The 62885-nt window shown below is 43.4% G+C and overlaps 1 protein-coding gene across 1 annotated transcript; it reads right to left on the bottom strand.

The window, feature by feature from the left end:
* Positions 1-5604: 5604 nt before the first annotated feature.
* AMIGO1 (adhesion molecule with Ig like domain 1) lies at positions 5605-14032 on the bottom strand. The gene is made up of 3 exons (XM_044287073.1): positions 13926-14032; positions 13508-13653; positions 5605-8718 (listed from the first exon to the last, which is right to left on the bottom strand). Exon 3 carries the CDS (start codon positions 8418-8420, stop codon positions 6900-6902), a length of 1521 nt encoding a protein of 506 aa, XP_044143008.1. The 5' UTR covers positions 8421-8718; positions 13508-13653; positions 13926-14032; the 3' UTR covers positions 5605-6899.
* Between the last annotated feature and the right edge of the window lie 48853 nt (positions 14033-62885).

The following is a 62885-nucleotide window of genomic DNA, read 5'->3' as shown; positions in this document are numbered from 1 at the left end:
TTGCCCAGTAGAACCCACCTAAGAATTTACTAAAGTGTGGTGTGTGGTGTGTCTGCCGAATGTGTGGAAAACTTGCTATTTTAATTTTGCATCATCCCCCTGCTCATTCATTTTTCAAAAACACCTGTGGATGAAAAATGCTCAGTCTAACTCTTAATTAATACATTGAGGAGTGTAGTTTCTGATACACTTCTGGTTTCATTTATTATTTCACCCCAGAACCTCTACAGTTATCAGCACAAGCTGCGTAAATCACCATGATGGGCCTCAAATGCCCATCCAAGCCAAGGGTTTCTGAATTCCATGAAATGCTTGTTGGACCAAAGTGCTTACTGCACCCATTCAAAAAATTCCTTGGGAGTATAGTTTCCGAAATGGGCTCATTTTTAGAGGGTTTCCCCCTGTAGGAGTACCTCACAGTCTCTACAAATGCAACAGGGCACCTTAAAATGATTCCAGTGAAATCTGCCCTCCAAAACCCATATTGTGCTACTTCCCTTCTGAGCTCTGCTTGTGTCAATACAGCAGTTTGTGACACATATGGGGTGTTGCTGTGTTTATGACAAAATAGGTAATAGATTCTCTCCAGGTTCCATTATGGTCTCTACATCGTGCTTTCTCTCAACACAGACATGTTACCGCTGCAGCCAATCACTGACCTCAGTGGTGTATGAATCAGGATTGCTGAGGCCCGTGATTAGCTGCAGCCAAGCTGAAGACTGGTAGTGGCTATGGAATGTCAAGGTGAGAATAGGTTGTTTTGTTATTTTATCACATTGCCTGACTTTGGCCATACGTTGTATGATCTAGAACAGAAAAAATGTGTTTTTTTGGGGGGAGGGATTCTTTCTAAAAATATGAAGCATTGACTTTGTCAGAATAGGTTATGTTGCATATCTCTTCATGCATTCACAAAAAAAACAGGCTGCAGAGAATGTAATCATATGCTGAAATGTTTATTTCCAGAATTCAGACCATCCTAACAATTCAGCCATGTGTTGGACTTAAATAAATAAAGTAAGATCTATATTTATTTATATATGTATATATATATTTGTATCTATATTTCTTACAGGGAGCAGATCTCTTCTGCTTACAGGGGAAGACATACAACAAGACGTAGACGTCGTAAGGAGAAACAGAGAAGGCAGATAATGTATATGGCATATCTCCAGTTTTCAACATTAACACACAGATATCACTAATAAAGTGCCTGAATTCTCTAGCTGTGTTTAAATTTTACAATTGACAAAAACACTGTATAAATTAATATTGTGTATTTTTTATTTAGCTATTTCTGTCAGGGCCTAAGGGCTGATTCCCATACCCCATCTGGAAAACACGGTCCACATGTCGGCCAGACCAACTATGGCTCACCTGACCGGAACTAATTGCATGTGACTTATAATACAATCAGTTCCTATGGGATCGCGGATACCGTACTCACATGATCCAGTCAGTTTGGATCAAGGGAGCCGCGGTTGGTCCGGGAAATGCAGCAGACACATAAGCCATGTTTCCCGGTCAGAGCACGGTCCTGTGAACCAGCCCTAATTCACACATCAGTGGAGCCTACACAGAGATAAGGTGTAATGTTAAGATTTTCACTACTTCTGTGTGTTTGACCCGCACATCATTTTGGCTTAGAATTACTGATTAAAATCACTGTTGTGTTTTCTACACCCGTATAACCCGTTAAATATGGAAGAAACTGTTTCATGTGTGACTTAGGGGTAATTCACACACAGTTTCTTCCATATTTAATGGGTTGTACAGGTGTAGAAAACACAGCTGCTTCCTTCACAAAACAGCACCACATCTACCCATAAACTGTGTCTACACCTCAACTCTACTGAGGAGCTAAGCTTCAATACCAAACTCAACCTGTGGACCGTTATGGTGCTGCTTTTTGGAAAAAAGCAAAAATATCTTTCTAATCCTGGACAACCCCTTTAAATGTTCACATAATTATATTCATGTCGAAATTAAATGAATAACCTGGAAACAATAGTCCATTTTCAGAATAAGGTCTTAGAAATAGCTCTGCTTCCATGTTGGGCAGTGGTCTGACTGTCAGTGATAATTTTGCTATCAGTCCTCCATGCGACTGACATGACTTTTTCGTATGAAGGTTTGTATTGTATTAATCATAAATTGTTGCAAAATCATTTTGAAAATCATCCAACACTACCTGCAAAAAAAAAAAAAAAAAAAAAAGCACACGATTCCCTGCATGGCTGGCATAGGAGGCAATCCGGTCTTGAATGCATCATGCAGCTATAAGCTTAGACAGAGACCAAGGAAATGATATGACACATCAGACAACCAACCTACATATATATATATAACACCATAGCTATGTTCTCGAACATCTAACTTACAAAAAACACAGAAGGCCCAGATTCTATAGGACATAAAAGAATCAACCTTTCTAACTAAAAAAATAAGCCATTTTGAGATGAGACGTGTGTTTGGCCTCCTACACAATATTAGAATTGAGGAAGACACCAGCGTATGTCCATCAGTATTGACCACATCTATGGATTGGTTTAGCAATAACAGAAGCTTGACTTCATACTTATATTGTGCTGTTTCTCTGGCCATAACTGAACCAGGTTTGTACTTGTGTACCAGTTATATGGGAGATGAGATCCTTTTATTTGCATTGGTTTGTTTCTACCAGTCTACCTTTCCTGAGTATTTAAATATCATCATGTAGATCCCAAAGTGTGACTATAGTATTGTATATGTAGTAATCATTCTGTGGATTGCCCTTTTGCTAAATGTGATTGATTTACTTTTAAAGAGGTTGTTCACTCCTGGGGGGGCTTTCAGCCAGACCCTTCCCCTCCAGCATGGGCAGACCAGTGGAGGAAATCATACTCACCTGATCCCCTGTTGAGATCCGTCTCTTTCCCTCCCCTGGTTTGACATGGGTCATATGGGCACGTGACATGACACATTGAAATGACACATTGGGGTGCATGTCATCACTGCAGCCAGTCATTGGCTGTACCGGCCACGTGACCCATGTCAAACCGGATGTTGATGCAGGAGAGCTAAGGAGCAAGAACCCTGTGGCGGTGATCAGGTGAGTAACAATTCCCTCTGCAGGTCTGGTCACGCTGGGCGGACTGCCCAAAAGGCCTCCATGGATCAACAACCCCTTTAAAACGTGCAAAACGTAAAGGTTTGTTTTCTAAGGCCCCTTTCACACGAGCAAGTTTTTCCCGCGCAGGTGCATTGCTTGACGTGAATGCATAGCACCCATTCATTTCAATGGTTCTATGTATCATCAGTTCTGCCTTGCGTGAAAAACGCAGCATGTTCTATATTCTGCCTTTTTCACGCAGCCCTTGCCCCATAGAAGTGAATGGGGCTTCAGTGAAAAACACATTGCATCCGCAAGCAAGAGCGGATGCGATGCGTTTTTCATTGATGGTTGCTAGGAGATGTTGTTTGTAAACCTTCCGGGTTTTTTTCCCCCGCGTGTGAAAAACGCATCAAAACGCATTGTACCCACGCAGAAAAAAACTGAACGCAATTGCAGAAAACACTGACTGAACTTGCTTTGAAAATGGTGCACTGAACGCACCCGGACCTAATCTGTCACGCTCGTATCAAAGAGGCGTAAGTGTTTTGATTAGTATTACAATTGTTGAGAACTTGAATAGTACCTTCCAAGTATGATCAAGGCTACACGAGACTTTGTAGCGATATAGCTGCAGTCCAAATAAATTAATTAAGGGTACTTTCACACCAGCGTTATTCTTTTCGGGTATTGAAATCCGGTAAATGGTCTCAATACCGGAAAAAAAAAAATGCATCCATTTTGTTCTAATGCATTCTGAAAGGAAAGCAAACCGTTCAGTATGCATCAGGATGTCTTCCGTTCCGTCCATTGTACGGTATTTTTCCAGACAAAATCCCGGAACAATACCGAACTTGCCGGGTCCAGCATTCATTTCCATAGAGATGTATTAATGCTGGCTCTGGTACCAAGTGTTCCGGAAATTGCCGCCGGATCCGGTTTTACAGTCTGCGCATGTGCCGGGATATAGGAGCAGCGGGTTTCTCTTTTGATCTTTGAAAGAATTTACAAACCGGGTCCGTTATTCTGGATAATACCGGATGAGACGGTTTGTATACGGTTTGCTGGCTGCCAGATTCTAACAACGCTAGTGTGAAAGTACCCTAAATTGCATACATCTTGCGAATTGTAGTTGTCACTCAAACAATCAGCGGTACTACAAAAAGTCATACAGGATGGTAGTGATGTGGCCCCAATGTGGGTGAAAACTGTGGAGACCTGCAGCCATTGTGGTTCTTCAAACTGGTTGTTAAAGGGCTTCATTATTTTGCTGGAAAACAGCTGTTTTACCAGAATAATAACTTGGCATCGTGGCTGCTTCTCTACCACCCACGTAGCCTCACCCTCATTGCAGCCCTGACTTAAAGGTGACATGTCCACGTGTTTTATAAATGTGTGGAATCTACCTGGAAGGGTTAAAGGTGTTTTCCAGCATCTTTTTTTTATTACACTAAACTGCCTGGGGCCTCTTAATATAGTATACAACCCTACGGTTACCTTCCCACCTTGCTCTGATCCGCTACTCCCTCTTCCCTGAGGTGCAGCCTGTGACGTATTGTTGTGGCTGCAATGGTGATGTCCCATACTCTGCTGAGGCCAGTGATTGACCGCAAGCGGTGTATGGGACTGGCTGCAGCCGAGGTATCAGTGGAGCTGGATCAGAGCAGTCACAGGCAGGTAAGATTCTTTAATATTTGATAGGCCCATGACAATTTAGTGATAAAAATACCTTGAATTCATTCAGACAGAAAGTAAGATCTGCTAGAAGTGTCTTGCAGTTTGTCTCCATCTTTCATTTGTGAGTTGATATTTCTGAGGAAGTCAGGGAAGATGGTTACTAACTGAACAAATGTTTGCCTGATGGCCATCTTGTGTGTATGGCAAGTTTAAGGCAAGTTGCTACATGAAACTATGGGTATGATGGCCAAGCTCCATTTGTTACTAGTGTGCACGAAGCAGCAGATAAACAGACAATGAATATTTTCTTCAATTTGACAATTCAGAACCTATCCACCCCTTATAATGGCAACTAATGGTTAAAGGTACCCATACACCTTAGGAAAATGTCAGCCTAAACTGCCAGTTTCAGCAGACAGAATCTCCTGTGAACTGGCAAATGTCAGTGGAAAGAAAGATTGAGCATGTTGGATTTCCTGTGTGTAGAAAGGTCTGGAAGCACCTCACTCCCCTTCTCCTCATTGAGAACACATTCCCACTCGGCAAGATTACATGGGTATAGTAGAGTCCGGGGCTATGGCTCAGGGCTGAACAGATATCTAAAGTGTATGGACAACTTAAGATCTTAAGCATCAAATAAAGTACATTATTTTGTGTAAGCAATTTTTTTGGCACATTCAGATTTTGAAGCTTAAAGCCTCATGCAGATGTCTGTGGAACAGGGTCTGTAAGATACCGGACTGGCATTGCAGGAGTGCACCGCCTCATTGGTTGCTATGATGCCGTGCGCTCCTGCAATGCCAGTCCGATATCTCACGGATTGTGTTCCACGGACATCTGCATGAGGCTTAAGGTGGCGGAATAAGGTAATGAAGGAAACAATACTGAATATCAGTATCTGGCATGCTAGACTGCAGTCACCTGGTATAAATAACAATGCGGGCACCTGTGAGCACCTGTAGAAAAAAGGGCACCACATATAGAGAAGCGATGGAACCTGGCAACAGTTTTCAGCCAGATTTGCACCAGTAACATCAAATTACCAGAACTACAAATTCAAAAGGACTACAGACTGTCACTTAGGCCTCGTTCACATTTCCGTGTCCGTTTGACATTTGTAGAAAATCTCTCTGTTTTATCTGTGAAGAATTTGTGTATCTGTATTTTGCCCTCTATATTTCAGCAGAGCATCTCCTACCAAATGGTCCATAAAAAACCACTGACAGAAGACAGATGCCATTTGTGTTGTGCCAGTGTTTTTTGACAGACCTCTAGACTTCTTTGGTCTGCATCACCAACCAAAGTAGTGTATGCTCCTGTGCTGTTTTTCACTGACCCACAGTGTGAACAAATACATTAGCAGCAATGGGAACATGTGCTGTCCACCAGTCACTGAAGTGTGAACGAGGCCTTAATGGGGTTATGAAGCATGATGAGCATCTTCTAGAGATTTGGATGCATGTGTGCTAAACTACTATACTAACAAGTGAACGGTTTAGGAGTTTTAGTAACTGTATATTACTTCCAAGCTACTGTGGAGGCTTGTGCTTTTCATTACTGACATCAGCCAGAGTCTATGGTAACTGATCTGTGCTCTCAGTTAACACTGATTAGCTCAGTACAGACTCCAGTCTATTGTATCCCTCTCCGGGGCAATGTGCCATACCCTCCCTTTGGAGTGTCTTTCCATGTGTCAGCAGCACCTAACAGCTATGGTGTGCAGTTCGATTGTATTTGACAAAGCAGTTATGGCGTATAATGTAAAGAATAACTTTTCTGCATTGAATTTTTTGACTAGTTGGTAACTCCTATTAGTTAGAACTGTAGATTTGTATACTTTTTCCCATTTGTTTAGATTGCTGACGGCTAGACTAGATCTAATACATGTAGTTCACTCAAGCCTCTTGTGATCTCCATCTGTATTCTACTTGTGTTTGATACTTATCTACATTATCCTTACCGTACTAACATTCCCAATTCAACTTTGAAATCTCGCCCCTCTCGCCTCTTTCCTGGTCTCTGAACACTAACCTGACATGCACATGCACTTTCAGGAGATTTCTAAAAAGAATTCTAGAGTTGGAGGTTACCTAGAGAGCTTTGCAACCATTCATGAGATAATACTTAGCGCTCACACTACAATAGGGGTATCAGAAAAGACAGAACTTATGGACCCAGGATCTGACAACTTCCTTTGTGGAGATGAAGGTTGTAGAAAGTTGTTCTTTATCCCAGGTGCATCCTGTGAGCCATTTGGTTTAAGCTTTCCGTTTTGACCCCGAAGGTCTCCAGGGGGCTCCAGAAAGGCCACATGACGACTGAGAGCTGCTTTCTCACTTGTAGTCTCGTGGTTAGGTGTTGCACTGAGGACTGAGGAACGGATACTGTCCCTGTCCTCTCCTTGACCTCGATCACCTGTCCTACACCAGCAGCGGCATGGTGTCAGATATAGATAGATCAGGACTAGGATGACACTAGCCACACAGCCCACAAGAGTAGTATATGCCGTATTAAGTGTATCTTGGTGCACTTGTCTTGTTACATTAAACACACTGAGAGTCACATACAGTGTCTCATTCAATGCCACGCCTTGAGCATAACAAGTATATGTGCCCCGGTCCTCCAAACGGATATGTCTTATTTGCAGACTGCCATTATTCAGCACAGATATGCTGCTATTTGTCTCTTTCTCGCCATACTGTTTGTGTATCTCATTTCCAGGCGTCATCCAAATCTGGTTTACATCTCTTTGTTTAGAATCACAGTTTAAAACGACTGTATCCTGCAGGTATGCCTCCATTCCACTCTCTCGCACAATGCTGCAGTTCATGAATTCACTTTCATTCAGGGAAAAAACATTTATAGAAACAGTCCTTTGCTGGGCTGGTGGGTAACACTGTATCTGTTCTCTGAAGTCCACCGTGGAAGCCAGCTGCCGGACATGCCAGTACCAGTACAGTCCGTACACTTCACAGTTGCAGGTCAGTTGATTTCCATGTAAGTAAAGCCTGTTGGTCAGCCAGGCGGGCAGCACCCGCAGTTGTGGCACTGGGAGGCTCTTTATTTTATTGAAAGAGAGATCAAGTAATGACAGCTCTGGCAATTTTTCCCCATCCCTCACCAGTTCAATGGGGAAGCGGGTCACCAAATTGTAGCTCAGGTAGAGCTTCTGCAAATTAATCATATCATCAAAAGCACTGCGATCAATATCGACAATGGCATTCTTAAAGAGAACAAGAACCTCTAGGTTTTCCAAAGCACTAAATGCATTCTCATCAAGTGCTCGCAGTTTATTGCAGGAGAGGTCTAGGTAACGCAGGTTTGGGGTCAGATGGAAAGCCTCCGATGATGCAAAAGTGATAAGATTGTGTGATAACAATAAAGTGTGTAGCCTCTGAAGTGGAGCTGGAGTCCATTCAGCCCGCAGACGTGACAGGTGGTTGTGAGTGAGGTCCAGCATTGCTATATACTTGGGTAGACCACTTGGGATCACTGCCAGCTCCTTCTTGGAGCAAGTGATGACATCGCTTGCACAAATACAAGTATCTTGGCAGTTTAGTGGAGATGCTTCTAACACTGTCATCATTTCCCCAAGAAAGCAGAGACTGAAGGCCCAAAACAGTTGTGGCCAGAAGACACAGGATAACCACATAGTGAGAGATTGGTCACAGGTAGCAAACACTTAATCCTGTTGCATTGTACCAGACCGTGGATGGCAGATATTCACTGGCACAGGACCGTGAAGACACTTTACACATATTTAAATGTCTTTTAACTTCAAGAGTGTAATGAAGGTAAGTCTTTGGAAAATACTGAATTAGCCCATACTCTTTGTGTTGAAAAAGCAGGCTTTAAAATATTTTTGTGTCCAGCTCCATGTTGGCACATTGGGAACCAAAGACAGATTCATAAAAGAGACTAAAGGGTCATAACTCCACGAAAAGAAATCCCTGTGAGAAAAAACAAAATATACTGTAAACGTTGAAACAGCACAAATTGCAATAATTACAATACAGACCATATTTCTATGCTGTCACTCTTCTGTATTGCGTATCACTTTTTCCGTGTTAAGAGGGACAGCCTGCCAGAGTTCATCGTACCCAGCATAGCCAGATAGGGTCGGAGTACCGCCAGGCCCCATTGACTATAACAGACCTGGCAGGGATTTGGCCTATTTCTGACATAAGTGCCAAGAATCGGCAAGACAAAAAACGGTTCTTGCAGCGGTTCTTTCTGGTGCACATGGTAGTAAATGAGCCAGGCTGCAGAGCTCACGCTTTCTAACATACTTTGGGAGGAATTTATCATTGTGGGTGTATTTGAAGTTAGTTTTTAGATTGGAGTTGCTATTCGCACATGAGCCAAATCTATAGGTGGCGCTGGAAGGCATAATTTTGCATATTGATTAATTCCACCCTTTCTCTTTCAATATTGAGCCATTTTCAATTATTAGTAGTCTGCCAGAGAAAATAAACACCATTTTTTACATTCAGATAGCTAGCACTGTGGCCCAGTAGCCCTGGTGCCTTCTAATGCGGGGGTCCTAGGTTTGAATCCAACCAAACACAACATCTGCATGGAGTTTGCATGGCTTTCCTCTGGGCACTCCTGTTTCCTCCCCTATCTGGCCGAGCTTGGGTGCAAAGGTGAAGCCCTAATTGTACCATAGGTCATATTTCCATATTAAGACTTGGAACTCATCCTCAGATCAACAAATGAAAAACACTGTTTTAATATACTGTGAGCCGTTTTATCTTTTAAAGATAGCTTTTCAAACTCTATGTTAATAAGAATGATTTATTCACTGACTGCAAGCAGAGATTTTGGACTGATGACTTGAAATACATAACATATCACATCGTTTTGTAATTTGATAATGCACTGATTAAAAGGGGTTTCCAACATTTTAAACCTGATGACCTATCCCCAGGATAGGTCATCAGTATCTGATTGGTGGGGGTCTGACACCCTAGGACTCCCACTGATCAGATGTTTGAGAAGGCACTGGTGTTCCTGTGAGCACCGCGGCCTTCTCTGTGCTTACCAAGCACAGTGCCGTACATTGTACAGCAGCGGTGCTTGGTATCACGCTTGGCCTCTTTTACTTCCATGGGGCTGAGCTGCGCCTCGGCCACGTGGCTGATGAATGTGTTATCACACAACCTAGATGAAGCTGAGAAGGTCGTGGTGTTCACAGGAGCTCTGGTGCCTTCTCAAACAGCTGATCAGCGGGGTTCCGGGTGTCAGACCCCACTGATCAGTATTAAATCTCGGAAACCTCTTTAACCTTCATTTATATAAAACTGGAAACCCCTGTATTACCGATCTTGTGCTCTCTCTTCTTATTGACCCTGGAGACAGTCACCAGTTCCTTCAAGTCTTATAAGATTATATAACATTGTCAAATAACTTTAATGGGTTTTAAACTAGCGGCATAAATACATCCTATTACATAACTAAATTGTGTCCCTAGAGAGGATGTTGAGATTATGATTAATGGACTTGATGAATACATTCAGGATTATTTCTTCAGATGCAATAGCTTTAGTTCCACACAAACTAGTACTAGTGATTATATATATATTCTAGATTAGGAAAACCCAAAGTGACTAACAGATGATGGGGATGATCTGACGATGCAGGGGCCAGGAATTACATTTCTTGTAGTTGCATTCGAAACAGTGAACTTTAAATCAGGAGAAGGAGGCTTTGTTTTTTGAACAGGGGCAGAAGCTAATATCTTTTATGAACATAAAAGGTCCACAATCCTGTGGAAACTGCAAATGTGCCAGATGATGCAAAAACAGGCCCACTTCCATATTTGAAACTGGGTTTATTGTTCTTCACAGCAAGTGACTCACCTATCTTGGCGGCAGACATATAACGGATGAGTATGACTGGAATGGTTCGCTTTGACCCTGTAACAGCTACGTTCCTATTCAGTATGAAATAGCAGTGTGTTTAAATATTTCTTAGTTTTTACATTTTTATGTGCATGTAGCAGAAGTCCTAAAGCAGGCATCCTCAAACTGCAGCCCTCCAGCTGTTGTAAAACTACACCTCCCACAATGCCCTGCTGTAGGCTGATACCTGCAGGCTGTTTGGGCATGCTGGGAGTTGTAGTTTTGCAACAGCTGGAGGGCCGTAGTTTGAGGATGCCTGTCCTAAAGTTTTAAGCTGAGTTCACGTCAGCGTTTAGCTTTCCGTTCTTCTGATCGGTCAGAAGAAGAAAGAGAAAAAAAAAAAAAAAGTCCTGTTGCATGACTTCTCATCCGTTTGATCCATTTTTGTGTGAGATCAGTTTTTTTAGATGGGAAAAAAAAAACGGATGGCTTAAATGGATGACAACTGACGCAACAGGATCCATTTTGTACAGGATCCTGTTTGTTTGTTTTTCTCTTCTTCTTACGGATCAGAACAATGGAAATCTAAATAGTGATGTGAATTTACAGTTAGAGGTCACCAACTATTTTTAAATGAAACATAATGGTAAACCACACTGAATATTAGGGTATATGCACACGAACACATGTGTTTTGCTGTCCGCAAAAAAAAAAAAAAAAAAAAAAAGACGCGGAAACAAAATACGTTTGTGTGCATGTAGCCTTAAAAGGTACAAATCCTACCAAAGATAAGCCCTAGTGATATTATATTAACCTGGTAGGACATGTGGAGGTTTCTCTGTGCTTGGGGCCCCCCTCACTATGAGCCAGAATGTTTCACCTGCTGTGACCTTATCTGGGGGAGATGCCTACCTGGCTGTGGCTTCTCTCGGCAGAATCAGCATTCTGCCATGGGGTGCCAGGAGCAAGACCAGTAGTGCCCAGCTGTTCACTGCACCGCATGCATTTATCCAATGAGACAAGTCCTTTCCCTGTCAATGGTTTGGACCACCCGCACACAACTATTTCTGGGGAACCACGTGTGCATGTCAATATGCTGATAAAATGGAAATACACAAGCTATTGGGGGAATTAATCATGAGGGGAATTGTGGAATGCGTGCGCACCCCACTCTATGGGGCAGGAATGGATGCGGACTGCACACAGTCGCATTTCCAGAGTGCGCCACCGATCTTCTGGTCCAAAAAAATAGAACATGTCCTATTCTTGTCCGCAATTGTGGACAAGAATAGGCAGTTCTACGGGGGTGCCGGCCGGGTGTATTGCGGATCCGCAATACACTACGGACGTGTGAATGGACCCTAAACCTAACACTTCTGTGTCCAGAAAAGGTCCTGCAGGTCTCCTACTCTACCCTCTTACTGGAGTGAGGCCTCGTTCACATTTCTGTGTCAGTGTCACGTCTGTGAAAAAAAGCGTACGTGTTTCATCCATGAAGGATCCGTGGTTGGTCCATATGTCTGTTTTTACCATCCGCGTGTCATTCGTAATTCATGAAAGTTGCTCAGCTGAAAATTTCCAAAGAATCTTCTATTAGTCTTCAGTGAAAAACAGACACAACACGGATCTCATTGATTTTCACAGACCCATAGACTTCAATGGGCGTGCTTGGTCCTCATTACGGATCAAAGTGCATGTTCCCTTTTTTTTTTTTTTTACTAAAAACATACTGAAAATGTGAACAGACACACTTAAATCAATGGGTACGTTTTGCATTTTTCAAAAACGGAAACATAAACGAGGCCCGAGATTATGACTTTTTAAAGTCTTAAGTCTCAGTGATAAATCTGGAGTGAAACTCATTATTGATAGCTAACCATACCCACTTCTACCCATATTTCTAAAGTGTAGCCTCATTTTATGACTTTGAGGCCAGAATCCATGATAAATCAGGGCCTATGTCTACAGTATATTGCCAACAGGTAACATAATAGTACTATTTGCATAATGCTGAGTAGTAAGAGACATCTCTTTCTAACAAAGTCTATGAGAGCACATAATACCTTCTGGCATGCGTTTCTATAAGTTAAAGGGAAATAGGCTGCATGGACCCCCTCCCCCTCATATAAAATGATGATATCAGTCAGTGGATCAGTTCTCCTTCTGGAACATAGTGAAGTGCTCCCAGAAAGTGCTTTGTTAGCAGATTTGTAACTCCTCGGCTGATTCTGAACATGTGCACGATGTTACCGTCCTTCGAAGACGGTTTTAATAAAATAGTGTCTTGCCTCCCCATTCCATACATATTGTACTTACAAGATGACTATGGCATATCTTCCATCACCGTGCTGGATGACGGCTAGTGATACATGTTATATGGCTGGAGTCTGAAACACTACTCCAAGATTTCATTCTTTGTGACCTCCATCCACACAGACATAGGCACTCTTGTCATATCCTGTGGGTGAGTGTGTACAGTAAGTGCGGCTAGGAGGGGGGGTATGTTTACCAGGATGATGCAGATAAACTGCAGGTCCTTGGGATGGATGTCATGGTGCTGCTGGTGACAGATGAAGGTGTGTTTGTATACATACAAGCCTGTGTATACTCACGGTCTGACCTCTGATGATTATGTCCTCTGTGTGAACAGGATCATGAGTCTTTAGAACGTAATCCTTGGTGTTCATTTTCCCTCCTATGTAATTGGTGCCTGAACTAATGGCAGGACGCCTGCTTCACTGTGTCTGTGCCTGGTTTCAGGTTCCATGGATTTACATCTGGATGTAAGCATCCTGGCTCTAGCTGTAGTAGTGTTCCTCTGGTCCACCCCATCTGCAGCACTCTGGGTATGCCCCTGGCTCTTTCTGCACTTGTAAATGTATGTCATTCACTGTACCTGTCTTTTTGCTCCTGTCAGCCCCTTGCTTTGGCATGTCTGTCCGTGTCGCAGGCAAGGTGCAGTTCTTCTCTGTCCTCTGCATGCAGAAAGCTTCGTCCGCTGCAGCCACTGCTGATCTCCCTCCTGTTATTGGTGCCAGAGAGCTGGGGGAGGAGAGAGAGAGCGTGAAAAGGACAAAAAAGATAGAGAGAAGAGGGTGGAGGAAGGAGGGAGAAAGAAAAGACAAAAGGAGGAGGGAGATAAGGGGGGTATAGATAATAAGGGAGGGAGGCAGGCAGCAGTGAAGGAGGAGGCTGTGTTATGAAGCCGTCCTGTTTGATGCTCACTGACTCATTGCCCTTGTAGACTGAATTGGCTTTGTTGCCTCTTCATTGACACTTGGTGTAGATCTGAAGAAATGTAAGCTCATTTTTACCATCTGTATTCAGCGGCATTCCTCCTGCATTTTCTCTAAACCTTTCAGCCATGTCCTTGATTCAAGCATTTCCATTTCCAGTCCATACTTTTTCTCCTTTCCAGCACACTCATCCATGATCTTGCTCCCCCCACTTGTTTTGCATCATTCATTTCCGTGCCTTGTGCCTCAAGGATCACATCTGTGCTGTATATTGCTGGTGTTGTGTCATGAATTATTTGCGGTTATCTTTATAGAATGAATAGAACTTTCTACAGTGCAGGATCCTAGGGGTCCTGCTCCCGTAGATATATGCCAGCCGTTTGTATAGCTCCCTGCAGTATATTCACTAATAGTACTTCATGGTACACTTCTACAGGTCAGAGGATTTATCTTACACCACAGTATTTTCTTTTTCTACTCCTTTTTAAAGGTGGTTCTGCTTAGGGCGTACTGTATTAGCAGCATGTAGAAAATTATTGCCAATGCTCCAACTACAATGTCTCTCCCTGGCTATAGTAAGAAGCTCCCTATAAGTCAATGTCTGAGTCTTAGGCCTCATGCACACGACCGTTGTTTCATTCCATGGCCGTTGTTCCGTTTTTCGCGATTTTCTGTGGACCCATTGACTTTCAAAGGGTCCGATGGAAACTCGGCTAATGCACAGTTTGTCATCCGCATCCGTGATCCGTGGTTTCAGTCCGTCCAAAAAATATTACTTGTTCGCAGACCCATTCAAGTCAATGGGTCCGTGAAAAAATGCGGAGGCACACAAGATTGTCATCCACGTCCGTTTTTTTCCTATCATTTGCATGGCAAACTTGACTAAGACATTTTTTTACTTTCCTTCATGTCTGGTGATCCTCCAAAAATAAAGGAAGACACATGGAAACGGAACCCCATTTTGTGGAACGGAACACAACAACGGTCGTGTGCATGAGGCCTTTAAGGGATTTTCAGAGTGTTTTATACTGGTATCCTCAAGATAGATAATATAACAAAAACAAAGGCACTCTGCAGTCTTACTAAGCCCTCAAACTGGTGTTAAAATTGACAGATTAACCAACATGTCCTACGCGAGGACATGTCTGAGCCCGAGCATCACGCCAAGGTTTCTCAAGTAGCTTGGGACCTAACGATAAACCTACCTGGGCTGTGTGGGCAATACCAGGAGCCAGTGGGCGAATTAAAGGAGCGCAAGGTCTGACTGAAAGCAATCTCGCAGTAACCTCCAGCATGTGACCATGCATACAATGGGTGGAGGCAGAGAGCTCTGAGCCCCACCCAAGGCTGGCTGATATAGCTCGGGCCTCACATGTGCACCAGAATGCTGCCTGTGGATGGAAATAAAGGCACATTCAGACTAGAAGTTGCTACACCTCCAAAAAATTCTAAATACAAAACTACAAATTGGTGTGGTATTAAAAAGCAGGAAGTGCTCAACCCCATATGCAGTGGTGCATCTATACTGGGGGGTGAGCAGATCCTGCACTTGTGGTCTGCTGCTAATGGCAATCCCCAGCTAAAATGCATACAATGGAGGATGCCTGCAGCGGACCACAAGTACCACAATGGACATCCTACACAGGATAGCAAATGTGTGGATGTGATAAACAGTATAAATAATATAACAAAAACAAAGACAGGTGCACTCTGTGGTCTTACTAAGCCCTCAAACTGGTGTTTTTAATACCACGCCAATTTGTATCCTCAAGATAGGTCATCAGTATCTGAGCGGTGGAGATCTGACACCCAGGAACCCAGCTAATCAGCTGTTTGATGATGGGGGGCGTGGCCTCTTTGCAGCTTACTAAGCACAGCGCCTTCCATGGGATAGTGGCTGTGCTTGGTATCACAGCTCAGCCCTATGCGCTTGAATGGGACCAAGCTGCACCTAGACCGTGTAGAAGAATGTGATGTCACTTGCTTAGGGTAAACTGAGCGGTGGGGCTGCCAGATGTCAGACCCCCATTGATCAGATACTAATAACCTATCCTTAGGATAGGTCATCAGTACAAATCACTCAGAAAAGCCTTGAAACATGACTAGGAAAATAACCACACCATACTTCCAATCCTTAGGCAGTTATTCCAGGGCACTTGCCCAGCATCAGTATGGACTAATATTCTGGCTGGCAGTCTGTGCAGTGATCCCTAAGATAACACCTGCAGACGACATCGAAACCTACCTGGCGATGTATGAGAAAGTGGTCACAAGGGAAAAGTGAGGTCATCGCTCCTTTCCTGGCATCAGAGTCGCAGCTGGTGTATTTCGACTTGCCAGACGATGAAGTGGTCGACTACCCGAAGGTAAAGGGTGAGATTTTGGCAAGACTGGGGATAAATGTGTTGGTCCAGGCCCAGCGGATACATCAGTGGGGGTTTAACAACCCAACAACCTGGGGCCGAGTTGATGTTTCCCTGTTTTGTCGTTGACCAGTAGATGCTATATCGGGTAAACCAGCTGTGGGGTGAACCTGTTGAACAGTTGGTGGTGCCCGGGGCCTATTGAAAACTAGTGTTAGAGTTAGCCCACCAACATGTTCTCGGAGGTCATCTAGGACTGCAGACGACACAGGACCGGATACTACAACGGTTTCACTGGCCCAGTGTCTTTAGAGAGATGGATGATTTTTGTAAGTCTTGCCCGACCTTCCAAACCACTAGCCCCCAGCCCCCAGCACCTATTCCGCAGTCCCTTAGTGCCCCTCCCGATTATTGAGTTACTATTTAAGAGAATTGCTATGGATCTCGTAGGCCCAGTACTGAAGTCCGCTAGGGGGCACCAACACATCTTGGTCACCCTGGACTACACCACTCGGTACCCGGAGGCGGTGCCACTGCGACATACATCTGCCAAACTCGTGGCAAAAGAGTTCATGGAGATGTTTTCCCGAGTCGGGATATCCAAAGAGGTTCTGACTGACCAGGGGACTCTTTTTATGTCCAAGGTCATGAGGGAGCTCTGTAAGTTGCTGAATATCAAACAGATACGGACATCCGTCTATCGCCCGCAAACTGACGGCCTAGTAGAAAGTTTTAATCAAACTTTAAAAACTATGTTAAAACGAGTAGAAGCTAACGATGGAAAGGACTGGGACCTCCTTCTGCCCTATCTTATGTTCGCAGTGCGAGAAGGCCTCTACTGGGTTCTTGCCCATCGAACTACTAGATGACAGACATCCACGTGGTCTGTTGGAGATAGCCAAAGAGGCGTGGGAGCAACAGCCCACACCATATAGAAGTGTTGTTGAATACGTCACCCAGATGCAGGAACGTATGGAAACTGTGTTGCCGCTGGTAAAGGAACATATGGAGGCAGCTCAGTCAGCTCAAAGTCGGGTGCATAATCTGCAGGCTTGGGTCCGGATCTTTAACCCGGGAGATCGGGTTTCGGTTCTGGTACCAACAGTGGACAGTAAGTTACTGGCTAGGTGGCAGGGACCCTACGAAGTACTCAAAAAGGTTGGAGAAGTAAACCACAAGTTACACCAGCCAGGGCGGCAGAAGCCGGAGCAGGTGTACCATGTGAATTTACTCAAACCGTGGAAGGATAGGGAGAACAGTACTGGTGATAGTCCGCGGCCGAGTTTTCTAGGGGAAGAGGTTTCGGCCCCTAAGTCTGATGTAAGGGAAGGGGTTGCCACAGTGAAGATTGCTGACAGCCTCTCCTCTAAACAGACTCAGGAGGCCAGGGAGTTTGTCAGCAGGAACACGGATGTGTTCTCAGACCTCCCTGGACGCACTTACAAAATCCAGCATGACATTGTCACTGAGCCTCAGGCCAAAATCCGGTTGAAACCATACCGGGTGCCCGAGGCTCGGCAACAGCCCATCTCTGAGGAAGTACAACTAATGCTGCAACTAGACGTCATCGAGGAGTCTAAAAGTGAGTGGTCCAGCCCTATAGTACTGATACCCAAATCGGACGGGACGTTGTGGTTTTGTAACAATTTTCGAAAATTAAACGAGGTATCTAAGTTCGACACGTATCCCATGCCCTGGGTAGACGAGTTGATTGAGAGGTAAGGACAAGCCCGGTATTTTTCTGTTTTGGACCTCACCAAAGGGTACTGGCAGGTACTCTTAACAGAGGCTGCCAAAGAGAAAACCTGGGGTATGTCATTGGGGGCGGAGTGATCAAAGCCCAAGTAAACAAAATAGAGGCGATAATAAATTCTTGAAGGGAGGAAAATCAGTGATGGTTCACTGGGATGAGCGGGAGAAGAGGCTTTTTCCACTTTAATAAGGGAGTTCGTGGTAAAGACAGATGCCTCTGAAGTAGGCTTCGGTGCTGTACTCTCTCAGGAAGTAAAGGGGGAGGAGCATCCCGTTGTCTTTTTAAGCCGCAAGCTCACCCCAGCCGAAACCAGGTATAGTATAGTGGAGAGAGAGTGCCAGGCTATCAAGTGGGCACTCGTGTCTCTCCGCTACTATTTGTTGGGGAGAAAGTTCCACTTGGTGACTGACCACTCCCCTCTCAAGTGGATGAGCCAGGCCAAAGAGAGAAATGCCCGAGTCACCAGGTGGTTCCTGTCCTTACAGAACTTTAAGTTCCACACACAGGGCAGGTAGGTTGCACGGAAATGCGGATGCCCTTTCCTGGGGATACTGTATGGCAGGTGTTCACCCCCTCAGGGTTGAACAAAGGGGAAGAAGGGGTATGTAAGAAGGTACCTGGAATCATAGTGGATGGAAGGTATGTGTGTGGGGAAAACTCCAAACTGAGCACAGGAGGGAATGGGAACAGTAACTGGGCCTGGAAACTAGGGAACAAACAGGTCACCTCCTAACCAACCCTAATCCAGGCCCTTACTATCTATCAATATGAATAGACCCTGAAGGTAGGAATAGTTATATGCAGTATACCTAGGCCTTTATATCCCTATAAGGCCCTGGAAAAAGGTTAGGACCAGAGACAACCCATTCCTCCCCAGATGGACGAATGGAAGTCTCTGTCTCAGGCCCAGATACAAACAACAGGGAATATTACAAACACAAACAAACGTGACACTTAACTTCTGTAGAGATGGATGAGCAGGAACACCAGAGACAAACACACACCAGCTCAGCCAAACTCAAATGAAGCCATCTACCGCATAGTCAGAAGGGTGGGGTCAGACTATAAAGGGTAGAAGTGATGAGCACTGAGCAACAGCTGAGAAAAGGAGTTATTAACCCTATCAACACTGAATCACGAGAAATCAAGGAGGCTGTTAGATTCCTCCACCCTCAGCCAATCTCTTTGATTTCCTGACATCAGGCACCTGAGGGACCTTGACAATGTGTCACTGCGGTTCCTGGCCTCGGTGAAGTAAGAGACAGTATTTTATGTGTCAGCAGTAGCTATTGCTAATTGACACCTTGAGATTTAGCAAGGTTGTCACTGCTGTGGGACGGCTATTACTGGGAGTAGTCAAAGTGCTGGGTGGGTGACTACTCCCCATGTTCCAGGTTGGGTTTTGCCAGGCATAAATAAAATAAAATAAAAAACCAGCCAGCACTGCCAGGTGTGGTGGATTTACCTCCCTCTGACAGTGGAGCTCAGGAGTCTGTGTGCTGTGAACTGAGGGCTGTGCTGGGATTTGAGGTTTGAGCCGGGCTGGAGGACTCAAGCCCCTCTAAAGGCGAACATGGACTTGATGAGGCTGAAATGCTAACAGGGTGTGAATTAACACCCGGGAGAAAAGGTGACTTTTATTGTTTATGGACTTTCCTTGTGTATGAACAAACACCAAGCCACCTGCATTTTGTGATGCACCTTATCTCCATTTTGTTATACACCAATGTGTGAATGAACACCGCTGTTTGATTCAAGAACTGTGTGCTCTGCCCCTATACTGCATCCACTAGTCCTAATTACCAGAGAGAATCCCCACAAATGACATTATATACAGTGACATGATATACAGTATATTCGTGTAGGAATCGGACAGAGCAGCTGACTAGCTACAAAAGTAGGGGTTGCACGTTCAAGCATTTGCTGAGGGGCCAAAAATGTATAGTTTTGCCACTGATTGTACACATCAATAATGCTGTCATACACTATACATGCCACCATATGCTGCAAACACAAATACTACCATATACAGTGCCTTGCAAAAGTATTTACCCCCCTTGACTTTTTTCGTATTTTGGTGCCTCACAACCTGGAATTAACATGGATTGTCTGAGCATTTCCATCATTTAATTTACAGAACATGCCCGCAACTTTGAAGATTTTTTATTTTATTTTTTATTGTGAAGCAAACAATAAATATGACAAAATAACAGAAAAAGTAAATGTGCATAACTACTCAGCCCCCTAAAGTCAAAACTTTGTAGAGCCACCTTTTGCGGCAATCACAGCTCCAAGTCGCTTTGGATAAGTCTCTGTGAGCTTGCCACACCTTACCACTGGGATTTTTTCCCATTCCTCCTTGCAGAACTGCTCCAGCTCCTTCAAGTTGGATGGGTTGAGCTTGTGAACAGCAATCTTTAAGTCCGACCACAGACTTTCTATTGGATTGAGATCTGGGCTTTGATTAGGCCATTCCAACACATTTACATGTTTCCCCTTAAACCACTCAAGTGTTGCTTTAGCAGTGTGTTTGGGGTCATTGTCCTGCTGGAAGGTGAACCTCCGTCCTAGCCTCAAATCATGCACAGAGTGGGACAGGTTTTGCTGAATAATATCCCTGTATTTAGCACCATCTTTCCCCCAACTCTGACCAGTTTCCCAGTCCGTGCTGCTGAAAAACATCCCCACAGCATGATGCTGCCACCACCATGTTTCACTGTGGGGATGGTGTTCTTTGGGTGATGTGATGTGTTGGGTTTGCGCCAGACATAGCGTTTTCTTTGATGGCCGAAAAGTTTAATTTTAGTCTCATCAGACCAGAGCACTTTCCTCCATACATTTTGGGAGTCTCCCACATGCCTTTTCACAAATCTCACAACATGACTTTTTGTTTTTAGCTGAAAATAATGGCTTTCTTCCGGCCACTCTGCCATAAAGCCCAACTCTATGGAGCGTACGGCTTATTGTCGTCCTATGTACAGATACTCCAGTCTCTGCTGTGGAACTCTGCAGCTCCTCCAGGGTTACCTTAGGTCTCTGTGCTGCCTCTTTGATTAATGCCCTCCTTGCCCAGTCCGTGAGTTTTGCTGTTCTTTCCATTTGGTTATTGCACCAATATCCATTTACTATTACTGCCAGAACATGTTGGGTGTAGTAGTTTCAGCCCAACTGGGCAGTCAGAGGTTGCAGGCTACAGAAATATAGCAGAGTAAGGCTACTTTCACACCTGCGTTAGGTCCGGATCTGTCTAGTATCTGCACAGACGGATCCACACCTATAATGCAAATGCTTGTATCCGTTCAGAACGTATCCGTTTGGCTGCAAGCAGCGTTTTGGTGTCCGCCTCCAGAGCGGAATGGAGGCTGAACAGTTTTGGCCGCTTGTGAACCCTGAAACGGATCTCGCAAGCGGACCCAGAAACGCCAGTTTCACACTGGCGTTTCTGGGTCCGCTTGTGAGATCTGTTTCAGGGCTCTCACAAACAGTGCAAAACGGATCAGTTTGGCCCCAATGCATTCTGAATGGATGCAGATCTGTTCAGTATGCATCAGTTTATGGATGCAGATCTGTTCAGCCTCCATTCCGCTCTGGAGGTGGACACCAAAACGCTGGGGGGGGGGGGTGGCGACGGTGAGGGGGGCCCCATGGTTCAGTTTTGAAGTTTTGTGTGTACGCCACTGCCTCTTGCTTAGGTGTTAAAGCCTCTGGGGCCTTTTAAAAAAGGTCTGTATATGTAATGACAGATCATGTGACACTTAGATTGCACACAGGTGGACATCATTTAACTAATTATGTGACTTCTGAAGGTAATTGGTTGCACCAGAGCTTTTTATGGGCTTCCTAACAAAATTTAAATTTTTTATTTCTAAACAATAGTTTTATGTATAAATTTTCTCATTTCACTTTACCAACTTAGAGTATTGTGTTCTGATCCATCACATAAAATTCAGATTAACAAAACATTGAACTTGACCCCTTCCCGACCTTTGACGTACTGTTACGTCATGGGAACCACTAAGTTACCGCAATTTGACGTAATAGTGCGTTATAGTGATCGCGCGGGCACCGGAGCGGTGCGCACGCAATCACTGCAGGGGCCCAGCAGTCCGTGGTAGCCGGGCCCCTGCTATTTCCCATTCTATGCCGCGGTCCACGCTGACCGCGACATAGAAGAGGTTTGTGTCAGGTGAACGATCGCATTGAGTCTCCGCGCTGCTGTGGCGGGGACCCGATGCAACACAAGGCAGCCCGATGCCGTGCAGAGACTGCCCAATGCCTTGCACGGCATCAGGAACTGCCTTCTATGGGAGCTGAGAAGATCCAGCCTCAGGCTGGGTCTCCTAGGCAACCTGTTAGTGTATGACTCAGTGGCATACACTAACAGGCAATGCATTATAATACAGATGTATTGTAATGCATTGCAGAGGGGATCAGACCCCCAAAAGTGAATGTCATAAATAAAGTAAAGTAAAAAAGAAAAAAAACGCCCCTTTACCCTTATTTTATAATAAAAAAACTGAAAAAAACACAAAACCCACACATATTAGGTATTGCCGCGTCCGTAACGACCGACTTTATAAATATATCAGTCGGGAAGGGGTTAAGTTCAATGTTTTGTTAATCTGAATTTTATGTGATGGATAAACACAATACTCTAAGTTGGTTAAGTGAAATGAGAAAAATATATAAATAAAACTATTGTTTATTAGAAATAAAAAATAGAAAATTTGTTAGGAAGGCCATAAAAAGCTGTGGTGCAACCAATTACCTTCAGAAGACATATAATTGGTGAAGTGTCACATGATCTGTCATTACATATACACACCTTTTTTAAAAGGCCCCAGAGGCTGCAACACCTAAGCAAGAGGCAGTGGCGTACACACAATCCATGAAGCCCAGGTGCAAAACTGAACCATGGGGCCCCCCTCACCATCGCCACTCCCCCCAACCTCCCTCCACCAGCAGAGTTAGGCTACTTTCACACCTGCGTTAGGTGCGGATCCGTCTGGCATCTGCACAGACGGATCCGCACCTATGATGCAAACGCTTGCATCCGTTCTTAACGGATCCGTTTGCATTACCACGAAAAAAATAAAAAACAAAAGATAATGCAAACGGTTCACTTTTGACTTACACTAAAAGTCAATGGGAGGCGGATCCGTTTTCAATTGCACCATATTGTGCCAGTGAAAACGTATCCGTCCACATTGACTTACATTGTTTGGCTCTGCATCGCCAGGTGGACACCAAAACGAATCTGCAGAGACGGATCCGCACCGATAATGCAAATGCTTGTATCCGTTCAGAACGGATCCGTTTGGCTGCAAGCAGCGTTTTGGTGTCCACCTCCAGAGCGTAATGGAGGCTGAACGGAGGCAAACTGATGCATTCTGGACGGATCTGCATCCATTCAGAATGCATTGGGGCCAAACTGATCCGTTTTGCACTTTGTGAGAGCCCTGAAACAGATCACACAAGCGGACCCAGAAACGCCAATTTTTGTTAAATTTGATTTTTTTTTTTATGAATAAAAATGTTTTTTTTTAAACTTATTTTTACCAGTGTCATGAAGTACAATATTTGTCAAGAAAACAATCTCAGAATGGCCTGTATAAGTAAAAGCGTTTTAAAGTTATCACCACATAAATTGACACAAATTTGCAAAAAATGGCCTGGGCAGGAAGGTGAAAACAGGCCCGGGGTTGAAGGGGTTAAGGCTGTAATGTACCAAAATGCGAAAAAAGTTAAGGGGGTGAATACTTTTGCAAGGCACTGTAGGTATGTATAATATACATGCACATGTATACACAAAGTATACCTCTAATTATGCCATAAACTGCACATAAATACCAACCCATATTTTACACACAGAGGTTTTGCTGTATACTTTGCACACAATTAATGGCATTATACAGTAAATAAATAATAGACATAAAGATCTCAAGTCATAGCAAATCACAGTGCTAAAATAGTCTGATTATTAGATCATATGCAACTGGGGACGTGGGGTGTGGGGAGTTGATTCATTTTTGCACACCTCGTAGAAAATGGTGTAAATTATTCATTACCACGACATCAATGATACTTGCACAGTTATAGTATACACACAACAGTGGAGAAGAAGACCAATTTCCACCTGAACTATTCTACCATAAAGGGCTGTCTGACATTGAATAACATTTACAGGGCAGCTGGACAGCAAAATAAAAGCTTTCACGTTTTCCGAGTCCTGGTTCCAGCACCACAGCTCCCATTCCCACAGCTTCCAATCCCATGAAGTGATGACAGGCTTAAATACATGCATGTGCCTGCTTCCGGACAATCAATATCCTCAGTGGTGACCTGCATGAACGGCATGCTAATCATGTACATCCTACTGCTAAGGCCAATCCACTGGGGATGGAATCCATGGGAACAAGAGCAGTGGCGCTGGAACCAGACATTGTCCAGCAGCCAAGCAAATGTTATTCAATGTCTGACAACCCCTTTAAACATTTACTACTAATACATATCGACTGATTGCTGTGTCTATGATGCTTTCTACTCTACCCTGCCACCATTGAATACAACTTAAAGGATCCTTTTGTGTAATGAAAGAATGTCCCAGAGGCCAGAATCTAAACAAGGTAGCTCTCATTCTACTTCTATGGCGGGACTTGATAGGAGAATGAGAGGGACAGGGGCAATCCCTGTATATTCCAGAACCTCAGCAAACAAGCAGAATTGAGACTGGTAGTATATGAAAGATGCTCTGTGTTCCAAAGTTACCCAATGTCCTTACATTTTATTATCATTATATAAAATAGCACTCAATATGGCAAAGTTGTAAGGTGGCCTTCATAGGTTCAGTCATTAGCATGTTCACAAATGGGTAATGAAGAGATTGTTATATTTGTGTGGTTCCTGACAGAGCCGGCCTTATCATATATCTTGTGTAGAGCTATGCTTTAGTACCCCCAACCTGCAAAAATTGCAAGAGGAAGGAAAAGAACAAAGGAACTGGAAAACTTGCAGCCGAGGGGATGGAGAGGGAAGTATGTAGGAGCTTGGAACATAAGTGGACCTGTAAGTGGACCTGCATCTCCTGTATAAGAAGCTGGTGGGAGATGTGGTGTTACAAAATATATGGACACATAGTATAAGTTGCATACCTGGTATTGTCCAGTCTGCGTGTGGGACCTCCAAGAGTCACTACATTAGAGGTCAGACAGCTGTTCAGACTTTGATGCAGCCTCTTGGAGGTCCAATACACTGGCTGCACAGGCTGTGTTATAGACTTGCAATGAACAGCTTTCATTTCCACCAGATGGTTACCTTCATAAATAGGTGTCCTGGGCTGTTCAGTTTCTGTACAGAGTGGGCCCCTCTGGGGATGGGATCCTTGGTGTGCAGCTGTGAGAAAAGAGTGGGGAGCTTATCAGCACCAAGCTAACAATCTGCTTGCTTAGAAAGTAAGCCTCATGCTGATAAGTAGTTGATAAACGAAGATCGGCCGGGACGTTTCCGTTCGCGAACCGGCGCGTTCGCGGCGGGCTCCATTCACTTTAATGGCAGGCAAACCTGAAAAACCTTCAGGTCATATTTGCAGTCACTAAATACTTACTAGAAGTGCACAAATCAATGGCAAAAATTCCCACAAAAACTATGTATTTTAATCAGGGGCCATTTTTATGCGTTTTAAAGGGAAACTAAAAAATTTGCCCTGCTGATATCCCCAGAAGAAGCCAGGTTCACTGGCGAAACGGCGTTGGGTCAGGAGTCGGCCGAGAGATCTTTGCACCACTCAGGGTATGTTTAATCTTGTCCATGTACTTTAACCTCAATCTCTACAATTGCCTCCTTTGCACTTTGTTTGGGGCGTTGCGGTCATGAGGTTTTGAGGTATGCTTTTTTAGCTAGCATTCTTTTTTCCCTGTTGTTATTTTCGTGCACTGATCTCCCGGCCTCTCCTTGAGTCCTGCTCCTCATCTGTGTGTCCTGCCTTGTGCTGCCTTCTTTTATCATGCATGTATGTATTGTTCATATATATTTATAATAAAGTCTTTTGGATTTTCATATATACGAAAGTCAGTTTCATTTTTTGGTGATTATTATGACTCCTTGCGGGTCAGCTTTTTCGATTTATTTGATATTTATTCTGTCCGATTAATATTGGTTGACCTGCTGGAGCCTAGAAAATTTCATTTTAGGCCACGGGAGTACGGGCCCCAAAAATTAGGCATTCACCTGACAGAAAAGAACAAGTGAATATGTGGCTGGAGGTATATTAGACGGTCAATGGATAACAATTTTACTGCAGACCAGTGGAGTACAGGCCCCAAACATTAGGCATTCACCGGACAGAAAAGAACAAGTGATTATGTGGCTCGAGGTATATTACGGGTTCACTGAATAACAATTTAACTGTAGACCAGTGGATTACAGGCCCCAAAAATGTATGCATTCACCTGACAGAAAAGAATCAGTATTTTGTGAAAACAGGTATATAGAACACCTGAATCAATATTTGGTGGAAGCAGGTATATCACACCCCTCAATCTGTATTTTGTGGAAGCAGGTATATAGAACCCCTTAATCAGTATTTTGTGGAAGCAGGTATATCGCACCCCTCAATCAGTTTTTTGGGGGAGCAACAGGTATATCACATCCATTGAAAATAGTTGTTCCAATAATGCTTGTCCCTCTATATACCTGCGGTATAGCAGCAGAACCGCACACAACTGCTGCACAATACAAATGCACTATAATATACTTTTTATGTTAGAAAGTATATTATATCACACCGATATAATCGATACACATCGATAGCACACCAAAACCAGTCCTTAAAAGGACTTTTGTGGCCCTGTTAGCTAGCATTTGGTGTCCCTAACAGTCTGTCCCTGCTCCACAAGCAACCTCCCCCTAAACTGGAAAAAAACACAGAATGCCAAATCGGGTTCTGTTATAGGGTGGGGGTGTGTCCATGTGCTGAAACGTCTCAGTTCGCTGTCCTGTCCCACCTGAAGTATTTGTCATGGGTCAAAGTTCGGTGCAATGCAAAAGAATATGGTGCATGCTAACATGCTCGCATGTTCGGCGAATCGTGAACGAGCAAAGTTCTCAGTGAAACGACCGCCGGGCAAACCGCAAGGCCATCTCTACTGATAAGATTCTTACATCCTTCAGCAAAACAAGTACTGCTCTGCGTAGAACTGAATATTTTAGCAACACAACTTTAGTGTCAGTGTCTAGGCCTACAGGGGGATCCTCTGGTATTCGAATGTGGGCCAGTCCAATGCTGTTTTTACTGGTTTCCTGACAGCCCTCTGCATTCCTATGCGATGACTAGGCTACAGTGACAAATTTATAGTGACTGCCTTGGAACATTATCCCTACGGATATATTTAAATACACCACGTAGAGTAAGTACAGAGTAGGTGACACTGAGTATATATAAAAAGGCTAAAGCTGGCCATGGTGCCTGCCGAGAGAAAAAGATCAGATACTTTACATTTAAACTGCCTGGCCCTCTGCTCCCCGAGGAGATTACAATGTCAGAAGTTCTCTGGCAGCTGCATATCCCAAGATCCCATCTGAAGTAAACAACCAAACTTGGCTACGCCAGGCTTGTATGCTTATGGAGGAGACAGACAGGATAGGATATCTCATGTCCACAGCCAGCAAGGGAAATCTGTGCTAATCATTCAGCTCAACTCACTATCCTAAAATGAGGTAAAAACATGTATTTTTATGATTTCTGATAGAATTAATAGTATATAGATGTTATGTTTGTTTGAAGAGGTGATATATGTACTAAAAGTTACATATTATAAAGAAATGAAATATTATATATATATATATATATATATATATATATATATAATTTCATTTTTATTTTTAAAATGTTTTTATTTTATTGTTTCATAACAACAATAGGGTATGCAGCCCTTGACATTAAACAATTCACATTTACATTAAAGCAATTTTAAAAAAAAATGGTTCTTTGAAAGGGGTATGCAGACCCCTGAACTAAGTCCTAAACAAACAAGATTCATCGGACCTCAAACAATTACTCTAAACATCAGGGTAAAGCTCAGCATATCAGTGGTACATCAATCCATGAAATCAAACTTTTATATACCTGTATTATTTGGTTAAAAATGAAATGTCCCTGACCCATTCTACCCAAGAAACTCCCGAGCACCTCACTGTTAAGACACGAGTGAACTCTCATTGTTCGCTGCACGCAATAACAACCTTCCCAATCTTCCTCTCATTTGCTCTAGTAGATACCATTCCGTCAAAGAAAAAGGTTGCATTATGTTTTGTATCTCTGCATCAGACATATATTTTATAATAAACCTTCTCCATTTTTTAAAAAGCTAATGTGTATGCCTATCTTTTAAATTCAATATAGCCAAGCATTCCAAATGGGATAGCTTTTTTAGCTGGTTTTTAATAATATGTATTGTTGGCACTTCATCTTGTAGCCACTGTTGCAGAATGCTACGTTTGACCACCATACATATTGTATAAAACAACTCAGGAAGACCCCTCCCCCACCATCCTCCCCCTCAAAATGAAACAAAAACAGCTGTGGAGTTAAATCCATCTTCCTCCCCCATATATCTCCAACCATATCTCCAACCTCGGACCAGAGCTTTTTGCTTTTTAGACACATTCAAAGTCCATGATATAGATCCGTGTAACCTATCCCACATTTAGGACAGTTTGTTATACGGTCGGGTCTATCTGGGTGAGGAGGTATGTTTTGCATTGCAAAATAATATAATTATTCTTCAATATACTTCAATTAGCCTATACTGCTTCTAAATAGAATATAATATGATCCTTAGTCTTGGCACCCATACTGGAGACAAAAGCCTAGGTGAAAGAGTGGGAAAGCAGCAATATTTATACAGAACAATTTAAGAAAGTTTCAGTACTATATGGAGCTGGACAGCACCAAAAAGCCTGTAGCCATGTCTCTCCCCAGACATGTCTGTTGTAAAAACTACTTACATTTGCCATCTAATAACAATTGTGGGGCATCTATTCTTATGAATGAATTGCTATGCAAAGCTTGCAATGAAGGTCCAGCTGGGAGTTACCAGTGATAATGTCAGACTATGCTGGGACACACACCCAACTAGAGGTGTCCCTGCTGTATAATATCCTCCATGTTGCAGCTCCGAGCATGTTCTACAACCAGATAGGAGAGCAGGATCTCCTCTTCTCTGAGTGTGCTGTGTATGGGAGACATCATACCAGCTAGTCTCTAGCTCCTCTGGAGCTGGCCTCATGGAAAATTGACAATTAGAAAATTGACAATTAGAAATTTCCCCCTAGAGAGGTAAATCTGAAAAAAAAAAAGGCACAGGATACAAGTCATATAATGGCCAAAGATGGTGTCACTTCTCATGTACACATGCAGTTATTAGAAAAGCAAAGTACACTTTCTTTGAATTCTATAGTTTTATCTATCAAAACCTAATTAAAAAAACATCTTGTCCTTAGAAGTTCCTAAGATTAGTTAACCCCTTCTACCCCAGGCCAGTTTTCACCTTCCTGCCCAGACCTATGTTTGCAAATCTGACACTTTCGAATGGTTTAACTTATCTAACAGATTCTGAGACTGTTTTATGGTGACGCAATGTACTTCATGTTAGCAGTAAATTTGAATCAATACTTTTCCTTTATTTATAAAAAAAATATCCCAAATTTACTGAAAATTTTGAAAAATTCACGATTTTCAAATTTACAATTTCTCTACCTTTTTTAAGCATCAGTTCAGTTATAAAGTGATTTTTGAAGGGCTTACATAATTGAAACCACCCATAAATCACCCCATTTTAGAAACTATAGGCCTCAAATGATTCAAAATTAATGTTAAAAACACCTGAGTTAAAGCAAGGGTTAACAGCAAAATAAACCTCAGTATTTATTACTCGGATTCTGCAGTTTACAGAAACACCCCGTATGTGGTCATAAATTGCTCTATGGGCACATGACAGTGATCAGAAGGGAAGGAGCGCCATACGGTTTGTGAAGGGAAGATTCTGTTGAAATGGTTTTTGGGTGCCATATTGTATGTGAAAAGACCCTGAGGTACCTTTACAGTGGAAACCCTGAAAAAACACCCCTCAAGGAATTTAGTAAGGGCTGTAATGAGCATTTTAACCCCAGAAGTTTTACGGAATTTAGAACCATTTGGCTGTGAAAATGAAAAATGGCATTATTTCTTCCAATATAATGTTGCTTTGGTCCCAAATTATTCATTTTCACAAGGGGTAACAGGAGAAAAAGCATCCCATAATGTGTTACCCATTTTATCCTAAATACAGCAACACTCCATGTGTAGTCTTAACCTCTTCAGGACACATGATGTACCGGTACGTCATGTTGTCCTGGAACTTAAGGACACATGACGTACCGGTACGTCATGTATGGTTCCGATCACTGCCGCCCAGTGGGCGGTGATCGGAATCCGGTGCCGATCATTGAGCAGGCACCTTGGCTAGATGAGCCAGGGGGAAGGGGTCCTGTGACGGCGATCGTAGCAAACCGCAGGTCAATTCAGATCTGCGGTTTGCTGCGCTTTCTGCAGTTTCTGATCTTGCGGGGATCAGAAACTTTAAAATGCCGGAAATATAGATTTTTCACCCCCCCCCTGCACCCCTGAATGATTATTATGCCGGCAGGTGGTGCAGGGGGGGGTTTGCTGGCAGTGCGGGCGGTGCAGGAGGCGGGCGGTGTGGCAGGCAGGATCGTGGTCCCCGCCCACCTCCTCTTGAATATTCATTGGTGTCCAGTGGTTATACCAGAGTGTCAGCACATTGCTGACACTCTGGTATAAACGGCTGACATCTGTGCTGTGCTCTCAGCCGTTTAACCCTTTCCATACCGCGGTCCGTACGGACCGCTGTATGGAAAGGGTTAACAGTCAGGGAGCTCCCTCCCTCTCCCATCGGGGGCTGCTGTGCCTTTGCAGCCCCCAGACAGGATTGGGTCACAGAGGGAGGGAGCTCAGTTGTGGCAGACGGGGAAGGTTCCCATGGCAACAGGACGCCTTCTCAGGCATCCTGCTGTCCATGGTGCTGAACAGATCTGTGCTAAAGGCAGAGATCTGTTCAGACAAAGTGTAAGTAAAATACAGTACAATACACTATATAGTGTACTGTACTGTATTATACAGACATCAGATCCACTGGATCTTCAAGAACCAAGTGGGTCTGGGTAAAAAAAAAGTAAAAAAAAAACATTTATCACTGATTAAATATGAAAAAAAAATTCCCTACACATGTTTGATATCACCGCTTCCGTAACGACCTGATCTATAAAACGGTCATGTTACTTTACCTGAAAGGTGAACGCCATAAAAATAAAAAATAAAAAACTATGCTGAAATTAAAATTTTGCCCTCCTTACTTCCCAAAAAAGGTAATAAAAGTGATCATAAAAGTCGTATGTACGCCAAAATAGTACCAATCAAACCGTCACCTCATCCCGCAAACAATGAGACCCTACCTATGATAATCGCCCAAAAACTGAATTTTTTTTTATTTTTGTTTCAAAAATGAAGAAATTGTGTAAAACTTACATAAAAAAACCACACATATTAGGTAAAAAAAATCACATGACCTAACCCCTCAGGTGAATACCGTAAAAAAAAAATGTGTAAAAAAGGCTATTTTTTGTCATCTTACATCACAAAAAGTGTAATAGCAAGCGATCAAAAAGTCACACGCAAAGTAGTGCCAATCAAACCGTAATCTCATCCCGCAAAAATCATACCCTACCCAAGATATTTTGCCCAAAAACTGAAAAAAACTATGGCTCTCAGACTATGGAGACACTGAAACATGAGATCAGCACATAGCCGCAGTCTTACTATCAACCTGGGTTTCAATGAGGAGGATGCCAGGATAGTTTGGGTGGTTATGTAACATGTTTGTAGGGATATGGTATTGTCATCACCACCTTGTGGCTAATATCTGAGGTGCAATCCAGGATTATTGAGTAATATTTTGCTTTTCTACAACGTTCCAAAATGTCCTCAAGTACCTGTTTTGCCATTAGGTTTATTAAATCATTTTGAACTGTTTTTCCACAGTAGTGGTCTGCTGTCTCCTTTGAGGCCACACGGCGTAAGTGCTCTGCCATCACATTGTCATATTTTCCCAGTAATTCCACAAGCCCAAGAAAATTGCCATTATTGGGTGTAAACAAACGATCTGAAGATCCTCTAAATGCCAAGTTACGCTCAGTTAAAAAGTGAACAATGTTTAGTAGCCTCTCCATTACTGATCTCCAATGTTTTCTTTCTTGGCTCATAAGAGATTGTAAATTGTGATCAATTGCACTTTTGGACTTCAATCTCAGTTGTGTTTCCATCCACATCTGTTGAGCTAAAAAGTGACTGCTGGAGGTTTCATGAGATTTGAGAATATTTGCCATATGTCTCCAATCTTCTGACCCTCCTGAAGCCAAAGAACTTTTTGCATTCCAGTCAAATAACTTGCAAGAAAAACAAAAAGCTTTATTTGCAAATGGAGAGTACACCAGCCATCGTCTTGTCTGCTCTTCTCCACTTTCTAACTTTCGCTTATAGAATGTAGCAGAGAAGTGGCGATTATGAACATTTTTTTTAAACTCCATATTTGTTACCTGCACAGGGCCAAATTCCAAAATACGGTCAACATTCTTGGAAATTAATTTCGGCCATAAAGCAGGATCTGATAGACTTTCAGATGTTGTCTCAGAAGACACTGAGTCAGGGGGACTATTAGAAGACAGTGGGTTAGAGAGAGCACTTGAATCCAGATCTTGAAAACATGAACTTGATGTTGAAGGTTCATTCTTCTCAAGATGGACATCATCAGCTTGACTGCTGCAGCTAACGTCATCTAGTTTTTCTTCTTCAGTTGCTTCGGAAGCACTATGTGCTGATCTTCCCAAGAACTTTTTTAAAGCCCCTGCACTCTTCTGGTCCTCTAAATTCATAAGCACCTTACGTTTTCGATTTTGGGAACCGGAGAGTTTTTTGGGACCCATGCTGCTACCTGCTACTACACGATACGGTATCTGAATCTATGGGACTCCTGTGAATATACCATAAAAGTTTTATCTGCACTCCTATTTACCACCACATATAACACAGTGATAACTCTATGAGTACAAATAATGTAGTAGATGTCACCTGCAGTCCTATGTAACACCACAGATAACACTAATGCTGATAATGTGGTAGTGTTACCTGCAGTCCTATGTAAAACCACAGATAAAACTAGTGCTGATAATGTGGTAGTGTTACCCGCAGTCCTATATAAAACCACAGATAACACTAGTGCTGATAATGTGGTAGTGTTACCTGCAGTCCTATGTAAAACCACAGATAACACTAGTGCTGATAATGTGGTAGTGTTACCTGCAGTCCTATGTAAAACCAAGGATAACAAGATAACACTAGTGCTGATAATGTGGTAGTGTTACCTGCAGTCCTATGTAAAACCACAGATAACACTAGTGCTGATAATGTGGTAGTGTTACCTGCAGTCCTATGTAAAACCACAGATAACACTAGTGTAGATCATGTGGTAGTTTTACCTTAGTCCTTAGTGTGCCTTCCTGTGTCTATCGCACGGGCTCCATGCTGGCGGCGCTGCCTCCTCTTCCTTCTTCCTCCGCACAGAACGTCCTGATGCGGCTGCGTCAAGACATAGGAACAGTGGGCATGGTGATGGTGACACACAGGAAGAGACACACACACACACACACACACACACACAGGGACGGACACACATACATATGATAAATATGATCACATCACAGTTCCTGCCTGTCTGCTTTGGTAAAGCTGGGCTATGCCAGGCTTTAGCAGAGTGGGCGCAGGACAGTGGACACAGGGCACGATATGTATGCCGGCACAGCTGAGTGAGTGCAGGGCAAGGGCCCGCATACACATTGCTCCTCCTGCCTGTCATACCCCCCCCCCCACCGGGTATTTTGGGGGGCATTAGTGGTTGGATGATGCGGATTGTGCACATAGCCACCAATCATATCCCCCCCCTCCTAAAGGTAACTGATGTGCTGGGGGAGAGGAATATGATTGGTGGCTATGTGCACACTCAACATCAGCAGAAAGGAGTTAAAGTCCAACCCTTAATGGCCCCCAAAATCCCTGGGGGGGGGGGGGGTTGATGTAGTAGCAGGAAAGCACACTGTCCCCCTGTCCTCTCTGAGCCCCCCCTCACCCATTGCACACTTTTCCCACTCCAGATGGGCCAGTAGGCTGGCAGCAGCACATCCCCCCGCCCAGTCACCATGGCATTGGCACATTTCTCCCTGTCCCTTCCAGATGGGCAGCATCAGCACATCTCTGTCCCCCCCCCCCACCCCCGCGTCACCATGGCATTGGCACATTTCTCCCTGTCCCCTCCAGATGGGCAGCATCAGCACATGATGTGCGAATGCCATGGTGACGCAGGGGCGGGGGTGGGACAGAAATGTGCTGATGCTGCCCATCTGGAGGAGAAATGTGCCAATGCCATGGTGACGGGGGGGGCGGGGGTGGGACAGAGATGTGCTGATGCTGCCCATCTGGAGGGGACAGGGAGAAATGTGCCAATGCCATGGTGACGCGGGGGTGGGGGGGACAGAGATGTGCTGATGCTGCCCATCTGGAGGAGAAATGTGCCAATGCCATGGTGACGCGGGGGCGGGGTTGGGGGGGGGGTCAGAGATGTGCTGATGCTGCCCATCTGGAGGGGACAGGGAGAAATGTGCCAATGCCATGGTGACTGGGGGAGCGGGGGTGGGGGGGGGGACAGAGATGTGCTGATGCTGCCCATCTGGAGGAGAAATGTGCCAATGCCATGGTGACTGGGGGGGGGGGGACAACAGAGACTCTGTCCCCCCCCCCAGTCACCATGGCATTGGCACACTTCTCCCTGTCCCCTCCACTTGGGCAGCATCAGCACATCTCTGTCCCGTCCCCCCATCCCCCATGGCACTGTTGGCACATTCACATAAATCATAATCATTTCTCCAAATAAAAAATACCTACTTGTTCTCTAGCTGTAGACTAGTGCTGCCGCGTGGGCCTTGCTGTGTCTGCTGGCTGGGCGTGCTCTGTCTTCTCTCTGGGGGCAGAGCTCAGTGGCTACGCTCCAGCAGCCACTGGTCTGCTCTCTTAAAGAGACAGGCAGGCCAGCCAGGCAGCAGAGCGGAGCTCAGAGCGGCCGCGAGCCCCGCCCCCTCCTCACTCCTTCAGTCCGGACCGCAGCGCAGTGTGTGTCACACTGTGAGTGTGACTGTGTTGTAAGTCCGCCGCCCGCCCGCAGGCCCTGCCCCCTGCAGAATAAAGATTTGCGTCACTGCGGGCTGTCGGCCGCCCGGCGCCCCTGTTGCTATGGCGCCCTGTGTGGCCGCACAGCCCGCACACCCCAAAGGCCGGCCCTGGTTGTGATAGTTTTTTCCTAGACAGAACAGCATCTCTCGTCTTAATTTTAGCCATCTCATAGCCTCTTCGGGCTACTCCCATCTGATACCCTCTGTCTAGGAATCGCTCGGTCAGGTCCAGGGATTGTTGTTCAAACCTCTTATCTTCAGAACATATACGCCTCATCCTCATGAATTGACCTTTCGGTATAGCTTGGATTACCTTGGGGTAGTGTGATGTAGTAGCATGCAATAATGCATTCACCGACGCGGGCTTCCTGTGTACATCTGTCATGATCATACCCCCTCTATCCTTCTTGATCATTATGTCCAAGAAGTCCACTTCCAGTGGACTATACTTCCAGGTCAATTTAATATTGCCATCATTGAAATTGAGGCCCACTAAGAAGTCATCCAACTGCGACGTGGAGCCCTGCCAGATGAAAAATACGTTGTCGATATACCTCGATCAGAGCAGAGCAGCGTCAAATCCCACCGAATTCTGGACAACCTCTCCCTCCCACAGCCCCAGGAACAAATTAGCATATGAGGGCGCACAAGTAGCCCCCATAGCTGTTCCCGGGAGCTGTAGGAAGAAGCGATCCTTGAAAAGAAAATAGTTATGGGTTAACAAAAATTCTAATAGTATCAGGATCAATTCAATAAGCTCGTCGTCCAGGTTCGTCATGGAAAGAAAATGTCTCGACGCTCTCAAACCCTGGTCGTGGCATATCGACGTGTACAGGGACTCCACGTCGCAGGTGACCAGAAGCATGTCATTCTCCAAGTACAATCCATCCAATTGCCTCAACATATCTGCCGTATCTTGCACGAATGATGGCAGAGTCTCCACGCAGCCCTTACGGTAGAAATCAATAAACCTACCAATGTTGGCACACAATCCACCAATCCCCGAGACGATAGCTCGTCCCGGGGGATTGGTGGCATTCTTGTGCACCTTGGGTAACAAATACAATGCGGGGCTGACCGGAGACTCCACCATCAATCCCTCCATTATTTTAGGGCTGATGACGTTATTTTCCACTGCCTCATGCAGCAGTATGTATAGTTCTGCCTGGACCTTGACTGAAGGATTCCCATCCAGGCGCCTGTAACAGGAAGTTGCCTGAAGACCTCCTGCTCATATAACTGCACCGGCCAGATCACAACGTTACCCCCCTTGTCCACCTGTTTTATTACCACATCTTTGAGGGATTTTAATTCCCTCAATGCTTTCCTTTGTGATGGGGTCAAATTATCTCTGTTTTTCCTCGATATCATTTTCTTAAAATCTTGCTTCACCAATTTAGTGAAGATATCCACCACTGGGCATAGGGACCTGGGGGAGAACGTCTGCGATCTCCAGTGCAGATGTACAGGAGTCGTTGTTTCAAGCTGACCCTCCTGCTCATCTAAAAGGGACATCAGATCTTGTATCGCTTGTTGTTCAGTTACAGTCATAAGTGCTGATTTATCCTCACTCTTACTAAAATGTTTCTTCAATATTAACTTGGTGAAAAAAGCTCAAAACCCTTTTGTAAGACCTGTCTTTGAGGGACACTCAGGGTAATGTTAAATACATTTATTACCTTCAATTCTTGGATTTCTTGTCCCTGTCGCTGATGTTCCCATTTGTTCTCTTCTGAGATGAGGTGCGCAGATTGTACTTGTCTCTGTCTATATCTGGTCCTTGCCCAGATTTTTAGCGCTCCCCTAAAAAAGGCTGTCCACATTCTTCTTCAGAAGTGATGGAGTTACTCGATATGGACCGTCTTCTATCCCACGTTCTCTGCCACCTAAAGACTTTGTTTTGTTGGTAATCTCTCAGATCCCGCTGAAATTTGGTGGCCTTAATTGTTTGGATCTCTTTTTCACACTTAACCAGATCCTGCTCTAAGACCTTGTCTTACTATCAACCTGGGTTTCAATGAGGAGGATGCCAGGATAGTTTGCGTGGTTATGTAACATGTTTGTGGGGATATGGTATTGTCATCACCACCTATCACTCATTCTATTGTCATCCAACTCTTTAACACTTTTTTAACTGTGGCTGCTCAGGGTGCAATTTTCCTCAAGTGCGATTCTCTGCATTGTTGAGCCCTATTCCAGAGGCTCATTTCTTCATGTCTTATCCCTTTTGATTTATACTGACATTTATTGTTCTATGTTATTTAATAAAATTAATTATTTTTATACAAATAGCATCCTCGTTTTTTAGTGTTTATTCATCTTTATTCTGCTGGTCAGTACGATTACAGAGATAACAAGTAAATATTTTTTTACCACTTTTACCAAAGCATTTTTATTTAAAAAAATCATGTTTTTGCATTGCCATATATATATGTTTATATTTTTGGGTGATTGCCTTATGTGGCGGCTTGTTTTTTGCATGATGAGGTGACGTTTTTATTGGTATCATTTTGGGATACATACAACATTTTGATTGCTCAATATTACACATTTTGTAAGGTGAGGTGACAAAAAATGACACTGGCGCTGTTTTTTATTTATTAATTTATTTTTTACAGCTTTCATCTGACAGGGTGATTTTTTTATAGAGCCCGTCATTATGGATGCGGCAATACCTAATATGTCATTTTTGTGGGATGAGATGTCAGTTTGATGGGTACCATTTTGGGATACATATGACTTTTTGATTGCTTGGTATTACACTTTTTGTGAGGCAAGGTGACCAAAAATGTTTGGTACCATATTTTTTTTTATTTTTTTTATGGCTTTCACCTGACTGGATGGGTCAGGTGATACGATATTTAGATACAGCTGGTCATTACAGACGTGGTGTTACCCAATATATATATTTTTTTTTACAATTTTATATGACTTAATTATGGGAAACTTTTTTTACTTTTTATTTTTGTCCCACTATTAAAATGCATTGACTGTCAGTGTAATACACTGACAGCCTGCCTATGAGATTTAATCTGTGACATTGTATACCATCCCCTTTTTTTGTTGGTGTCTTTAGATTTAACGTGTCGCACCGTGTACCTGCTCATCTTTGCATGGGCAGGGTTGTATACACTGTGCATTTTTTTCACTGATCCGCCGTGTCCACGCCTATACCAGCCCACCACATTTTTATCTAGGCCACTAACTAACCTAATGTACTAGGGTACAATAGGAGTGTATAGTTAGGTTCGAGGACAGGGGGTCTCCACCATCAGGGGCCGCCCCTGGGCTAAGGGCCAAGATTTAGGTTTACAGCTTAGGGCTTCCTAAGACATACACTCTGGCCTAATCATTTGGATGGCCTGGTGTACGCCTGGACATGTTGGGACATTTTGTTTATATAGTAATAAAATTTATAAATATTTATCCTGTTAGGGTTATTTATTAGCTGGACTTTATTGCCTATGAGACCTAGCCTGACTAAACAATATGGCCCTAATTGGCCTATTTAGAGCCCACCGGGGCTTGTATGCCTGTGTGGTACTCGACCACAGCATGGCCGCACTGTGCGGGCCAGGTTGGATGATTAACCATGTGAATTGACCCAGGTTTTTTTAATTAGCATTTTTTTTTAGCAGAGAAAAGTCCTGCATGCGTTTTCCTCCCTTATTTTGATGAACTCATGTATTTCCCTAACGGCACCTCCAACGCAGACGCTAACATGCCCTAAGATATATCTAGTGCAGTATCTATAAACAACTACTAAACTGAACTAATTACTTTATATATATCAGTGATGGTGAGCCCAAACTGCTACCCAAAACCCAAAGTGCCAACATGGCAATTTAACCTGAACACCAATATCATAAATCTTACATGTACTTTATCATTTAGCTATAATAACCTGCCTACATTCAATGTGCTGCCTGTGCTGTTCATAGCATGTCCTGCACTGATGAATGGCAGGAAAAGTCTAAGGCATATTGGTACACCAGAGAGTTTCTCCAGGGTGTGGGTGCCCACAGAGAGGGCTCTGAGTGCCGCCTCTGGCACCCGTGCCATAGGTTCGCCATCATTGATATACAGACGTGGACAAAATTGTTGGTACCCTTTGGTCAATGAAAGAAAAAGTCACAATGGTCACAGAAATAACTTTAATCTGACAAAAGTAATAATAAATTAAAATTCTATAAATGTTAACCAATGAAAGTCAGACATTGTTTTTCAACCATGCTTCAACAGAATTATGTAAAAAAATAAAATCATGAAACAGGCATGGACAAAAATGATGGTACCCCTAACTTAATATTTTGTTGCGCAACCTTTTGAGGCAATCACTGCAATCAAACGCTTCCTGTAACTGTCAATGAGACATCTGCACCTCTCAGCAGGTATTTTGGCCCACTCCTCATGAGCAAACTGCTCCAGTTGTGTCCGGTTTGAAGGGTGCCTTTTCCAGACTGCATGTTTCAGCTCCTTCCAAAGATGCTCAATAGGATTGAGGTCAGGGCTCATAGAAGGCCACTTTAGAATAGTCCAATTTTTTCCTCTTAGCCATTCTTGGGTGTTTTTAGCGGTGTGTTTTGGGTCATTGTCCTGTTGCAAGACCCATGACCTGCGACTGAGACCAAGCTTTCTGACACTGGCTAGTACATTTCTCTCTAGAATTCCTTGATAGTCTTGAGATTTCATTGTACCCTGCACAGATTCAAGACACCCTGTGCCAGACGCAGCAAAGCAGCCCCAGAACATAACAGAGCCTCCTCCATGTTTCACAGTAGGGACAGTGTTCTTTTCTTGATATGCTTCATTTTTTCGTCTGTGAACATACAGCTGATGTGCCTTGGCAAAAACTTCGATTTTTGTCTCATCTGTCCACAGGACATTCTCCCAGAAGCTTTGTGGCTTGTCAACATGTAGTTTGGCATATTCCAGTCTTGCTTTTTTATGATTCGTTTTCAACAATGGTGTCCTCCTTGGTCGTCTCCCATGTAGTCCACTTTGGCTCAAACAACGACGGATGGTGCGATCTGACACTGATGTTCCTTGAGCATGAAGTTCACCTTGAATCTCTTTAGAAGTCTTTCTAGGCTCTTTTGTTACCATTCGGATTATCCGTCTCTTAGATTTGTCATCAATTTTCCTCCTGCGGCCACGTCCAGGGAGGTTGGCTACAGTCCCATGGATCTTAAACTTATGAATAATATGTGCAACTGTACTCACAGGAACATCTAGTTGCTTGGAGATGGTCTTATAGCCTTTACCTTTAACATGCTTGTCTATAATTTTCTTTCTGATCTCTTGAGACAGCTCTTTCCTTTGCTTCCTCTGGTCCATGTCGAGTGTGGTACACACCATATCACCAAACAACACAGTGATTACCTGGAGCCATATATATAGGCCCAATGGCTGATTACAAGGTTGTAGACACCTGTGATGCTAATTAGTGGACACACCTTGAATTAACATGTCCCTTTGGTCACATTATGTTCTGTGTTTTCTAGGGGTACCATCATTTTTGTCCATGCCTGTTTCATGAGTTTATTTTTTTACATAATTCTGTTGAAGCATGGTTGAAAAACAATGTCTGACTTTCATTGGTTAACATTTATAGAATTTTAATTTATTATTACTTTTGTCAGATTAAAGTTATTTCTGTGACCATTGTGACTTTTTCTTTCATTGACCAAAGGGTACCAACAATTTTGTCCACGTCTGTATATGATAATCACCCAACTCTGCACTACCCTTAGCGCACATAGAAATCACTGTACAACTGATGTTACAGTAAGTGAGGCTATTTGACTAGTAAGGTACATTATTTAACCACATAATGATAATGTTATCTTGTTAATAAGTAGACTTGTAGGCTGCAGACTACTTACTGTACACAATGTGCTAAGTGCTCCATAGCATGAAGGTGTTAATGCATTAAAGGGGTTGTCTCATGTCAGCAAATTAAATGTATCATGTAGACAACGTTAATACAAGGCACTTACTAATGCAGACCTCTCGTGTCCCTCTTTTGGAGGGACAGTCCCTCTTTTTGACCCAAGTTCCTCTGTCCCTCTTTGCTACTTAAATGTCCCTCTTTTTGATCTGAGGTATAGATTTGCATTATTACATTTACAATATTGACCCAAAAAGTGTTTCCCTGGTTCCTCTCTGTATATTTTAGCTCCTCTTGTATATTATTTGATGCAGTTGGGATTTTAGAAATTCTATATTCAGATTATTTTAGCGCGATTTCATAAGAGAAAACTATTGAAGTGTATCGATATAGATGAAAAATGGATCTTTCACACAATGAACCATAAGTGTCTCTCCTTGATGGTGCAAAAAGTTGGGAGGTATGCTAATGTACTGTGATTGTCCATATTGTCTCCTTTGCTGGCTTCACTCATTTTTCCATTGTATCATTAAACGGTATTGCCAGCCTAAGGCAACTGGAGTAGGAAGACAGAACAGGGCAGTTGTTGTTGGCCACAGCTATTTTGTGCTGCTGGGGCAGTATTTTGTGATGCTCGGTGGTATTTGGCTCTGCTGGGGTGGTGTAATGTACTGAAATATGGTATTTCTGACCCGCCTACTTGTGTTGTCTACAAAATAGGGCACTTTTAATTTTTTTTATGGGGCCACAAGTTCCCAGTCCCCCCGAGCACAGGCATGAGATGATGTCACAGTAGGTGAGGGAAGGTAAGCAAACCAAATACAACAAAAGCAACAAAACACCAGGCTAGGCCCCAAAGCTAGGGAACAGGGAAAGGGTCACCACCTGACAATCCCTGAGCCTTTCCCTGACTGCTGACAACATGAGCAAATCCTTAGGGTGGAAGTGCTCATGCGCTGGAACCTAAGCCTAGCTGAAACTGAAACAAACCCTCAGCTGGAGATAAGACAACCGGTTCCTAGCGCTAGGTGCAGGAACCAGTGTCTTCTTGAAGCCTAGCCAGAACACACAACAAAAGGGAAGGAGTAGGACTTAGATTAAGACGGACGGGGAGCAGGAGATCCACCAAACACCAGCTGAGAACTCCAGAAGCAAATATAAACCACAAGGGCTATAGTGAGAGGCGGGTATAAATAGCACCACTAAATAGCTAATGAGCTGAACCTGTGGGGAGGTGTGATCCTGCCCAAAACCACAACAAAGAGAAAACAGAACAATCTGTCAGAGACTCACGTGTAGCAATTCTGTCAGATCTTGTCAGGCCTCTCACAGGGCAGGGCACCCAGGACCAACCTTATATGGGTGTGCTAAAATTCTTACTCAGGTGTTTGTTCATAACATTGTGAAATTACACGGCATCCACTCTGATGTTGTGTCTGATAGGGGGACGCAATTTGTTTCCAGGTTTTGGAAGGTGTTTTGTAATCGTCTGGGTATTCAGTTGTCTTTCTCTTTGGCTTTCCATCCTCAGTCGAATGGACAAACTGAGCACACTAACCAGAACTGGGAGACTTATTTGAGGTGTCTTGTCTCTGAGAATCAGGAAGAGTGGTCTTTGTTTTTGTCCTTGGCTGAGTTTGCCTTGAATAACCGTAGACAGGAGTCCATTGATAAGTCACAATTTTTGGGATGCTATGTGAATTGGTGGCACCATCTAAATATTTAGTAATAATGTAGGTAATCTTTGTCAGCTCCCTTTCTAGACTTCTCCAACTCCTTCACATCCAGCTTTCCAAATATTGGGTCCCATAATGTCAACTACTTGTGGAATGTTGTAAAATGTCCACCGGGACCACATGTAAGGCTACTTTCACACTAGCGTTCGTCGGTCCGCTCGTGAGCTCCGTTTGAAGGGGCTCACGAGCGGACCCGAACGCAGCCGTCCAGCCCTGATGCAGTCTGAATGGAGCGGATCCGCTCAGACTGCATCAGTCTGGCGGCGTTCAGCCTCCGCTCCGCTCGCCTCCGCACGGACAGGCGGACAGCTGAACGCTGCTTGCAGCGTTCGGGTGTCCGCCTGGCCATGCGGAGGCGTGCGGATCCGTCCAGACTTACAATGTAAGTCAATGGGGACGGATCCGTTTGAAGATGCCACAATATGGCTCAATCTTCAAGCGGATCCGTCCCCCATTGACTTTACATTGAAAGTCTGGACGGATCCGTCCCAGGCTATTTTCACACTTAGCTTTTTTTTGCTAATATAATGCAGACGGATCCGTTCTGAACGGAGCCTCCGTCTGCATTATTACGATCGGATCCGTTCAGAACGGATCCGATCGAACGCTAGTGTGAAAGTAGCCTAACACTGCAAGGATGTTCCTTTTTCCATTATGCCTTCTCTATGGCAAATCCAGCTCTTAAAGATCATGCATCTACAGGAAGCAGGTTGTAAGTAGCTACAACCTGCTTCTTACTCCTATAGCTGCAATGGGGACCCCATAGTATTTATTATATTTAGACAATGGGGGAGGGGGTTTGGATTGGGGGCCTGACATCAGTGAGGTTACGGTAGGTGTGCAGCCCCTGGCTTCATGGCTGGGTCCTTCATTCCAGTCCCATTGCTTGGTTTACCAGGTAATGTCCTGCAAAGAATATAATGCAAGTGTCAGTGAGGTCACCAAATCTTGCCCTGTCCAGGGGCACCTATCACAGTCAGCACGCGGGCACCACAGGGCCAGTCCTCAGCACAGAACAGTCCGCGGCCACCTCTATGTCATCTCCTAGGACAGGCTATCTGCCTCTCCCCCCGGCCATCGCCACCCCCCTGTGCCCGGCGCTTTCCTGTCCTCATGTGGCAGACTGCAGTGCTCCTCAGAGCCACCTGTCACTGGGGGACTTCTTATACCTGCTGAAATCAAAGCACAACTCAATTCTTCTCTGTTATCAAGGGGTTAAAAGTCTATGTCTTGGGAAGGTATGACCACAGTACTACAGCTCTCCTAGACTTGAATGGCAGTGCTACATCTGCAGGTGACAACTAATATGTCAGTAAGGGGTTTTATCTGGAATCAACATGGGATAGGGCATACTGAAATACATGTCCTATCATTGGTTTCCCTGGAACTAGCATTGGGAACCCCTTATGACTATATTTATTGCCAGCTGTATACACAGGTGACCCCCGTGGGGGTCATTTACAAAGACCGGCGTTTTACACTAGTTCCCCCCTGTTCTGCTGAAGGATGCTTCTCATTATAAATTAGGCGTAAGACTGGGATCATTTTTGCCAACATTTACAATTTGTCAGGGCAGATGTCCCAGCCCCATCACGCTCCCACCACTCCCAAATGGCAAGAATGGCGTCAAAACACCTGTGACAAAAAATTGTTGCACACATTTACAAGGGAGTCCTGTATATACCCTGCTGGATTTACCTATTGCCTATTACCCATCTTCTAGAATAATTTAGTGATTTACTTGTGTACTGTACTCACTTAGGGCTTCTGGCACCATTTCTGATGGTCTTTTCCTTCTACATTTTATTTCACTTACTTGCCTAGTCTACTCAAAACCATCATTGGCAGCCGACCCCCCTATTGTAAGTTTTAATTTTTTTAAAAGCATTAACTTTGATTTCTTTCAACATATTTTTGGTTATATGGCTAAAAAATCATTGCTTCGGGTGGATGTGGGGGGGGGTCTTGGATGACACAATTTTCTACCGCACCAGGTGACACCAGCCCTAGCAACGCCACTGCAAGGAACAAACAACTTCCCTGAAGGACAGGAATCAGGTGCCTCATGTTGAGCCCCCAACACTTCCGCCTCCAGTTCGGGATGAAGTGCAGATACAACCACCCCATCAGCCCAAATCGGAGCAGGATCCTCTGAATCCCCCCCCATCAGGAAAGCTACATGACAAAGCATCGGCTTTGACATTTTTGACCACAGAGCGATAGGTGACCACAAAATTAAATCTGGTAAAAAACAATGATCATCTTGCCTGCCTAGGGTTCAGACGCTTTGCTGATTGCAGGTGAGCCAGATTCTTATGGTCAGTAATTACCGTAATTGGATGAATTGCTCCTTCTAGCCAATGACGCCACTCCTCAAAGGCCAATTTTATTACCAGCAACTCTCTATTCCCAACTTTATAATTTCTTTCGGCAGCAGAAAGTTTCTTTGAAAAAAAAGCACACAGGCGCCATATGCTAGGAGCTAGGACCCTGCAACAAAACTGCTCCGACTCCCACTTCTGACGCGTCAACCTCCACAATGAAGGGTTGAGACACCTGGGGTTGCATCAGAATGGGAGCGGAAGCCTGTAATGCTTCTTCTGACCAGACTGTGAAGTCCACACCCTTCCTAGTCATATAAGTCAAAGGCTTTACAATAGTGGAATAATTCAGGATACATTTTCTGTCGTAATTAGTAAAACACACAAACCGCATCAGAGCTTTCTGATTCTCCGGCCGATCCCATTCCAGTACCGCATAGACCTTTTCAGGTTTCATGCGAAAACCTGAGGCAGAAAGTAAGTAATCCAGCAACTCCTGGACAGCAAACACACATTTCTCCAACTTAGCATACAATTTATTCTCCCGAAAGATCGATAATACTTGTCTTAAATGATCCTAATGAGTCTCCATATCGGGTGAGTAAATTGTCATCGAGGTAAATAAGAACAAACCTTCCCACCAAATGATGAAAAATTTTATTGATAAAGTGCTGGAAGACTTCCGCGCCATTAGTCAAACCAAAGGGCATGACCAGGTTCTCAAAGTGGCCCTCAGGGGTATTGAAGGCCGTCTTCCATTCATCCCCTTCCCTGATTCTTATCAGATTATAAGCCCCTCCTGAATCCAACTTAGAAAACACCTTGGCTCTGACAATCTGATCAAATAAATTCAGGATCAAGGGAAGAGGATAAGGATCATGGACAGTAATAAGATTCAGTTCCCGGAAATCTAGACATGGTCTAAGGGTCCCATCTTTTTTTTTTTTAACAAAAAAGAAGCCAGCTGCCATAGGTGACTTAGATGGCCTAATATGCCCTTTTGTCAAACGCTCAGCAATATACTTCCGCATAGCTATTCTTTCGGACTGGGAAAGATTATATAGCCGAGATTTGTGCAATTTAGCTACGGGAATAAGATTAATCGGACAATCATACTTTCGGTGAGGGGGTAACTCCTGATCTGCACCCTCAGAGAAAACGACAGCAAAATCAGAAAACGAAGGTAACGCCTTAGTGGAAACCACAGAAATATATGCGCCGAAACAGTTGTCCATACAAAATCACTCCAATTACTGATTTGTCTAGTTTGACAATCAATGGTAGCGTTATGTTTGATCAACCATGGTAAACCCAGTACCAGAGGAGCAGGCAAGTCCATTTCTCATGTTGAGAAATGGACTCAACATCAGAATCACCCACCCTCAAATGAATATCCTGCACAATATGAGTTAGATACTTTTGCAAGAGAGGAGCGGAATCAATAGCAAAAACTGATATCCCTTTGCTTAATGCGCTTGTTATAAAACCATTACTCTGAACAAATTGATAATCAACAAGGTTAACCCCTGTACCACTGTCCACAAATACTTCTAACTCAATATTTTCAGAGTCTAGAGCCACCATAGCAGGCACGAGAAATCGGGTACTGCAGGTTGTCGGGAAGTAATAATTCAATTAAGAATCATTAATTATGGTCATAAAAATAATTAACCATAAAAACATTTTTGTTATAAAATTTCGACCTGGTGAATTGTAGACAACCTAATTGATGCAATTCACATCTGAGTCCAACTATTTCCTCAGATAAAAAAGTTCTGTTTGACGTGAGATGACGTTAATGATAAACATGTAGTTCTACATTATACAATAATACACAGGTTTATTGGTTACAAGGTTATAAACATATATAAGTAAATAAACACAATCATTTACAAGCTTATGCAATACATGTGAGTGGAAATAACTTGTCACATTATAACCAAGCTATTATTAGGTTAGGATATCAAAGTAGGAACATAAGTTATATACATCACTTCTGTTCAGAGAAAACCTCATGATATCAAGATGGGCATGTCTAATCATAGACATCAATATGGAATGCTAAATACATTCCGCCCCTTTGTCACGGCCATGGTCATGGTCGTGACTCCTGAACCGCATGCGGTTGTCAGCGGTTTTGGTTTGGTTGTCAATCACAGGTGAGGGCTGTGGTATTTGCCTCACCTGTGGTTGCCGCTGGCAACAGTATGTATGTGGCAGCATAGCAGTCTGAGCTGTGTCATGGCAGCTTGCTATGTTGTGCATGCGGTTGTGTTTGGTATGTGTGTAAGTGTGCACTTGGTTTTATGTATTGCGTGCACTTCCCCTTTAAGTGGTGTTTTCCCTTCCCTGGTGGTGGAAGGGTTAACTCCCTTTCTGTGTGTGTGAGACACTGGGTGTGTCTGTGTGGGTGTGGCCACTTAGGCCTATAAAGCCTCTGTGTTTGGCATGTCTCAGGGGGTTGCTTCAGCCATGCTTAGCTGGAGCAGCCTCCTGTGCATTCCATCTGCAAGTGGGGGCCACCCTTGTGGTCATAAACAAACTGTGACTCTTAGGTTTATGTTGATGTCCATTTGATGTTTTCCTTTGTTATGTTATGCTCCTATGGATCTGGGTTCCTGTGTGTTTGTGTGTGTGCTGTGTCCTTCTGTGTTTGGGTGTGGACACTTGCTGTCTTGCACGGGATCCAGTCTGAGTGTCTGTGGCAGGTAGGTGTGGAAGTGCTTTTCAGCCTCCTGCCATATCCATAGGCTGTTTATGTTTCTTTCCCTGCAGCTTGGCCAGTGAGACTCCTGTTCCTTCGTGTCCAGAAGGAACAGGTCGTCTTACCCTGCTCCTTGTTCCAGGGCAAATCTGAGGGCTAGTAGGGACCCCTAGGCATCCGGTGTATGAGTCCTCCCACCTTCAGGGTTGACTCATATGGATAGGAGTCAGGGTCAGTTTAGGGACGCGATAGGAGGTGACCTGCTCCCTAATACTGTCGTCCTGGTCAAGCAGCGCGTAACATCTTCTGGCATCGCACGGCTGAGGATTTTCCCCATCCTCATCCATGACACCCTTATAACCAACTACACATCACATGACTTCCAGAATGGGCAAATCCATCCAAGTATATAACTTAGAAGAGATAACTCTATCCTTACGCCCCATCCTGGACTATTTTCACACATATAACATTTGTAACAATATTAAGACAAATAACAGGGATCATATCTTACTGGGAAGGACTTGAAATAAATCTTTCCTGTGGGAACCCATCATTTAGCTTGGCGAAGAATGTTCTATCAATATATATATATACATATATATATATATATATATATATATATAAAAGCAATCATTTAATGCTTTGCTAGATTATCAGTCTAGATTCTTCTGCAGGTAGCATGAAGTCTCACAATATCCTAATACTACATCTCAATATAGAGATGATGAATTAATTAATGTATTTATTATTTGCCAATCTAGATGGTATAATTTCACCCACACTATCCAATTAGTATTAATAAAATTAAATATCATTTTCTGTCTCTTACCAAGTCCTAGTAGGAATCTCACTTCTGCTCCTAGGAAAGCTGAGTGGTCCATCATAGCGCATCTGACCATGGTTTTCATCTTGATAGACCCCCTCTAGAGAGCTCCACTTCTCTCTTCCCCTTTTTTTCCCCTCCTCTTTGTGTATGGTTTATGATCACCAACTTATCAGTTAGACACACCTTCCTAGTTTGGAACTTTCCAATCATTGTCGGATGGGCGTGACCATTGATAAAAATGTGACATCATAACCTTACCCAGAATGCACTTTTGCTACTGTTGTAATGTCACCTACTGATACCTAGGTGGCATTGCTGTATAAGCTATTTGCATCATAGTATAAAGTCTGAATAAAACTTATTCTATATATTTGACCTTAGAAGATTTAATTCAAAGCTATAGGGATTAATTCTGACACTTGTAGCAATTAGAGACAGACCTCTAGGCATCTCTCTGAATGTTTCTCACACCGTTGATTTATGGACCATGATGATATGAATGGCCTTGTTTTCTCACAGAGATATCAGTACCTCCTGTCATACCAAAGATATGATTCATTGTTACAAATACACATCTTTACAGACACTCTTTTAGAGAAAAATATTCTCCTAATGAGAAATATATATATTATACTGCATACATGTTGTCTTCATAACATATAACAATATAATATAAAGATATTTATATATATATATATATATATATATATATATATACTGTATATATGTCCTACTGATTGTCTTATACTAAGGACTAACTAAGGCTCACTAAATGAATACATGAATATTATATATTTTGCTTAATTTATAAATGCCTAATTGTATAGGTAATTATTACCAGCTGCATAGAGCTTATCTTTATCTCCTGTCATAAATTTATAAGTAGACAAGGAGTATTCTTCTCAGACTGGTACATTCATGAGAAGAATAACACTAAAAAACAGAAACCTTTGTACGACCTTACTTTGGCCTACTCAAGACATACAAAATTGTAACTATAGTCGAGCATGGTTCTTAAATGCAATGAACATTCATCTTGACTAGAATGAATTGGATATCAATGCCAGCGAGAGAGACCCAATTTGGTCATCATAAATCAGGCCCAGGGCTCTGAATAATTCAGCCACCGATCGGAGGGACTGAGAACCGATCATCAGAGAAAAGGCCCAAGACTGAGCATCACCTTTTAGCAGAGAAATTATAATCCCCACTGTTTGATTTTCGTCTCCAGATGAGATCTGACGTAGGCGAAAATACAATCTGCAAGATTCCCTGAACCGAACAAAGTTATCACTTCCCCTAGAAAACCTATCTGGGAGAGCGACCTTAGGTTCAAGGCTGGACTGGTTCCCACCAGCAGAGCCAGACACCAGGAATCTCTGACACAGTACAACAGAATTACGGAGGTCAGCTACCTCCCAAGATAATTCTTGCATGCAATCCACCAGTGCATCAACAGCTTCCATTTTGCATAGAGCAAGGGGGGAAAAATGACGGTATGGGCGTCACAGTTATAATGTCACAGTAGGTGAGGTAAGGGAAGCAAACCAAATACAACAAAAGCAACAAAACACCAGGCTAGGCCCCAAAGCTAGGGAACAGTGAAGGGGTCACCACCTGACAATCCCTGAGCCTTTCCCTGACTGCTGATAAAATGAGCAAATCCTTAGGGTGGAAGTGCTCATGCGCTGGAACCTAAGCCTAGCTGAAACTGAAAAAACCCTCAGCTAGGGAGCTGGAGATAAGACAGCCGGTTCCTAGCGCTAGGTGCAGAAACCAGCGTCTTCCTGAGGCCTAGCCAGAACACACAACAAAAGGTAAGGACTAGGACTTAGCCTCAGACGGATGGGGAAGGAGATCCACTAAACACCAGCTGAGAACTCCAGAAGCAAATATAAACCGCAAGGGCTATAGTGAGAGGCGGGTATAAATAGCACCACTAAATAGCTAATGAGCAGAACCTGTGGGGAGGTGTGATCCTGCCCAAAACCACAACAAAGAGAAACAGAACAATCTGTCAGATAGACTCACGTGTAGCAATTCTATCAGATCTTCTCAGGCTTCTCACAGGGCAGGACGTGACAGATGAAAGGTCAGTTTACATACCCTTAAAAAGGGACATCCTCCTATGAAATCCAAGTTGAAATATAGGACTGTTTAAAGGGAACCTGTCATGTGGATATTTGATTATAATCAAACTAATTATATACAATCATTAACTACTAAAAAGTACCTTAGATGTAGTCACTTACTGGTGTGACAGATGGTTACCTCATAATATACACACAAAGATGCCACATGCCGCATGCTAATGAGCTGTTTTGAGTCCAGCGTGACGTCAGAGAGTCCAGCCTTTTTTTTTTATTCAGAGCTATAGCCACTCCCCTGCCCATAGTTTTTTCCAAATGAATCAGCAGATTCATATGGAAAAAAACTGTCAATCAGCAACAGGTAGGCGGGGAGAGTCAGGAGCTCAAGAATATTCAGGACTCATCAATATCAGCTGGCGCTTTTCAATACAAGATGAATTTTACTCAGCTGTCTGCAGATTGGACTGCATGGATATAGTGACAGGTTCCCTTTAAAAATCCCAAACTACCAAGTCGCATAGTTATACAGCATACAATTTACATATATTTTTCACAGTATATATAACAAAATATCTTTATACAAAAATAATTAATGTAACAGATATATGCCAGAATATTGTGCCTGGGCCATTTTTAGTTTCACCAAATTTATGATTTGGATTGTTAAATGTGTCTTTGAATCTTTGATGCTGTTTTAGAAAGTGGTGAAATAAAGATTCAACACAATAAAGGAATACTGGCTTAGTTGCCCATAGCAACCAATCAGATTCCACCTTTCATTTGCTGTGAAAAATGAAAGGTGGAATCTGATTGGTTGCTATGGGCAACTAAACTGGTTTTCCTTTACACCAATTTTGATAAATCTCCTCCAATGTGAAATAGGGCTTTATACTATCTAATTATACACCTTGAAACTGTTATAGTTGTTTTTTTTTTTCAAAATAACTGCAACAAAACAAGTCGCAAAATAGGACTAGACAAAAATTGGAACAACACTGTGGATTTCACTGTTATGGGGGTACTGTGGATGTCACTGGTATGGGAGTGCTGTGGATGTCACTAATATGGGGGTGCTGTGCATGTCACTGTTATGGGGATGCTGTGGATGTCACTTTTATGGAAGCACGGTGGATGTCCGTGTTCTTACCACTGTTGATACCACTTTTATGCAGGCGCTGTGGATAACACTGCTATGGGGGCACTGTGGCTGTCACTGTTATGGGGTTCCCTGTCGATGTCTTTTAACCACACATACACACACACAAATTAAATAGACAAAATAGACCCATGCGTAGCAAGGTAATTCTGCTAGTGATTGTATAAATTAGCCCTACATTAGCCAGTGGAAGATAAGCCTGCAGACACTTAAATTTGGGACTGTTTTACAAACTTTTGGAATATTATATAACTTTATATTTAATCTCTTCACATCCACCATCTATATATATATATATATGTGTCCTGCTAATGCCCGTTACAGCTAGGATGCATATATACATTCTCCAATGTAATGTCAAGTTTTGCTGTGTATCATTCTGCCATTAACCCTTTTACCCCCGAAGGGTTTTATATTTTTGCGCTTTTGTTTTCAACTCCTTGCCTCCCAAGCCCGTAACTTTTTTATTTTTCCGTTTACATAACTGTATGAGGGCTTGTGTTTTGTAAGACAAGTTGTACTTTCTAATGGCACCATTTAATATTGCATATGATATAGTGGGGAGCTGGAAAAAAATAAAAAAAATGGGGTTGAATTGGTCAAAAAACCACAATTCTGTCACAGTTTTATGGATTCTGTTTTTATGGCGATACCTATGTGGTGAAACTGACCTGTTACTTTCATTTATTCGGGTCAATATAATTATGGCGATACCACATTTGGATATTTTTCTTTTGCATTTTAATACTGAAAAACAATACAAACCTTGAAAAAGATATTTATTTTCTTTTAGACGTCATATTCAGACCACTAAAACTTTTTTGTAAGTATGTGTACGGCGCTGCTTGAGGGCAAATTTTTTTGTACTTTTCATTGATACAATTTTTGGGTGTGTATGATTTCTAGATCACTTTTTATTAAAAAAAATTGTGGGAGGTGAAGCAACGAAAAACGCCCATTTGCCCTATGCCATATAGGATAACTATTTTTTTTATTTATTTTAATTGTATGGGCATCGCATTTATGGCGATGATCGTTATGTTTTTTATTATTGTTTATTTTTACTTTGGGGACAAAGTGTACTTTAGTACACTGAGCAAAAATATAAACGCAACACTTTCGGTTTTGCTCCCATTTTGCATAAGCTGAACTCAAAGATCTGAAACATTTTCTACATACACAAAAGACCCATTACTCTCAAATATTGTTCACAAATCTGTCTAAATATGTGTTAGTGAGCACTTCTCCTTTGTCGAGATAATCTATCTTACCTTACAGGTGTGGCATATCAAGGTGCTGATTAGACAGCATGAATATTGCATAGGTGTGCCTTAGACTGCCTACAATAAAAGCTTACTCTGAAATGTGCAGTTTGATCACACAGCCTGATGCCACAGATGTCGCAACGTTTGAGGGAGTGTGCAATTGGCATGCTGACTGCAGGAATGTCTACCAGAGCTGTTGCCCGTGCAATGAATGTTCATTTCTCTAAGCCATCTCCAAAGGCGTTTACGTTAATTTTGCAGTACATCCAACCTGCCTCACAACTGCAGACCAAGTGTAACCACACAAGCCCAGGACCTCCAAATCCATCATGTTCACCTTCATGATCGTCTGAGACCAGCCACCCGGACAGCTGCAGCAACAATAGGTTTGCATAACCAAAGGAATTTCTACACAAACTGTCAGAAACCGTCTCAGGGAATCTTATCTGCATGCTCGCCGATCTCATCGGGGTCTGGACCTGACTGCAGTTCATCGTCGTAAAATGCTCATATTCCATGGAGTCTGGCACTTTGGAGAGGCTGTCACGATCAGTGTGGGGGAAAACTTCCATACTGAACACAGGAGGGGAGGGGAACAGTAACTGGGCCTGGAAACTAGGGAAGGAACAGGACACCTCCTAAACAACCCTGATCCGGGTCCTAACTACCTATTAATATGAATAGACCTTGAAGCTAGGAATATTCATATGCAGGACACCTAGGCCCTTTATTCCCTATAAGGCCATGGAATAAGGTTAGGACCAGAGACAACCCATTTCTCACCAGATGGACGAAAGGGAATCTCTGTCTCAGGCCCCGAAACAAACAACAGAGAATATAACAAACACAAACAAATGCGACACTTAACTTATGTAGAGATGGATAAGCAGAAACACCAGAGACAAACTCACACCAGCTCAGCCAAACCCTAATGAAAGCTATGTACCGCATAGTCAGAAGGGTGGTGTCAGATTATAAAGGGTAGAAGTGATGACCACTGAGCAACAGCTGAGAAATGGGATGTGGTCATTAACCCCATCAATACTGAATCAAGAGAAATCAAGAAGACTGCTAGATTCCTCCATGCTCAGCCAGTTTTCTTGATCTCCTGACATGTCACCTGAGGGACCGTGAAAGTACACTCTTCTACGGGTGACCTCTGGGCACCAAGGACTGACCTTATCAGGATGGGCTCTGTGAAATGCCTTCACCAGACGATTCACATTAACATCGGCTGCTGGAACCCACAACCTTTTTTTTCAACAACGACTTATGAAATACATTATTAATTTTCAAAGCCTGAGGAAGGTCAAGACGGAAGGCTACAGGGTTAACAATGGCAGTGATCTTATATGGACCAATAAATCTTGGGCCCAACTTCAAAGAAGGTACCTTAATGTTTCTTGTTGACAGTCACACAGAATCACCCACTCTCAGGTCCGGACCATTCATACGTCTCCTGTCAGACACACGCTTATACCAGTTGCCCATCTTTTTCAGGTTATTTAGAATTTTCTGCCAAATCGAAGACAAAGAAGAGGAAAATCGTTCCTCCTCAGGAATACCAGAAGTTTGAGAACAAAAAATGTGCCAAACTGCGGATGGAATCCATATGCCCCCAAAAATGACGACTTATCAGTGGAATCCTGTTTTACGGTTATGAAAGACAAACTCAGCTAACGACAAGAATGAAGACCACTACTCCTGGTTCTCCGAAACAAAACATCTCAAGTAAGTATCCAGATTCTGATTGGTGCGCTCCGTCTGTCCATTCTACTGAGGATGAAAAGCCGAAGAAAAGGACAATTGTACCCCCAGTCGAGTACAGAATGCTTTCCAGAATCTGGAAACAAACTGAGTCCCCCCGATCAGACATCACATCCGAGGGAATGCCATGTAGTTTCACAATGTTATCGACAAACACCTGTGCAAGAGTTTTGGCATTAGGTAGAGCAGGCAATGTCCTAAAAAGTGCCATTTTGCTAAACCGATCAACTACCACCAGGATCACGTTTTTTCCCGAACAATTCTGTAAATCTGTGATAAAGTCCATGGACAAAAGGCGTCCAAGGTCTGGACAGGATGGGTAACAGAAGAAGAGATCCATAAGACCAAGTATGTGTCACCTTAGCACGAGCACAGGTACAACAGGCTGACACATAGTCCTCAACACACTTACGCAGCCCTGGCCACCAAAATCTGCGCAATATGAGATCGACAGTGGATATACTCCCAGGGTGTCCAGCCAAGACAGTACAGTGATGTTCCTCAAATACCTTGTGGCGTAAGTCTGAAGGAACAAACAATTTTCCTGGAGGACAACACCTATGCCTCAAGATTAGGATATAGGGCAGATATGATTACCCCTTCAGATAAACTAGAACTAGGATCTTTAGAATCACCCCCCGCAGGAAAGCTGCGCGACAAAGCATCCGCCTTGACTTTCTTAACCCCAGGGCGTTAGGTGACAATGAAGTTAAATCTGGTGAAAAACAGCGACCATCTGGCCTCCCTTGGATTCAGTCGCTTGGCCAACTCAAGGTAAGCCAGATTTTTGTGATCAGTAATTACCGTTATAGGATGAATTTCTCCTTCCAACCAATAGTGCCATTCTTTAAAAGCCAACTTAATGGCCAGCAATTCCCTATTACCCACGTCATAATTTCTTTCAGCAGTGGAGAGTTTTTTTTAGAGAAAAAAGCACATGGGCTCCATTTACTAGGTGAAGGACCTTGCGACAAAACTGCTCCCACCCCTACCTCGGATGCGTCAACCTCTACAATGAATGGCTGAGACACATCCGGTTGCACCAGAATAGGGGCAGAAGAAAAACATTCCTTCACGGCAGAAAAGACTTGTAATGCCGCCTCAGCACAAACAGAGAAATCAACCCCCTTCCTAGTCATGTATGTTAAATGTTTAACCACAGTTAAATAGTTCAAGATGAATTTGCGGTATTAGTTGGTGAATCCCAAAAAACGCGTAAGCGCTTTCAAATTTTCGGGTCGATCCCAGTCAAACACTGCACGGACTTTCTCGGGATCCATACGAAAACCTGAGGATGAGAGCAGGAACAGAGATGACCTCACACCAGCTCAGCCAAACCCAAATGAAAGCTATCTACCTTTCACGGCTGAGGATGGGGAAAACCCTCAGCCGTGCGATGCCAGAAGATGTTAATGGCTGCTCGGCCAGGACGAGAGAATTAGGGAGCAGGTCACCTCCTAAATTAATACATCCCTAATCCGTCCCTAACTCCTAGCTGCATGGGCCGACCTTGAAGGTAGGAGGGCCCATGCTCAGGAACCTCGGATCCCTACTCACTCTCTGCCGGTCCCTGAACTAGGAGTGAAGGGTAAGACGACCTGTTCCTTCTGGACACGGAGGAACAGGAGTCTCACTGGCCAAGCTGCAGGAAAAAGGGGAACAGAAACAGGCCTATGGATATGGCAGGTGCTGCACTAGTTCCAGCCACCTGCCACAGCCTTGCTGACTGGATCCGTGTGCAGGCAAGCCGAAGTCCACAACAATACAAATAGAACTCAGCACACACACATCCACACACAGGAACCCAGATCCATAGCTGCACAGAATAATAAAGGAAAACATAAACTGAACATCACACAAACTTAAACTTATGACCACAAGGGTGGCCTCCACTGGCAGGTGATATAAGACAGGAGGCTACTCCAGCTAGCCATGGCTGAAGTACCCCTCAGACTGGAGATTAACACTGAGGCTTTAAAGGCCCAAGTAGTCACCAGGAAGTGTAGTGAGACAACATAAAGGGAAATACACACAAATACTCACTGCAGCTGTTACCGATGACAACGACATGTGTGGCAAACGTGTCCTGGGAGCCGGCCAAAAGGCCGAGACACTGCCACCACATGTACATCAAACCAAACGTTGCCACGGGCAGCTACAGTGAAGGGAAAATGTCACAGTGCACACCAAACATAAAAAAGAGTGCACACCAGACATACAAAAGTGCATAACATACACACATTACCAAAGACCACCGCATGCATGGACAGCGAGCCGCCCAGCCACCAGCTCCGGCTGCTCCACTGCCCAACAACCACAATTTGCCAGCGGCAACCACATGTGAGGCAAGATACTGACCCTCACCTGTGATTGACCAGGAAAAGACCATGGGCAAATGCATGCGGGTCTCAAGGAGTCACGACCATAACCATGGCCGTGACACTACCTCATAGTCAGAAGGGTGGGGTTAGACTATAAAGTGTAGAAGTGATGACCACTGATCAACATCTGAGAAAAGGCAAGTGGTCACTAACCCTATCAATACTGAATCAAGATAAATCAAGGAGGCTGCTAGATTCATCCACGCTCAGCCAGTCTCCTTGATCTCCTGACATCACCTGATGGACCATGACAGAGGTGTTCTGTTCACAGAAGAGTCCTGGTTTTAACTGTTCAGGGCAGATGGCAGACAGCGTGTGTGGCATTGTGTGGGTAAGCGGTTTGTTTGCTGACAACTTTGTGGATCGAGTGGTCCACGGTGGCGGTGTGGTTATTGTATGGGCAGGCGTACATTGTAAGCCCTTACGGGCAGGGCCCTCTCTCCTTTTATACCAGTTTGTAACTCGTCTTGTTTATGCTTAGTGCAATTGTCTGTATTATGTATGTATACCCCTTATCATATGTACAGCGCTATGGAATGAATGGCGCTTTAATAATAATAAATAATAATAATATCTGATCAGTGTGGGTCTGACCTAGCATCCCCACGAAACACTGCAATCTTTTCCTTGGCCTGTAATGTAACATTCATGTCACATGGCATGTCACATGGCATAGTATATAAGCACTGTGCTTTATATACTGTGAAGAGGCTGCAGCAGTTGTTGGTATTTTTCAATGAAACGCCACAGTAAATTACAGTACAAAACATTAAAAAGGGGTATTGAAAACACCATCCACACGCAGCAATTATCCACTTGAAAAAACAAGCATGCTGCCAGTTTTAAAATACTCAGCATGGTCATTCTGCTTTGGAAATGCCACAGATATTCACCATGGGTTTCATCACTTCAGTGTAGAGAGGTGAAGTCTGCAATAAATCCACAAAATTTCCATGTAAGGCCTCATGCAGACCCATTTTATGAACAAAAAAAGGACTGTTCTATAGAGGCCATGATGTTCCGTCCCACACACGCCCATTATCTGTGTCTTGTGGATCCACAATTTGCGGACCACAAAAAAGGCTACGGTCGTGTACATGAGCCCTAACACACGTGCTTAGACATATGGCCTAACACTAAAGCATGTCAGGGGTTCTGTTATGTGTGGCAGCCCACAGCACTGAAAGTATTGTGCTAACAGATTTTTTTTTTATCAAACAGAATATAATACCAATAAATCCAGGAAGCAATGGCCCATAGTAGAGAAACCAAAACTGCGAAGAAGTTGTATAGTATATTACAGTAGAGTCACATTATTATGACCACCAGCTAATATCCAGAGCAACCACTGTGTGCATCACGGGCAGCAGCTAGACGGGTTGGGAGTGACTCAGTAAGGTCCAGGTAGGTTGTCACAGGTATGTGGAGCCATGCTGAGTGCAGTGCATCCCACAGCGGCTGGAAGGTTTGTGGAGGTGCACCCATAGAGCAAACATGATGATCGAGGCAGTCCCACAGATGCTCGATTGGGGTCAAGTGTGAGGAATTAGGGGGCCAGGGTTGTACTTGGAAGTCTTGGTCATTTTTTTCCAATACATGTGAAATATTTCTAGCCATGTGACTTGTTGCATTGTCTTGCTGGAAGATCCCATCTGCCCCAAGGAAGACAATCAGCATATATGTGTATGTGATCTGCAAGGATGTATTCATACCCAAATCAGTTGAGAGTGCTTTTCACTTGGATGAGAATGCCATGAAAACATTCCCCAGACCATAACACTGCCATCACCAGCTTGTGTTCTTCCTACAATGTTTGCAGGGTGGTTGATGTTTCTTGCCTGACACGCCAATGTCCATCTGTTCGATGAAGCAGAAAACTGGACTCATTGGAGAAGGCAACTCATAGCCAATCAGCAGAGGTTAAATTCAAATATGGCAATGAAATAAGAAGCCTTTTCCACTGATGCAACTTTGTTAGCAGAGGTATAGTGTCTGTCTGTCTGCTTCAGATCAAATACGCTGTGCCATGCCTGAACTAGAAGTATTCTGCAGTGAAAATTGGGAGAACTACTAAATACAATATTACAAAGATTGTGAGTTGGAGTAAATTTTGGCTCAGTGATTTCTGCCAAAGGGACATTATTAAGTGCTGAATGAAAGAATGGCCATTTTATTTGCAACATGTTATGTCATTTTTTCCATTATGATTAATTTAGAAAATAATTAGTAACAGTGAATTAAAATATTTTGAGGGTATCAGTAATATGTAAAATGTATAACCAGATACACTGTTCTTTCAATGGTCACTGTACTTTCAGACAATAGGTCAATATAAGAAGCTTTGTAATATAAATGCCTTTTTTTCTAGAGTTATCAGTTGTTTCTTATCCGCCTCCTTTTCGAAATGTTCCCTCCACTGTTTCAAAATAAACTTTTTCTCAAAAATGTATTAGAACTCTGTCTTGTGAGACCAAGACAGGCTATCTGTTCACTGGAGGATCAGCAGCTAATATTAATAATGTTCTATATCACCCCAAATACTTCATTCACATCTATGCTGCTCAGCACTTCTATATAATGCCCTATATGGTGCTGTTGAGGGATTCTGATTAAGAGAGAGAGAGAGAGAGAGAGAGCGAAATCTGTTTTCTCCATGTGCATTGTATGGCCAGACATGATAAGCAGCTATTCCCCAACCACCATGTGAAAGACAACTGAGAATTAGTTATGGAACATGGAAATGAGAAACTTGCTAAAAAGAAAGTGGCATGGCATAGCAGCTTATTCTAAAAAGTTATCTGAAAGTTAGGTACTCTTGCTATGCATTTCTTTATTATTTTTATCCAATCAGTTTGACTGCCTCAGGTTCTGGTTACATCTGCATTGTGGCTTCTATATACTGTATAATAATAGCTATGCTGCTGTGCCTCTTCTATCATGTGATGGATCCAAATGGTGCCCAGTGAACACCTTTGCCATATAATGGGGTGAATTGGGGCTACATTGAAGTCTCCATTGAGTTCATGACAAGAGTAATGGTGCACGCTGGGTGTTGTAGTTTTTCAACTGCACTATAGCATTGGAGACCCAGAGTTCACATCCTTTTCTGAGAAATATTGTACTGATATTGATTAACATTGTTGTCAGTTCAAAGATAATGAATATCCTTAACTATAAGAATCACCATTGTGCCACAGCAATGGCATTTTATGAATACAGCGTAACAGAAAGTTTGTTAGCGAATAAAGGGTTAAGTGATGCAAAAGGGAATGTGGGATTGGAAAACAGCTGGGGATATTCCAGGCTTCTCATACAGGCTGCATTTTAGAGCCCAACTCCTAGCATTGTAATTTCTCAAATGTCAACATTAAATTGCAGCTTCTCTAAAAGGGAGGAAAAGCGGGAGGGGGGGGGGGGATGAAAAAGATCAAGGGAATACAGCAGAAAGTGAAGAGTAGAAGGAGGTCTGAAGGAACATACACAGGAGCCAATGAATAAGTCTTGTTTCAGTCTAAGCTTATGCTAAATGATTTGTAGATGCGCGTGTACATGTATGCATATTAATACACTTGTATATGTAAGAGATCTAAAAAACAAATACATCTGATGACCTTGTTCAAAGTAATGGTACAGAAATTAGAGGATGCATTTGTAAAAATTAGAACACCTTGGTTCTAGACTATGGCCACTTTCACACGATGCGTGTTTTGTATCACTATGTGGTCAGTATTTGTCAAAACCAGGAGTGGAAGCTACAGAGAAAGTATAATGGAAAGATCTGTGACCCTTCTGTGTATTGGACCCACTCCTGGTTTTGACTTACACATACTGATGAAGACATATTTTCACTTTTTTGTAAATTATGTTATCAGTTGCACTCAGGCAAGGGAATCATTTAATTCCCTACTAATGGTCCCATTTGTAATCTGCAGGATGGTGTGTTGTGAAAGGAAGGAAATAGTGCACGGCAACATTGCTATACAATAAAACATATTCATTGCGATATGTTAGGTAGAAAGATCGCAATTTACTGGTTAGATTATGATAGAAGCCACACGTGACAAATTGTGCCTGCAACCATGGAATGACCTCACCCAGCTTTAATCTCTTCACAAAAATGTGCAAAATGAAATCGTAAGCCTATTTGCACTAACTATGCAGAGAAGCCTCTGTTTATGATGCCGTCAGTCAGTCTTGGGAGATATGACGAACTGAATAGCACTGCATGCTAATCTTCCCACCAAAATGACAGCACGTCAAAGAGAGAGAGAAGAATGACAGCAGAAAACCACCTCATGTTCCACATAATTTGCCCTTATATTATTTCCTTTATATTTTTATCTTAGGACATGTTTCTCCCAGCCATGTTTAAATTCACTTACTGTGGGTCTCCCAATCATATCTGCTGGAAGTTCCTTTCAAGCATCTACTACTTTAAATAAAATAATGTTTTCTGATGTTACTTCTAATCTCCCCTCCAACTTATCTCAGATTGTGACTAGTGTTGAGCGAACCCGAACTGCAAAGTTTGGGTCTGTACCGAGCTTTCCGAGTTCGGGTACCCGGACCCGAACTTTGCAGCAAAAGTTTGGGTTCGAGTTCTGTGTTCAGGCATTTAATAAAGCTTGTTGAAAGGCTGCAGGGCAGCCAACCGACAAGCGTTTAAGCTGTGGGCACTTAGACACCAACACAGACATAAATATATAAGAGGACCGCTAACAAAAAACCCCACTAATCTTTATTATAATGTTCAGATAAAAACCAAGAGGTATCTACCCATACTGCAATTAGTAGCTGAATGCATGATCGCTCCCCTGCCACCATCACATATGATATATGCTCAACGCATTTCCGTGCAACACTTGCACTTCATCAGGAGCAAGATGCACCGTAGCTTAAGCCCCAAAAACTTCTGATATAAGGTGTAACCTGAGGCTAACACAAAAAGACAGATGTAGGGTGACCTGCATGGGCGTAGGGATCACCATAGCAGCCATAGCAATGGCTATGGGGCCCTACGCCACTGGGGGCCCGGGCTGCCGGGCTGCCAGCTGAGGATTATATATATTTTTTAATTCATGTGGCGTAGCTACAGGGGTCGCATGCCCCTCTAGGACAGACAGAGAAAGCACTATCTGCAGGGCCTGCAGGCTGTGGGCGGTGCGATAGGGGACGGCCGGAGGCAGAGAGGCATACCTGCAATGAGGAGATGGAGTGGCCGAAAGTGGAGGATGTGGAGCGTACAGCGAAGCTGCGTGCTGCTGGGCCTGGCAGCTCTGCTGGAGTGTGGGCGCGCAGACGTTCAAGTGGCTGTGAGGTGAGGGCTGGCTGACTCTGGGACTGGTAAAACTTACTCTGGAGTCCTGGACCATTATATCTGGGGAGGAGGGGGGAGCAGCACCCTGGAGGTCTGGACCAGTACATTTAAGGAGAAGGGGGGGGGGGGAGCAGG

Source organism: Bufo gargarizans, chromosome 3 (genome assembly GCF_014858855.1).
Source record: "Bufo gargarizans isolate SCDJY-AF-19 chromosome 3, ASM1485885v1, whole genome shotgun sequence".
Lineage (NCBI taxonomy): Eukaryota > Metazoa > Chordata > Amphibia > Anura > Bufonidae > Bufo > Bufo gargarizans.
The sequence above is the reverse complement of the archived record's forward strand: the minus strand, read 5'-3'. Positions and strand labels throughout refer to the sequence as shown.

Excerpts from the sequence above, each read along its gene's own strand:
- AMIGO1 (XM_044287073.1), bottom strand. The coding sequence starts at position 8,420 with ATGTGGTTATCCTGTGTCTTCTGGCCACAACTGTTTTGGGCCTTCAGT.